This window comes from Rattus rattus, chromosome 9, assembly GCF_011064425.1.
Source record: "Rattus rattus isolate New Zealand chromosome 9, Rrattus_CSIRO_v1, whole genome shotgun sequence".
Classification (NCBI taxonomy): Eukaryota; Metazoa; Chordata; class Mammalia; order Rodentia; family Muridae; genus Rattus; species Rattus rattus.
This window is the reverse complement of record NC_046162.1, coordinates 36,558,626-36,630,430: the sequence shown is the minus strand read 5'-3', so window position 1 is coordinate 36,630,430 and position 71,805 is coordinate 36,558,626. Positions and strand designations below refer to the sequence as shown.

General features: G+C 47.6%; 1 protein-coding gene and 1 pseudogene across 2 annotated transcripts; one reads left to right on the top strand and one right to left on the bottom strand.

The window, feature by feature from the left end:
* Nucleotides 1-35,813: 35,813 nt before the first annotated feature.
* On the top strand, nt 35,814-36,756 carry LOC116909435 (annotated as a pseudogene).
* A 3,370-nt stretch (nt 36,757-40,126) lies between these two features.
* Nucleotides 40,127-61,449, bottom strand: P4ha2 (prolyl 4-hydroxylase subunit alpha 2). Of its 2 annotated transcripts, none has more exons than XM_032913010.1 (14): nt 61,354-61,449; nt 60,587-60,683; nt 60,058-60,209; nt 57,221-57,358; nt 53,595-53,834; nt 52,054-52,247; nt 51,136-51,312; nt 46,482-46,552; nt 46,162-46,261; nt 45,343-45,396; nt 44,862-44,921; nt 42,472-42,540; nt 42,034-42,130; nt 40,127-40,627 (listed from the first exon to the last, which is right to left on the bottom strand). In XM_032913010.1, exons 1-14 carry the CDS (start codon nt 61,433-61,435, stop codon nt 40,557-40,559), a joined length of 1,602 nt encoding a protein of 533 aa, XP_032768901.1. In that variant the 5' UTR covers nt 61,436-61,449; the 3' UTR covers nt 40,127-40,556. The 2 variants fall into 2 exon arrangements, with proteins under 2 accessions (XP_032768901.1, XP_032768900.1); XM_032913009.1 differs by lacking the exon at nt 44,862-44,921 and adding an exon at nt 44,748-44,813 and having other exon boundaries at nt 40,133-40,627.
* Nucleotides 61,450-71,805: the final 10,356 nt, after the last annotated feature.

The following is a 71,805-nucleotide window of genomic DNA, read 5'->3' as shown; positions in this document are numbered from 1 at the left end:
CAGCTACAGTGTGCTCATAAACATAAAATAAATAAATAACTAAAAAAAGTCAAACTCAAGGCTAAAATCAACCAAGTAGAAACAAAAAGGACTATACAAAGAAGCAACAAAACCAGGAGCTGGTTCTTTGAGAAAATCAACAAGACAGATAAACCCTTAGCCAGATTAACCAGAGGACACAGAGAGTGTGTCCAAATTAACAGAATCAGAAATGAAAACGGAGACATAACAACAGAAATGGAGGAAATTTAAAAAATCATCAGATCCTACTATAAAAGCCTATATTCAACAAAACTGGAAAATCTGGAGGAAATGGACAACTTTCTAGACAGATACCAGGTACCAAAGTTAAATCAGGAAGATAAACTAACTAAACAACCCCATAACTCCTAAAGAAATAGAAGCAGTCATTAAAGGTCTCCCAACCAAAAAGAGCCCAGGACCAGATGGGTTTAGTGCAGAATTCTATCAGACCTTCATAGAAGACCTCATACCAATACTGTCCAAACTACTCCACAAAATGGAAACAGATGGAGCACTACCCAGGTGGATCAAGGACCTCCACATCAAACCAGATACACTCAAACTAATAGAAGAAAAAGTAGGGAAGAGTCTCAAACACATGGGCACTGGGAGAAATTTCCTGAACAAAATACCAATGACTTATGCTCTAAGATCAAGAACCAACAAATGGGATCTCATAAAACTGCAAGGCTTCTGTAAGACAAAGGACTCTGTCATTAGGACAAAACAGCAACCAACAGATTGGGAAAAGATCTTTACCAATCCTATATTTGCTAGAGAACTAATATCCAAAATATACTAAGAACTCAAGAAGTTAGACTCCAGAGAGCCAAATAACCCTATTAAAAATAGGGTACAGAGCTAAACAAAGAATTCTCAGCTGAGGAATATTGAATGGCTAAGAATCACCTAAAGAAATGTTCAAAATCCTTAGTCATCAGGGAAATGCAAATCAAAACAACCCTGAAATTCCACCTCACACCAGTAGAATGGCTAAGATCAAAAACTCAGGTGACAGCAGATGCTGGCGAGGATGTGGAGAAAGAGGAACACTCCTCCATTGTTGGTGGGATTGCAAACTGGTACAACCACTCTGGAAATCAGTCTGGAGGTTCCTCAAAAAATTGGACATTCCCCTACCTGAGGACCCAGCTATACCTCTCCTGGGCATATACCCAAAAGATGCTCCAACATACAACAAAGACACATGCTCCACTTTGTTCATAGCAGCCTTATTTATAATAGCCAGAATCTGGAAAGAACCCAGATGCCCTTCAACAGAGGAATGGACACAGAAAATGTGGTATATCTACACAATGGAGTACTACTCAGCTATCAAAAACAATGACTCATGAAGTTCATAGGCAAATGGATTGAACTAGAAAAGTTCATCCTGAGTGAGGTAACCCAATCACAGAAAAACACACATGGTATGCACTCATTGGAAAGTGGATATTAGCCCAAATGCTGGAATTACCCAAGATACCATCCACAGACCACATGAAGCTCAAGGAGAAGGATGACCAAAATGCAGATGCTTCAGTCCTTCTTAAAAGGGGGAACAAAAATATTCATAGGAGGGGATATGGAGGCAAAGTTTGGAACAGAGCCTGAAGGAACGGCCATTCAGAGCCTGCCCCACATGTGGTCCATATATATACAGCCACCAAAACTAGATAAAACTGATGAAGCTAAGAAGTGCATGCTGACAGGAACCGGATATGGATGTCTTGAGAGACACAATCAGAGCATGTCAAATACAGAGGTGAATGCTAGCAGCAAACCACTGAATTGGGAACTGGACTCCCACTGGAGGAATTAGAGAAAGGATTGAAAGAGCTGAAGGGGCTTGCAACCCCATAAGAACAACAATGCCAACCAGAGCTCCCAGGGACTAAACCACTACCCAAAGACTATACGTGGACTGACCCGTGGCTCCAGCTGCATATGTAGCAGAGGATGGCCTTGTTGGGGCACCAATGGAAGACGAAGCCCTTGGTCCTGCCAAGGCTGGACCCCCAGTGTAGGGGAATGTTGGGGGGGGGTGGGAAGGAGGGATGGATGGGGAGGGGAACACTCTCATAGAAGAAGGGGAGGGGGATGGGATAGGGGACTTATGTCCAGGAAACTGGGAAAGGAAAGAACATTTGACATGTAAATTTAAAAAAATCAAATAAGAAAAAAAGATTGGGCTGTTATCAAAATCGGGACGTTTTCTTAATTAGCGATTGATATGGACCAGTGATCCTGTGGGTCCTGACCCTTTGGCAAACCTCTATCTCCAAAAATATTTACACTGCCACTCATAACAGTAGCAAATTCCAGTTGTGAAGTAGCAATGAAAATAACTCATGGTTAGTAGTCACTTCAGCATAAAGAACTGAATTAAAGGATCACAACGTCAGGAGAGTTGAGAACCATGGCCGTCCCTGGGCTGGTGGTCCTAGGTGCTGTAAGGAAGCAGGCTAAGCAAGACATGAGGAGCAAGCCGGTAAGCAGCACTCCTCCGTGGCCTCTGCTTCAGCTCTGCTCTGACCACCTTTGATGATGAACTGTGGTACGGAAGAGTAAGAAAAACAAACCTAACTCTTCCATAGGGGTCCCTGAGAGGGTGATCACCCTCTCCGAGTGGAAGGGGAGAGAAATGAACCCTTCCTTTCCCAAGTTGCTTTTGCTCATGGTAGCTCATCACAGCAAAGTAACCCTGACTATGACGGGGCTTTTTAGGATAAAAATCATTTATAAAGTGGGACAGTTGAAAGTGAAAGATATTTTTAGTTGATAATTTTGTCCCTTCTGCCTCTTGACTATTTTCAACAAACTTCAGGTATTAGCAGAGTACTCCAGAAATGCCAGATGAAGAATCAGTCTGGAGCTTGAGAGATGAGGGCATTGAATGTAGCTTTGTTTGTTTGTTTGTTTGTGAGACAGGGTTTCACTGTGTAACCCTGGCTGACTTGGCTTGGAACATGCTGTGTAAGCCAAGCTGATCTTGAACTCACAGAGATCTGTCTGCCTCTACTTCTCCAATGCTAGGATCGAAGGTGTGTGCCACCACACCTGACTGACATGAGGTTTTAATGGTGGCGATAAATGTACCTAAAGTCTTGCTTCTAGAAGGAAAGGTCTTCTCTCTGCTGGAAAATCCCTGGGAGAGAAGCCTCAGACCATAGCACTGACTTCAGGATATTTTTGACCGAAGTGCTTAGAAAGTGCGCTAGACCACAGGTTGCCTCATAGAAAAGGTGCTATTTGGGGGTGAAAAGGGAACCTCAAAAAGTGAAATGTCCTCTAGAGGTTTGGTGGTGAAGAGAAGGAGGAAGTGGCTGAAAGCAAAGGTCCTCTATAATCATACAAGAAACAATTCAAAGAAGACAGAACAAGAAGCATCATTAAAGGGACCACAGTTCACCCAACAGAAGAGAAACAGTTGCCCTGAGACCAATGATACAGGAAAGGCTAACACAATAGGAAAGCCCAACACAGTAGGAAAGCCCAACACAGCAGTCAGGAAAACAACAGAGATGTCACTAATCACGCTACTATAAATAGCAAACTAGAAAACGAAAATCATCTTTTCAGAAGTTGAAAGCCCAACAACACAGTTAAGCCCCTCCAGGAAGCAGAAGAGACCGTAAAAACCGTAATACAACAGTGAGGAGTTTCTTCCAGGTGAACAGCGGTTAATGATACCATGGGTCAGAAACGGTTAAACTCGGGATAGATACTGACAAGAAAAGTTATGAAGAACCAATGAAGCCCAGGAAAGACTACAAGAAACTCAGCTCAGAAGTGAAGTTTAAATCCAAGAAAGGAGGAGGCATGTCCAAACGTGCTTAGAAACACAGAGAGCAGAGGTGGGAAAAAGAAAAAAAGAAACACAGAAGTCAAACAAAAAACGCAAGCAATCAAAGCCGAGATGAACGTAAAAGAGAGAGGATCAGAAAGACTGACAGACAAGTAAATGGCAAGAAAGAGAAGCAGGCGGATGTGAAGAGTCCTAAAAATAAATAGATAAATAAGTAAACAAACAAATAAGAAAAGACAAAGGGAAAGCCAGGCTGGGATTGTAGCAATTAAAATGCTTGCCCTGCAAGCACTCATGAGGATCTGAGCCCATGTACAGAAGCTGAGCATCTTGGCACCTGCACTGCTAATCCAGTTCTGAAAAGTTGAGGTGAAATTTCATGCATTGACCTGAGCCCTCAGGAGGCTGATACAGTCAGATCTCTTATAAATTAAGTACTTTTATTTTATGTCCAAATTGTCTACTGCTGTTGTATAAAATCTTGCTAAATTAACTAACTTAAAAGGTTGTGTGTGTGTGTGTGTGTGTGTGTGTGTGTGTGTGTGTGTTGTGCATGCATGGTCTTAGGTTTTCTATGGGTGTGGAGAATCATAGCTATACATTTTCTTTCAAATACATGTTAAGTTTTCTTGCCTTAAGCACCTATTCCTCCAGTGTGCATATAAAAAGTATGAATACTGAGAAGAAATATTTAGACTTGGTCCTAAATTCATAGGAAAATGCTAAGCATCTCACCGTTAAGTCCAATGTAAACTGTAGAGTTCTGGTTTTATTTTTGACAAACCCCTTTTATCAAATAAAGGACATTTCCCTTTGCTCTTTAAGAAGCGGTTTTATCAGAAGCACATGTTGGGTGTAATCAAATTCTATCTTTTTACTCTGTATAAAGAGGATCTTGTAGCCTTTTTCCTTAATTCTTTTATTGTGGTAAATTAGGTTAATTTACTTTTAACAGGAAACCAACCTCCCACTAATGAAACAGATCTAATTTGATTAGAGGCTGTCCTACTTTCGTTATTGTTGCTATGACTAATACCCTAACCAAAACGCAGCACTGAGGGGAGGCATTTACTTGACTCACTATTCTAGGTTACAGTCCATCACAGCAGGGAAGCCATAGTGGCAGGAGCCTGAAGCAGCTCCTTATATCATGTTCATGGTCAAGAGCAAAGAGGATGAACACATCCTTGTTTACTTGTCTCAGATAGCCTTTTCATCTCTTATACTGCTCAGGACCTCCTACATAGGGAATGGTATCACCCACAGTGGGCTTCCCACTCCAATTAAGAATCAAGATAATCCCTTATAGACATGCTCACCCAAGCTTATATGGACAATTCCTCAGTTAAGACTCTCTTCCCTGGTGATACATGTTGTCAAGTTGACAGTTTAAAATTAGCCATTAAAGACATATTTGTGCATTTTACATGTTGTTGGATTTGATTTGCATAAGATTTTGATCTGTAATCAAGGGAGAGGTTAAACTGGAGTTTCCCTTTTAGAAAACTTTGTTAGACTTTTTTTTTCCTTTTTCTTTCTTTTTTTTTCTTTAGAAGGGGAACAAGAAAACCCTTGGCAGGGAATAGGGAGGCAAAGTTTAGAACAGAGGAAACCAGGAAGGGGAATAATAATCGAAATGTAAATAAGAAATACTCAAGTTAATAAAGATAAAAAAAAAAAGATTTATTTATTTCATGTATGTGGGCACGTTGTCACTGTCTTCAGACACCAGAAGAGGGCATCGGATCCCATGACAGATGGTTGTGAGCCACCATGTGGTTGCTGGGAATTGAACTCAGGACCTCTGGAAGAGCAGTCAGTGCTCTTAACCACCAAGCCATCTCCAGCCCCCTGTTAGACTTTTCTATAAGGCTTTTGGTGACCTTCTAAACACAGCTGAAATTTTTAGATAAATTTCAAACAGATTAAATTTAATCAAATGTATTAATGATATTCATGTATTTGATTTATTATTAATATCTATCATTTCATTAATAGTTACTATAGTAAGCATATAGTCATATGTTACTATAATTAACTATTATATAATTAATATAATAATTATAATTACTAAGTAATATAATTGTGTATAATTAACACAAACAATTTATTATTTAAATTATTAATATAATAAAACTATTAATTTGTTTAATTTAAGCAAATTCAATTCCATTTAATAAAACATCATTCTTGCTTAACCTATTCCAGAACATAGAAAAGGCAAAAGTACCATAATTTGCTTTATGCTGACAGCACAACTATAATATCAAATGTTTCATTAAAAACATTTAAAAATACAGCCATAAAATAGTATTTAACAGAAAGAAAGAAAAATTTGAGGTCCAGCGAGATGGTTCAGTGAGTAAAGACACTTGCAGCCAAGCCGGATGATCTGAGTTCGATCCCCACAATCCACATAGTAAAAGGAAAAAAACTGATTCCCACAGTTGTCCTCTGACCTGAATATGTACGGCATGGGACATGCATGTGAGCATGCACACACGCTCACACACACACGTGCACACATACATACACACATGCTCACACACACACACGTGCACACACACATACACACATGCATACAGCGTAAATAGATAAAAGAATATTCTCCCATTCTCATTATATTGACAAGATTTCCTGATGCTTTCAACATATCCTACAAGACTAAAAAGGAGAAACAGACTTTCTAGTTCCGGAAGGATCACTGAGAACTGATTAAAAGAAATAAAATCCACAACTACCCTCTAAAGCTATTTTAGAAAGAAAAGTACTTTCCATGGAAGTAGATTTGCCCAGAGATATCAATCATCCCAAATCTAGAGGAATGAGTTCCCCTCCTCAAACTGCAGCAGGAAAGCAGAGAGGAGACCAGCTAAAGTTGAACATGCAACAAGAAGTTTTAAGCCCTGAGGCGTTCTGAAGCTGACCGAGGTTTCTGTGGGTGTGAGACAGATTCCCTCTGACCCTCACAAGTTTGATAGTCTGATGAAGTAATTTTAGAGTCTGCTCATAAACAGAATCAACCCAGTACTGAGGATACAGGTGTTGCCACATAACATCTGTGTCACCTGACCTTAGTTCCCAGACCTCCATGATGGTATGGGTGTCCTGTGTACATGCAAGTCTGTGCACCAAGTGCATGCCCAGTGCCCGAGAAGACCATAAGACTATGTTAGATGCCCTGGGACAGGAGTTACCACATAGGTGCTAGGAATCGAACCCAGGTCCTCTGAAAGAGCGGCCAGTGCTCTTACCTGCTGAACCATCTCTTCAGCCCTCAGAACCCAGATACTTTCTAAAAGCACTCGTAATCCTTGTGGTAGGGAACTGGAGACAGGCAGATCCCCAAGGCTCGCTGGCCGACCAGCCTGGCCCATCTGTAAGCTCCAGGTCAGTAAGAGACCCTGCCTCAGAAAACCAAGGTGGGCAGAACTTAAAGAATGACACCAAAAGTTGACCTCTAACCTCAACACACTCAAGCTCACACACACACACACACACACACACACACACACACACACACACACTTGCCCCACCACACAAATGTGCACACAAAAAGAAGTAAATTAATTATAAGTAAGCAAAGGTTTATTGTTGTCAAAAATAGAAGCCGCACACACATCATTCAGCGTCACCTTCTGCTATAGGAACGTCCCTCCTCACATCTACCAGCCCCTGAGAGAAGCCACTCTCACACTAGACCAGAACAGCAGCCACAAGTCAAAAAGCATTCCTCTCCAAATATGTTCCCAGAATGTCCAGGGATGGCTGGTGGACTAAGCATGCTCTTGTGGCTGGGGCTGTTAGAAGAGAACCTCCTAGTCTCTTCATTATTAAATACTAAGCTAACTTTATAAGATCCTGAGGTGAGGTGCACCACCCTCCAAAACCCAACTTCTACACCACGGTCTTCCCAGCCTTCCACCTACAAGGCAGCTTCTATTGAAACCAGGAATGCCCAACTGGACACTGGGGTACACACGTACAATCCCAGCACTTGAAATGCCAAAACCATGGGGTCGTGTATTAGAGGCCAGCCTGCGCTACATAGCAAGACCTTGTATCAAAAATTCACTGAGTTCTACATTAAAATTTCACGTAATAAAACCTCAAACATTACCCCTTTTTTCAAAATGTATGCTCTACTGACGTAGCCCAGTGTAACTGCTGTATTTTATAGTCTTTTAAAAGTACAGTGAGGCTCTTGCCCTCTAGCACTCTTACTCTCTAACCCTCTTTCCCATCTGACCCTTTTCTCCCCATTCCCCTCCCCCTCCTCCAAATGCTCATGACCGGCCTCTCCTCCTCCTCCTCCTCCTCCTCCTCCTCCTCCTCCTCCTCCTCCCACTTCCTCCACTTCCTCCTCTTCCTCCTCTTCCTCCTCTTCCTCCCTCTCCTCTTCCTCCCTCTCCTCTTCCTCTTCTTCCTCCTCCTTCTCTTTTTTCCTCTCTCTCTCTCTGTCCCTACTACCCTTTTAACTCCCCTCCCCATACCCTGAATAAATTCTATTCTATACTATTAAAAGAAAAGTGCAACGAGTGCCTCCTTACTGTAGATTTGCAAACAGCTCCATATCAGACTAAAACTCGCCCAAAATATGCAACTCTTTCCCCTGAGAACCCTCTCTTCTTTTCCAATAGGGACTTCTTCTGTGTTGCCAGTGAGCTTGGCGTATACCACTCTTGCATTAAAAGTAACCGGTGTGCGTTTTAAGTTTTCCTTTAACCGACTGCATTCTTCCAGGGCAGAACCACACATTTCTCATTTCCCACCAGCCATCGCTATGATTGAAGCAAGAATACATTGGGTACAAACTGCGGCTACTCATCCCCAAACATGGACAAAAAGGAACTTTCCGAAGACAGCGTATAAACAAACTATAAAGAACCTGAAGAATTCACCCAAGTAGGGGCTGGAGAAATGGCTCAGTGGGTAACAGACCTGCTGCCCGAGCGCGAGGGCCCAGAATTGGATCCCAGGAATCCAATTAAGGCCTAATGTGGCAGCAGGCATCTATAATCTCACTGTTAGTATCCCAGAGATGGGAGGAGGAGACAGAAGCACACCACAGGACACCCTGTCTCAGGCAGAGTGGAAGCTGAGGACCAACGCCTGAGGTTGACCTCTGACCTCCACGACCTCTATACATCATGGCATGTGTCTGATGTCACATCTGAACTGACACCTGAACACACACACACACCTTTTAAAATACAAAATTACTCTTAAACAGTAGGTGTGAACTATATAACTGTAATACTAAAGAAGATCTAGTGGGCATTCAGGGGATAGTTCATTCATCGTATCTCACCTTGCCATGCCTGGATCTCCAAGCACTAATATTGCCAGGTGCTCTTCAGCCTCAAGATGGTCAACCCTATCGGGGCCCATCTCCAACTTTACAAGTCTTTGTCAGTCCAGTGCAGAGTGCTCTAAGAGTGTCTTAGTTTGTTTTCTGTTGCTGAGATAAAATACTGACCAAAAGCAACTCAGGGAAGCAAGGGGTTTCCTGGGCTCACAGGTTACAGTCCGTCATTAAGAGAAGTCAGCACAAGAGCTCCAGGCCGGATCCTAGAAGCAGAAACTGAGGCAGAGTCCACAGTATAGTGCTCCTTCCTGACTTGTTCCTCATGGCTTGCTCAGCTCGCTTTCTTATACAACCCAGACACTCACAGTGGGCTGAACTCTCCCACATCAGTCAATAACCAAGAAAACGCCTCACAGACACATCCATGGGGCAATCTGATGGAGGTAACTCTTTAGCCGAGCTTCCCCATTCCCTGGTGATTCTAGTTTACGCTAAGTAAACTAGAAAAACTAACCAGCACAAAGAATCATAGAACTACAAACTACGTATCTGGGAGACTCAAGAGCCACGGTCATGATGTTAGGAGGCTTGGTGTCTGGTAAGGGCCTGCTTCTAGGTTCACAGATGGTACCTTTTCACTGTATGTTCACACGGAGAGCGAAGCAGGCAAGGTCCTTTACTCTTCCGTGGGGCTACCTTCTAAGAGGTTACTAATCCCACTCATGAGATCTCCATTCCACAAAGAATCCACCTCCTAACATCATCACTTTGGGGTTAAATTCCAGCATTAGATTTCAACATTCAAGCACTGGTTCAGACCGCAGCAACGAGTCTGGTATTCTCTCTGCGGCAGACACCCTCACAGACTCTCATGGTTCAGATGGTCCAGTGAACTCTCAGGGACACTGACGAAGGTCTACTTCTTGGTTTCTGGTTCCCCATACTCAAGATTTCTTGCCTTTTGCTCCTCAATCAACCTCATAAAGCGTGGCAGATCCCACTGATGGTGTCCGTGATAGAGCCAGGATGGGGGAAAGCTGGGGGCGTGGGACGTGGTAACAATTACGGGAGGTCACTTAGAAAAGATGTAAAAACCTCTCTATCAAGCCAGCCTGACACACATGTATGGAATTTGAATATTGTCCGGCATATAACTGCCACGGTTTGAAAGTGAAGCGTGTCCTTCAAACTCCTACGTTTGAACACTTCAACCCCAGCTGGTGGCGCAGTCTCGAAAGACGTGGAATTCTCACTGGGAGAAGTGTTGTGGTGACAAGCAACAGGCCCTGACCTTTTGTAGCCTGGTTCAACTTCCTGTCCAATCTCTGCTGTGAGATGAGGAGTCCCAGCTGTAAACTCTTGTCACCATGAAACCGCCGTGCCGTGATGGACTGTGTCCCCTTGGAGCGCGAGTCACGATAAAGCTTTCTTCCCTTAAGTTGTTCTTCTCAGGTATTTGATCAAAAGAAAACTAGTACAAGGACTGAGAGACGAAGCCTCACTGCCCCTCCAGTCAAAGGGCTGCAGGCACAGCAGGAAGCCAAGGGTCCTGCCTTTCCTCACAGACCCTCACCACACACAAGGCAGAAGTGTGACGGATGCCAGTAGTGTAATCAACATCATTCAAGGGGTTGGCGGTGGAAATGAACCAATCAGAACTACCACCCAGATGTCTAGCTCAGTCTGAGGGACTTACCAAAGTGTTCAAGGGATTTTCCGAAGTCATGAAGGATATGGAGGAATCGTTGCCAACTAAGGTCAAAGAACAGGCTCTAGAAACAGTATCAGCACGCCGACTCAGGGAAGCCGTGAAGTCAAATTGTGTGAAATCTCCCCGAATATAAAACAGGGCTTTGTGATGGTTTAGTTGTTTTTAATGAAAAGGAGGCACAAGGCAGTTAAATGGCTTGTCTATCATCTATGATCCAGTCTTTGAATTCCTTTCCCTAAACATGGTACTCGGGACCTCCAACATATTATTTCCCACAATGCATTGCCCTACCTCTCATCCCCGTGCACGATGAGAACGTTTGACATTCTGAACACAAACACAAACTGTAGAAGTCTCACTTATGTGCCTACGGGAGCATCAGGCAGCAACAGGCCCTGAATTTATTAAAATTTTGGAAATTTTAAGTAGGCCACTCCATCCTACTCCTTGCTTGGTTGTCTGCTCTGTGGCTGAACATTTATTTAAGAAGGGAAGGGACTGTCAGGGAGCGCCATCTGCTTCTTGGAAATTATATTTGAAATGGAGTTGGGCGGGTAGGATCGTATTTCTTCGTATTACACATACGAAATTCTCAAAGAAATAATCAACAATAACAACAGCAACGACAAAATTTGGTTTAATTTCACTTCAGCCCAAACGCAAACATATCTATCTAATCGTCATGCCTGACCCACGTGCTTGTGGGCTAATCTTCAGGGGCACAGGCAGCAAACACGAACAGCCTTGCTTTTCAATAGTGTCAGGTGGGAGCAAAAACAAAGAGCCCCCACTGGTGTTCCAATCCCACAGGGGCAGGCCTTGGAAATCATTAGCCTTGTCTCTGTTTGTTGCAGTTCTCAGGCGAGCTCAGGAAGGCAGGATTGACTCCTCAGCCCTTGGCAGAGTCTAACATCACTTCTGGGCAGACCTAGGCGTGGGAATTCCACAGCCTCTGTCTCAGTTGTCAAGTGGCCAAGTGACTTGACAATTATTTTTAAATAATGTATTAATTATTCAAATTTATTTAAATAGTCTTGGTAGTAGGCATTGAAGCTAGCCCCACATGTGTGCTGGACAAGTGCTCTACTACTGAGCCTTGCCCTCAGCTTGGTCCTCCCAGTTTTCCTGCTTGAGCTGCTGAGAGCTGGTTGTAACTGCTCTCCCAACCGCTGCTATTGCTGCCAGTCGGCGGCCTCTACTGCTTCTGTTTTAGTTTTCCTAGCCTAGATTCTACTAAAATAAGTAAGAAAAGAAGCTGAAGGGAGCCTTTGTTGGGCCTCAGGGTAAGGCAGTGCAGGGAAGTCTCGGCAGTGGCTCGCTAAGCAGCTTGCTTCTGTAAGCCAAGAAGGGGTGTGTGGACCAATCACAACACAGCTTCCTGGAGGGGGTGGAGAAAGAGGGAGGGATGTGGTGGCTCTACTCAGCCTTAGGCACTATCAGCCGGCCCTCAGGCTAGGTGCTCCCAGTCTGACCGTGGGGGCTGGGGTGGGGAGGGGATAGATGCAGGGTCACGTAGAGTTCACTGAGGCTTGTGACAGCAAAACCCTATTATAAAATGTTTCAAAAAGCTCTGCCTGCGGCTGCACCTGCAGCCAGCGATGTCTTCTCTGAAGACTTCCAGGGTGCTGAAGACAGCTAACAGCTGGCTGCTCAGTGGCAGCTCTCCGGCACACAGCAGCCAGGACAGGAAGGGTCCTGCTGTCAGGGGAACTCGTTGCTTCATCTTCTATCTTGAAAGCCAGAAGGAGCACTTACAATAAGGACAGGAGGAAGTTGTCATTCATAGTGGCTTATACAAAATTCTCATAATTCCATTTTAAAAAGGCAGAGATTGAAAAAAAACAAAAAAACAAAAAAAGCCCAAAAAACAAAACAAAACAAAACAAACAAACAAAAAAACAAAAAAACAAAAAACAAAAAACCCAGAGCCAGGCAGTGGTGGCGCATGCTTTCAATCCCAGCGATCAGGAGTTAGCAGCCGGTGGAGTTCTGAGTTGAAGGCCAACCTAGTCTACAGAGCGAGCTTCTGGACAGACAGGATTACAGAGAGAAACTCAGTCTTGAAACAACAAAAAGCAAACAAAAACAAGAAAGAAACAAGCACACAAAAGGAGCACATGTTCACCAAGGCTTTAAATGCTCAGCAACAGGATTTTATTGACTTGCGACTGATGCGTAATTGAAAACAGGGAGCCAAAGAAACAAGTCAGTGTCTAGGCGAGCCCATAGCTCTTACAGAGGACCTGAGTTTGATTCCCACCACCCAGACTGGGCAGCTCACAACTCCACCACCTTTAACTCCAGAATATCCAATGCTCTGATCTGGTCTCTGAGGGCATTGCACACTCACATGTACACACAGACACAAGAAAGTACACCTCATTTCGTTTCTTAATTATTTATATTTTTTAATTTTTTTAAATTCTAAAACAGTGAACATTTAGTAATAGAAAAAGCACAAGAAGCCATGATGCCAAAGTGAAGGTGAAGAAGCAGCCAGCAGAAGAAGAAATCTTTAAAATAAAGATGATTTTGTAAACGGTGGGACCTCTGTTCTGCCTCCTGGAACTTCAAGGTAAGACTGTGGCTGAAGACACCACGCATTTTGGACACGGAACTGGGAGAAGTCGAGCTGGAACTCCATCCCAGAGGACCAGATCCCAGGTATCAGAAGGTACCAGGCAAGCTGCTGTCTAGCTGCGAAGCCCAGGGACCAGCAAGCTATCCTCAATTATACAATAATGGCCCCTTTATCTTGTGGGCAGCCAACTGCTGTCTGACTGGACCTAAGACCCGCTCCATAGGAGGAAATTCATGCCTGGAACTGCAGACTTAGCAAACGACCTGTGAGAAAGCTCACGGACTCTAGAGGAGAGCCTACTGCTGGTATGTCCTTAAACCAATGCAATTTCTAACTGATTTCTAAATACTCGACTTTATATCCATAGACAATCCAAAAAACTTCTTTTTGCAACAGATTGTGACCATTGTAGAAAGCCACAACTTTCTGTTAAAAAAAAAAATCAGAATATAAATAACTGCGGATGCCCGTCCCCAATGGATACATTTACAAACCAAGCCCTGTACCTAAGGCTCAGGAAACACAGAGACAGGGGACAGGATGCTAGATAGAGTGTTCTAGACATGGGAGAAAAGACATACCCACGAATCTCAATGGTATGGTTTCCTAAGCAAGATAGCAACACAAGCCAACATGGATGGGGGCTTTCATAAGGCACACGCATGGATAAAGAGGCACTGGCAGTGAACGGCTGCTGAGATGAGCCATTTCCTCAGGGATGAACCCTTAATGGGAGAGAAAACCTAACTCAAAGGGTCAGCCCTAAACACGTGTACATACAACACGAAATGGACTTAGGTTGCATGTGTGCATGCAACACAGGAGAAGTTTGGATGTCGGAGAGGAGAGGAACAGTGAAAATTATGTAAAAATATCATTCATGTATTAAATTCTCAGGATCATTTTAAAATTAAATTCAAAAAAGAAAAATAAATTTCAACATTTCATTTTTTTCTTCATCAATCTAAATCCTTTAAAAAAATTTAACTTTTGGCTTCACTGTGGGTTTTTTATTGGTGGTGGTGGTGGTTCTTGTGGTAGTTTTTCCTGTTTTACCTCCTATTTCCCCTGGATCCAGTCTGCTCTTCTGGTCTTATCTCCTACAATAGACATGTGAAAATTACTTTAAGATACATGTTTTTAACATAAGAATTGGCATCTAGAAGTTTCCCTCTATGTTAGCTACACCCGTAGGGGTGTGAATGCTGCCAATGAGCTTTCAGTCCCCTCTAAACACTTCCCAGTTCCCCTTAGGAGTCCTCCTTTGACCCATTGGCTATCTAAGAATCTGTTAGGTAATTTTCATGTTTGTGAGTCTCACTGTTCACTTCTGGTCTAATTCAATGTCTTCGAAGAACATACAGATTGTGGCTGGGCATGGTGGCACACGCCTTGGATCCCAACACTTGGGAGTCAGAGGAAGACGGATCTCTATGAGTCCAAGGCTTGTCAGATCTACACAGGGAGTTCCAGGACAGCCAGAGTTACATAAAGAGACCTTGTCTTTTAAAATGATAAAAAGAAAGAAGTTTTCACTCTTTTACATTTACTGATGTTTATGTCCCGACATGTAGCCTGTTAGAACTGCAGAGTGCTCCGTGCGGAAATAAGAGAGGCGTGTGTGCTGCAGTTAGGTAGACAGTGTCACAGATGTCTATTAGTCTAACTGGTTTATCGCATTCTCCATGTCTCCTATCTCTTCATTGAGCTACTACCCAGGCAGACAGACAGGCAGACAGACAGGCAGACAGGCAGGCAGACAGGCAGATAGACAGAGTGTGTTTGTGTGTATTATCTCAGCTCTTTGAGAAAGGGTCTCAGTCTATGGTGTTAGCTGCTATGGAACCTGAGTTCCTTCGATTGCTGCCTTCTGAGTATGACAGGAGCACAGCACCAGACCCCAGCCCTTAAGTCTTCCTCCCCCTTTCCTGTCCTTCCTTCCTCTGGACTTCCTTTGTGCATAGTTTGGGGTGTGAGCTCTTTTCCTACAGGTCCACCTGACTCTCCACCGTTCTCTTCATCCCTTTTCACTTCAGACTGGGGTTGGACTTTTGTTTGTTTGTTTGTTTGTTTGTTTGTTTTCTTTTGCCAGTTTAAATCCAAATGTTAACCTCCTCAGCAAAATTTTATTTCAGCCAAAATGTCAACACTAGTATTTCCATTTGGTTATTTTTATATACATTTTTGTCTATTTATAGTCTATTTGGTAGAAGACAGCCAACATCCTTTTGTTCCTTCCACATAGCTGTCACTTGCTCGTTGAATATATTTATTAATAGCTGGCTTGGTGTCTTTGTTTAGTAATTTCAGAGTCTGGGCTTCCAGATTTTTTCCCCCTCACAGCCGAACTTCCTGTTTCTGCGCATGTATTGCATTTTTTGGTTGATAGCTGGACATTTTGAGCAGGATAATACGGGAACTGATAGTCACACAGTCCCTGTTCTCCCGCTCCATGACTCGGGGGTGATGATATCCGGCCCGTCACTTTGCCGGATTGAGTCTGTCCTGCGTGCGTGGCAACTGACATCTCCACTCTAGCTAACTTGGTGGTCCACTAATGACTGGAAAGAGATTTTCTTAGAGGCCTGGACCATTCGTTTTCCTGCCTTTGTTGAGAGATTTGTGCCTCACAGGATGCTTTCAATTCTCTGATAATTATTTCTACTCTCAGAGGTGCTGGTCTGAAACAGCCTAGATCATATGTTGGTGTAAGAGAAGTTCCTCAGGCCCTGACTCTTGTTCTTGTTTTCCACGTATGATCTCTCTGTGACACACTCTGGTGGAATGCCCCAGCTCATCTTCCAGGCCACTCATTCTCCCATTACCTGTACCTAATCTGTTTGGTGTTGGCAGAGTCCCATCACAAAAACAAAAGCCAGACCACACAACAAATGAGAAAAGAACAGGAACCACACTGTGACGTCAAAGAGAATTCACTGTGGAGAGCGGAACAGTAGAAAGAACTGACACAAACAGGAGCTAACAGCAGCTCCCAGACCTGCATCTCGGGGATAAAGGGGAGAGGACCTTGGTGGAAACTTATCAGACCTCTGAAAATTATGGTGCTGTCCCAACTGTTCCTAGGACTCAAGGAGGGACAGAGAGGGTCCTGGGGTCAAATCTTTCAATACGGAGCACCAAGAGAGTAAGGAAATGGCTCACTTAGAGAAGTGCTTGCTTTGCAAGCATGAAGACCTGAGTTTGATCCTCAGAAACCACATAAAAATGCCAGGCACAGTGGCATGCACTTTTAATCCCAGGGAGGCAGAGGCAGACAGATATGTGGGGATCACTGGTCTTGCTGACTTGGTGAGCTCCAGGTCATAGAGACACTGACTCAGAAAGAAAGGTAGACAACTCCTGAGGATGTTGCCTGAGATGATTGACCTCTGGCCTACATTCATTCTCTCTCTCTTCCTCTCTCTCTCTCTCCCCTCTCTCTCTCTCTTCCTCTCTCTCTCTCTCTCTCTCTCCCCCCCCTCTCTCTCACACACACACACATGTGAGCACATACATTCCAGTATATACATGTACATACATACATGTATACATACACACATGCAGACATACATGTGGACACATCCTTGCATGTGTACATACATGTGCACACTCAGAGAAAGAACACCAATTCACCGGTATTACTACCTATGAGCAATAAACATATTTCTATAATAAAGATGCTTCTAGAAGACTGGGGTGCAAAATGGAAAGTCTAAACAAATCCTACTGTGAACTGTTGTTGGACTGACATGGAGAGGGGCAGCCAGCCAAACAGGAAGGAGCATTGCCTCCCTCCCCCTGAGCTCTGGTGTGCCTCTAGTGCCCCTAGTTGGCAGAATCTGACAGGAAACCAACTGACAAAGGGGAAGTATAGTTTGCCAAGCCCTGACTCAGAACCACGAAGTAGAGTACAGAAGGGAAGCAGAGTGGTGACCCAATGCTCTCATTCGTTCCTACCCAGTGACTTCTCAACTTCAAGAGTCAGAGTTTTAGAAAGCAAACCTGGTTCTCGTCTGGATTCGGTGCCTTTTTTGGGGGAACTGTGTTACCTCCTTGCATTCCCTGTATCATGCATCGGATGCACAGTCCTTTCGAGCATGCCTCTTCCCATAAGCGCCACTACTGTCCGAGCTCACTCTGATTTTGACTATCTTTGGTACCAAGAAGAGTTCTTTTTGGATCTTACGATTGTGAACTCAATCAGCAGGAAGCCAACTGACAAAGGGCATGGTTTTGCCCTGGCACCAGGACCATAAAGCAGAGCTATGGCCTGGGTTTCACGTGCATCACCTCAGTCGAGACTTAAACCAGTTCCTCAAAGTTGTGTTGGTGCCTATGCGAAGGGTAAGAGGAGGCCAGTCCTAGTCAGCCTATGGATGAAAAGGTTAGCTTTTCATTCTGGTTGGATGAAGAGTTTTCCTTCACCCAACAGGAATGTGATTTCATCTGGTTTCCCACAGAAATCAAGACCCTTATGTGCCCTGGAAGAAGGTTAAGGAGTTAACTAGAACTGAGTACATGACTTCCAAGCTTGCTTCACTGATACAAGAGCTCCAAACAAGGATAGGCTCATGATCCAGGACAGAGCCTTCCTGATCCCCTGTGTATTAAGGCTCACAAGTTCTGATGTTCACATGGTTCTAGCCTCTGGCTTCAAAACCAGAGAAAGATAAGAACTCCTACAGAAATGTGCAAGGTTACAACCTGCACAGTGTATTTGATCCTCCTCAGAAAGGAGCCCGCATCTCACCTTTCACCTCAAAGCTAACTAAGTCATGTGGAAACTAGCTATGTCATGTGCCACCAGTGGCATAGAAACTCTGAGAGGCAAAGTCTTGTCAACCCACAAGAACAAGCTCTGATGTTTTGAGGAAGAAGGCTGCAGGCAAGTTTCTAGCCATGAAACACACTCTGCTATGACTGATGATGTTCCATAAGAGATCCATAACAGTTTAGAGACCATGAGAGAACTTAACACCTTACAGAAAAGGATACAGCATGATTGTTTGTCCCTGGGTATGTGCGTGGGGGAGGAATATTTGTATTGCTAAACTCCAGTCCTTTTATGACCTCCAAAGAAGTGTCAACATCTAGTTCATTCACACTTTCTGCAAAACTGGATGCAAATATGTGAATTAGGCTCTCCCATCCTGGTGGAGAGCAGGCTCACTGAAGATAAATGCACCCCTGCTTCCTGATTGCTGGCTGCTTATATTCAGCTAGCTTTCTCTTCTCTTCTCCATTCTAGGCTCCCAAGCCAAGGGAATGGAGCCACTCAACATAGGCTTGGAGCCAAGGGAATGGAGCCACCCAATATAGGCTGGATACTTCCACATCAATTAAAAATCAAAACAATACTCACAGGCCCACCTGATATAGATAAATCCTCATTAAAACTCTCTGTCCAAGCCTGTTTAACGGCCTGTTTGACTAAGAAGTAATATAGTCCATTGCTTTGCTTCAGGTCTAAAAAGAAATTGGCTGTACAGACCAGATTGAGGGTAGGACCCAGAGAGCTAAGAATGACTTAAATACTCACGTAGCCTCTAGCCCCTCAGATGTACTCAGGGTGGTGATGAGATACTGGCCAAGAGCTTGGATGCTTTGGTGGTAGCACATGTCAGGAGTAATCCTTGCAAGGAATCCTTTATATATCTGCATTTCCACATATGGTCTGTGACAACTGGAAAATGCAGGAATGGCACCTTTGTCTTGGGTCCTGTGGAGACTGCTCCTCACCTCTCTGACGGTGACGATACCAAAGGCACCGCTATCTACCATCCGCTGTCCGTCTCTTCTACAGCAGGCTGCGTCCTCCACGCTCTGACATTTCCATGCCTCCTGAGAAGCAGAAAGTCACTCTGGTGCCTTTCATACCCATTACCGGATGCTGGAGGACCATACGGCCAGGGCTAGCTTCGATACCATGCTTAACTATTGGGAGAACCCAGCAATCGTGTAGCGAAAGCAGTGACCAAGGGTCCTTTGAGCTTTTACCACCTTGTGAGTTCTACATACTTGTTGTTCCCTTTGATATTCCCAGAGACACCCGCGGTAACAAGATCCAAAAGGAGCAAGTGCAGGGGTTTTCAATGTCAAACTTCAGGAGGCAAGGAACAAGAACAACAGCAACAACAACAACAACAGCAGCAACAACAAAGGAGGTGGTGCCCATATTAAAACCATATTATGAAAGTTTCCTTACTGCTTTAGGAACTCGGAGGATTTTCTTTCTATGTAAGAACTTTAGCATTTCCATGGTATTCTACATTTAGGTTGGATTTTGACTGAACCTCTGACTTTCAGATAAGCACACTGGTTTTTAAAATTCCAGAAGAGCCCCGTTTGCCATGCCGAAATAAAACGTTGACGAAGGGAGCCCATGACGTAGGAACTAATAGTTAAGTAATTCAGTAAGGAATTGCAAGCTCATTTCGTATTTTAATTTGTAAATTAATTAATTTAATTCATTAATTTCATTAATTTAATAATGAAAATGGTTTCATTCTCTCTAGAACTAAAAAAGAGTCATATAGTTTCTTGTAACTATTTAAAAGGTAACTGCTATTCCTTGTTTAAAATTAGTAAAATGGGCATATGCTAAGCTGTTGTATAAATACAGCAGAGATGTCCTTAAAGTATAAAACTTAAAAAAATAATTTTTCATTTTGGGCTTCAGTGTGTGTGTATATGTGTGTGTGTGTGTGTGTGTGTGTGTGTGTGTGTTTAACACTCTCTTCCCAAGCGATCCCAAGTTGTGTTAAGCCAACAGTTAAAATTAACCAGGATAGGAGCTGAAAATCACTTGTAGAAAATACCACCCAGGCTGGCCAGTACCAGCAGATGTGAAAACTTTAGGCCATGTGCAGCCCAGGAGCTTGAAGCAAGCCATCAACACTGTGGCGCTGTGAAGTTCATGGTTTTAGAGGTCAGCATCTGCAAGGCATTTAGGGGCGCTCATTAGTCTGCTACAGCTGTTTTAAGTGACCAATGTGTGGAAACTAACACACAAACACACACACGTACGGACACATGCCACAGAAACTAAATAACTAATGGACACGGTAGACACCTAAAGGGATGAAAGGCTCCACAGGAAACTGGACCGCCAAGAAGCACCTCACTAGGGTGTAGCCAGAATGTAAGCGTGTTATAAATACTTTGGTTTGAAGAAAAAGCAAAGCAGCTTAGCACAGAGGTGATATCAAAGATGAATCAAATCTCCTAACTGGAACCTTTGGTCCCCACCATGATGATCATCAAAAATAGTAGAGTTGGGGCTGGAGAGGTGGCTCGGCAGTTAAGAGTGCTTGCTGCTCTTCAGAGGTCCTAGGTTTGGGTCCCATCACTCAGATCTAGCAACTCACAATCACTCTAACTCTAGCTCCAGGGGATGCACTCTTACACACACACACACACACACACACACACACACACACACACACACACACACAATTAAATTAAATTAAGCTGGAAAAGATTTTCAAGGAAACAAACTAGAACGGACAAGGAACAAACCTGGATTTAACAAATGACTTGGATGTCTGTCATTATATTTCGGCCAAAATTATATTTGGCACTTTGTGCCAGAGTGACTTTAGATACTACGTAAATGAACAAGGGTGACTGCATCTGTGGGCAAGCATATTATTTTAAAAGCTGTCCGTAAGCACAGAGGATACATGAAGCTGCCTCGGACCTTGCGGAAGGGTAATGTCAGATCCTTAAGGCCACCTCTGGTTCCGTTTGCATCTCCGATATGCATCAAAACCCACTTCAAAGAGGAAATGCAGGCTCTTATTTTTGTGGTATTTTGTGGTAGCTCTAGAGTAAGAGATTTTTCCATTTACAAGCTGAAATATCTTGGGCAGATTAGTTCAACTTGCTAAGTTCTAGTTCTTACTGTGTAATGCTGTTAGCGTAACACGGATTGAAATAGATGAGATTCACCTGACACACAGCCCTCTGCTCACTGTAACTAATGGTAGGATGATGTCATACAGGTGAAGGCAGGTGCAAGCTAGAATGAGGCCTGTCATTGGACAAGAAGGGTGGGCAGGAGAAAAGTTCAAGGGAAGAGGAGGAGACTGGAATGGAAAGTGACTGCAGAGGAAGCCACCAGGAGAATGTGGAGGCTGGTGTTAGGATTCCTCTCTGTATATTTACAGGTTGCTATGGATATTCTTTTTTTTTTTTTTATATGATGATTTTTTTTATTAACTTGAATATTTCTTATATACATTTTCGAGTGTTATTCCCTTTCCGGTTTCCGGGCAAACATCCCCCCCCCTCCCTTCCTTATGGGTGTTCCCTCCCCACCCTCCCCATTACCGCCTCCCCCAACAGTCTAGTTCACTGGGGTTCAGTATTAGCAGGACCCAGGGCTTCCCCTTCCACTGGTGCTCTTACTAGGATATTCATTTCTACCTATGAGGTCAGAGTCCAGGGTCAGTCCATGTATAGTCTTTAGGTAGTGGCTTAGTCCCTGGAAGCTCTGGTTTCTTGGCATTGTTGTACATATGGGGTCTCGAGCCCCTTCAAGCTCTTCCAGTTCTTTCTCTGATTCCTTCAACGGGGGTCCTATTCTCAGTTCAGTGGTTTGCTGCTGACATTCGCCTCTGTATTTGCTGTATTCTGGCTGTGTCTCTCAGGAGCGATCTACACTTCTGCACTTCTTTGCTTCATCCATCTTGTCTAATTGGGTGGCTGTATATATATGGGCCACATGTGGGGCAGGCTCTGAATGGGTGTTCCTTCAGTCTCTGTTTTAATCTTTGCCTCTCTCTTCCCTGTGCTATGGATATTCTTTTTTTTTTGGTTTTTTTTTTTTTGGTTCTTTTTTTCGGAGCTGGGGACCGAACCCAAGGCCTTGCACTTCCTAGGCAAGCGCTCTAACCACTGAGCTAAATCCCCAACCCCCGCTATGGATATTCTTAAGGGATGGATGTGTACAAGGTTTTGTGTGTCTAGGTGAGCAAATTATATATTATCAACTGGATCAGAGGTGATTGCGTTGTGTGTTCTTTCACGAGGCGATCAAAGTTTAAGAGAGTTTGTGCCACGTGGTGGAGACACTGGGCCGCCGCAGAATTGGGATGTATATGTCTGGCATGGTGGCAACCCACCTTGGGAACTGGATGTCTAGAGAGATTGTTGCTCAGATCAGAGAGAGGCCTTCGGCAGTGTGATATGGGATGGGGCAGAGCGGGCGAGAGGCTTTGCTGACTGAGATGAAGATGTCTACCAGATATCTTGGGGCACTGGACCTAGTGGGAGTAAAAACAGCGGTTTTTTGTTTTGTTTTTATAATTTTACAGCAACAACAAATTACTTGTGTCTCCCAAATGTAAAGTATCTTTCTTTTTAGAATTCCCACATTTCCCAAATTCAGCCACTGGTGCCCTTCTGGCCCTCTACATTTTGAATAACGATGGTAGCTGCATTCATCGAGAAGTTACCCTGTTGTAAAAGAATGACAAGTATGTATAAACTCATTTAGTACTTCGGACAGTTCCAGGGAGAGGAGGGGACTTAGCACGATGAAATAGAGCAAGGGGCTGAACCCTGTGCGTTTAGTGACCTGTCCAGATGGTGCAGGGAAGTGTGAGAGCCAAGCAAGCTGTGAAGGTCGTGTGTCAATCACTGGGCCTTAGCTATCTCAGCTTAAGCACCAAAGCGGATACTTCTGAACTCTGGTATTTGCACCCTGTGGAGCAATGACGACAGGGGCTAGAGTTGTCAGTGTAATTTCTGACCCTATGAGTTGGATCTCAGTGACCAAAGTTGTAGTAATGGAAACACATTGTTAAATCAGCTAACAGTGATAAAGGGGCCACCAATTAAGCTTAGTAGCCTGATTTGAATCCTGGAGCCCACATGGTCATAGGAGAAACTAGCAGAGGCAAGGTGTCCTCTGATTTCCATAGCTGCAAGCACCCGCTTTCATATACACACCCACTCCGCTCATACACATGCACACACATACACATGCACACTCACATGCACACATACACATGCACACACACTTGTGCACACAATAACTAAACAACACACTCACTGCACAGGGCCGTACGCTAATGGCATTCACCCTTCTTGCAGGGCTTTTCTGTGCCCTTTCAGGCTAGTCTCTACCCTCTGAGGCACATCCTGTAGGCAGAGTTTGAAATGAGCTTAGGGAAAGGCTATCTGTTAGCGTAACACCTCACAGTCAGTTGCCTCCCAATAGGAAAAGAATACGTGTGAGAATTCCGTACCTTTGAGTCAAAACCTGATGACAGAAGAAGAAAATCTTTCCTGGAGAGTGCATGCATCTTTCAAGTAGGCGATGATGCTCATGGAAAAAGATAAAGGAAGGCCCTTGGAAATGCCACTACGGGACGGGGCGCAAAAGTCAGGGATAGGTAGCAGAACATTCCGGGTCTTGGTGGATAGTGGTTCTTTTTCAAGTAACATAGCCAAGAAGGGCACTCTTCAGACCTGATGAAGAGAAGACAGCTGCATTCTTTTTCTCCCCGGACTCTAGCATTTCTTCCCTCTCCAGAGTCCATCTGAAGCTGGCAAAGATCACACCTTCCCCGAGCGCCCGGGAGGCAAAGATTCTGCTGCTATAGGCAATTTGAAGCCACCCCATATCCCATACCCGGATTTAAAACGGAACCATGTTTACATAACATAACTGGTTTGTTTTTGTTTTTTTTTAAAGACACTAAAATTCTCAGGGCAGCCATCACCTCACCTCACAATAGGCTAGACTAGAGTGGGGACTGGAACCAAGCTGGAGCTTTCGACTTCCTCCCCTGCTGGGGTGGGGGGGCTGCACATGCGCACTCTCGCACCAGGCTACAACTTCAGCCTGGCTCGGTGCGTTTAGAGCCTGCTATTTCCTAAACCCGGCACACCTGGCATTTAGAACATACACTTTGTAAACATTTGACCCTCGCCTCAGTAATTACCACACTATTGAGCCTGCTCAAACAAAAGGCAGTTGACTCATCTCTGACTTCTTTTTTTCCTTTCACGGCACACATGCAACAAGTTACCATATCCTGTCATCTTTACCTTCCAAGTGAATGTAGGCCAGGGCCAATCGGTTCTCAGTGCTTCCACCACAGCCAGCTCATCTGCCTACTGTACCCTCTGCTTGGATGATGCAATGGTCTCTAAACCGAGCTGCTTCCTTCCACCCTCCTTAACCCTCTCCTGCCTTTCTCACAAGCAAGAAGAGAGCCCTGTGGCCTACAGGGCAAATCCCTAAAGCTGTTGTCCTGCTTCCATGATCCCATATGTCTTTCTGGCTGCTTTCTCTACTCTATTCATCCACGGACTCTGCATGCTACAGTACTGACAGGACAAGCAAGACGTACCCACCAATACAATAGTGACGTGTGGCATGACGGTTACGATAGGAACCACGATGGTTTGTTCATGCTCAGCACTGTTAGAGGGTGTGGCCCTTCTGGAATAGGTGTGTCACTGTGGGCATGAGCTTTAAGACCCTCATCCTAGCTGCCTGGAGGTTAGTATTCTCCTAGAGGCCTTCAGATGAAGATGGCTCCTTCTTCAGCTCCTCCTGTACTGTGTCTGCCTGGATAACACCACCCATGTTCCCACCTTCATGACAACGGACCGAACCTCTGAACCTGTAAGCCATACACAATTAAATGCTGTCCTTATAAGAGTTGCTTGATCACGATGTCTGTTCACAGCAAACAAACAAACAAGCAAACAAACAAAATCCTAACTAAGTAACCAACCACTTTCTCATTGGATTTGAGGCCCACTCCACAGGAAGGAATTTGTGTCTATTGTAAACCTGTCCAGACGCTCAGGGATGGTGAAGTCAGTTCCTAGTGGGGAAGCTACATCCATTTTGCTATATGGATACAACGGGCCCATCAAATTGCTTTCTAAATATTTATGTTTCTTCTCACAGATTAGTGTTGCTGTCAAAAAGTGCGTGTGCGTGTGTGTGTGTGTGTGTGTGTGGGCGTGTGTGTGTGTGTGTGTGTGTGTGTGTATGTGTGTGTGTGTGTGTGTGTGTGTGTGTGTGTGTGTGTGTGTGTGTGTGTGTGTGTGTGTGTGTGTGTGTGTGTGTGTGTGTGTGTGATCAGGGAAGCTTCTTTTTGCAATGATGGCAGTTATTGCAAAGGCTTAAAATTGGCCAAAATTTAATATTGTCTTAAGTTGTACATCTATATCATATACCCCAGACTCTGGGAATATCACAGAAAAACATGGGGAAAGAGTGTAAGGCTGAGCAGGGGCGGATGTGGAACGCTGCTGTTGGCCGTGAGATGACTACCAAACTCTTGAGTACACAGCGGCTATGAATTATCAGCACAGGCCTTACACAGAATTGAACCCAGGAACAATCCACCCTGGTGTCAGGAGGGGCTCATGGGGTCTCACTCCTCCCCGAGGAGTTATAGACAGTTACCTGTTACTGGAAAGGAGACAATTTCTTTAGTGGTGTAGCCACTGGTAAATTGCCCATAATTCTGCAGATGCCTCACTAATGTCTATTCACTGGTTCACAAACAACAAGAATCCATGAAAGTAGACGAGTGTATTAGTTACTTAGCCACCCTCACTGTTGCCTCACAAAATACTTGACAGAAAGAACTTAGGGACGAAAAAATTTTTCTTCGCTCACAATTCAAATGTACAGTTCATCATTTGTGAGGAAAGCTTGCGCCTTCATTACTTTTCCATTGCTGTGACAAAAATATCACAATCAGGGCCACTTATAAAAGAAAACATTTAGTGAGATTATAGTTTTCAGAGGGTTAGAGTCCATGGTGGCAGGGCAAAGGCACAGCCACAGGAACAGCTGAGAGTTCCCATCTTGATCCACAAGCAAGAGGCAGAAAGAAAGATACAGGAATGGCAAAGCCTGCCCTCAGCGACACACCTCCTCCACCAAGGACACACCTCCTAATCCTTCCCAAACAGTTCTGCCAACCTGGGACCAGCTATTCCAACATGCTACTCTATAGGGTTCATTGTCATCCTAACCATCACAACTTATAAACAGAAACAGGAAGTAGCTGGTCACATTGCATCTGCAGTAAGGACATAGAGGGGTATTAATGCCTTTACTCCGCTCTCTCTCCTCTCCTCTCCTCTTCTGCCTCACTTCCTTTCACTCCGTCAGGATCCCAGCCCATGCGATGCTACCGCCCACATTCTTGGTAGGCCTTCCTACCTCCTCACTTCACTATCCTCAAATAAGCCCTCACAGAGCAGCCCAGAGATTCATTTCCACCACCAAGTAGTCCGCAAGATCAACCATCAGAGTGGGGACCAGTTGGGAAGAGTCGGCGATGAGCAGGGATAGAGGACAATGGTCAGAGAGAGAGAGACATAATCGAAATCCATTATATACATGCGGTAAAACGCCATAATGCAGTCACCTATTCTGTATCTTCAATATGTGCTAAGGACACTTGAAAACAGAACCTGAGCGGTAACCAAGGGAAAGCGACCCAAAGGAAAGTACGGAGGAATTGTAGTCAGAGAGATCGAGGAAGACACAGAAGACAGCTGGACTGTGGAAGCTAAAGTTGGTAGGTAAAATAGAGCAGCTACTGTCTTCCGTGGCCTCTTTACAAAAGCAAATGTTAGGTACCTTGTTGGCACAAGTGCAAAAGAGCTGAGAGAGCTATAACTTCGGAGACACGGAGTCAGTCTCAGAGCGTGCCTTACCGGCTGCGTTATGTTTTGCATCACTGTGACAGCACAGTGACTTACTCGGACTCACTGTCCAGAGGTCCAATGGCCATCCTGATGGGGAGGTTCTCAGCCCATGAATGCTCAGCTGATTTTCTCCCCCCCCCTTTAATTTATTCTATATGGCGGCCACCATGTTCAGGGCACGCTGATCCTCGGTGGAACGTCTCTGGATACACCCTCACAGGCACACGCCAAAGTGTGCATCATTGACTCTCCAGAGACTTCTACTTTAAAACAAAACAAGGTTTCCTTCTGCAGCTCAAGCTGGTACCACAATGTGGTAATCCTCCTGTTTTGGCTACTCAAGTGCTGGGATTTCAGGTATGAGTCACCAATAATTGGAGTTTCCAATTAAGTTGACAAGGTCAGCCATCAGACTGAGAGCATCAAGGCAATGAATGACTTGGGAACGGGGAAGTACCAAGGATGGTTGGCTCTGCCGGAAGAAAGCCTGAGGCTTCAGCGGCTTTATGCTCACACAGGAGCCTCAGGTCTGTTTGTGCTTTCTTAAGAAAGAAAACTGATCACGCCAGGCAATTCTTGAAGATCTGTAGTCCAACCAAGCTAAGGACTTCGAAACACATAACCCACAGTTATCAATCCAAAGTCCATCCTAGGCTTCTGGCTGTCCAGTCCATGATGCTGTTCTTCTTCTTTTTTTTTTTTTTCTATTCTTTTTTTTTCGGAGCTGGGGACCGAACCCAGGGCCTTGCGCTTGCTAGGCAAGCGCTCTACCACTGAGCCAAATCCCCAACCCCTCATGATGCTGTTCTTAAAGAGTCTTCTACAAATCAGACTTTCAGATTAACCAAGGTTCATATCTGAAGGCAGGAAAATGATGCCCTCCACTGTTCATCTCTGCAAAGGCACACTTTATTTTAGCATCAGTTAAGGCAAGCTCGAACACAAAATCTGAATTAGTAAGACCAAAACCCTCTGAAATTGCAGGGAGTTTTCAAAGGGAAAGTCTTAGAAATTCTCAGTGTTTAATGCAGTTGTGACTAAGTTTTCCCAAGTATTCCAATTTAGTTTCTGTGGCTCCAGTGAAAAAGAACTCGGGAAGAGAGGGCTTTGAACTCACAGTCGCAGGTGATAGAATGTCACTTCAGGAAAGGGATAGCAGCAGGGGCTTGAGACAGCTGGCCACATCACATCTGTAGTCAAGAGCAGAGATAGGCAAATGCAGGCTTGCTTGAGCTCAGCTAGCTTTCTCTACTCTTATATAGTCCATAGCTCTCTGAATAGGGAATAGTGTTGCCTACATGGGCTGGGCCTTCCCACATCCTAACAATCAAGACACTGTCCCACAGACATGTCCACAAGCCAAACTGATGTAGATGGTTCTTCATAGAGACTCTCTTCCCTAGTGATTCTAGGTGGTGTCAGAACCAAGGAATAAAACTAACCATTGCACTACCTTAAGCCTTATTTGAGAACATTCATAGAATTATTAGTGAAATCCACTCTAGATGTTGGCCCAATAAGTGTGTCCCGTGGAAATCTGGTAAGTTCTAAATATAGAGTTCAAGAAGGAAGAACAAAGCCCAATTTAGTAACTCATAAGCGTGTGGTTGTCATAGCAGTGGAAGGGAAAGAGAAAGAGGAAGGGTACAACACGGCACATACGAGAAGGCTGGGGAGCCCGTAAGGGATGCTGGGAACAAAAGGAAGAAGACGCTATCAGCTGAAGAAAATGCTGTCGGAACTGTCCTCCAGGCTCCACCTCTAGGAGGACCAGAATATTTTATCAGACAGGTTTAAGGACGGAGTTAAGGACTAGCTTTGTAACATTTCTAAGAACGGGAAGTGAGAGAGCAATCAGTGTGCTACAAAGTTTCGAGTAGCTCCCAGATGAGGTGAAAATCAAGATCACTGTGGCTGGGTAGGATGATGCAGGCTTCCAATCCCACAACAGAGGCAGGCAGGTCTCTGCATTCCAGACCAGCCTGATCTACACAGGGAGACAGTACGCTTCAGGCTAGCCAGGGCTACACAACAAGACAGTTCCTGGCTAGCCAGAGTAACATAGTGAAAACGTGGAGGGGGCTGAGGGTGGAGACAACAGCTGTGAGCTCAAAACGGGAGAGGGACTGGGAGACAGAGCTGTAGTTAAGTTTTAAAATCCTTAATTGCCATAAAAGCCTTAGGACTCAAATTTGTTTCTCCAGGGATCACCCAGAGCATGCTGTCTAGTGAGAATGGCCACACCAATGAACTCTGGGCTAGACTAAGAGGCCCTGCCTCTATGAATAAGGAGGAAAAAATAATCAATGATGGTCGATTGGTTGATTGATTGATTGATTGATTGATGATTCCTGACATCACCCTCTGGTCCAACCCCCACCCTACCATCACACACAAATAGAAGAGGGTGAGGCTGGTACTTTTGTAAGATTCTATTGGCTACACATGTATGATGAGAAAGACCTGGCTAATTGGGGGAGGGAGAAAGATGCGGGAATAGTGAAGACGGACTTCCTGGGGGCATTGGTCATCCACCTTGCAAATGCACTTCTAACAAGTAGAGAAAGTACCTTAAACATCAAACCGGGGCTCTTTGGCACTTCCCTACTACTGACCTCTTAATCCCCAATGTTTTGCAATAACAACACTATGAATAAAGTTTTGCTAGAGTGTAGAAGAAATCTTTATAAAAGTTAAGGAAATTCTTCAACGTGCACCAGCCCTGGGAAGAATGTCCAAGACAACTGGAGGTCAACAGTCTGAGGATCTTTTGCTCTGCCTGGTTAGAAATCACAGAGAGCAAGAAGCTGTTCAAGCCTGGCTGGTGAGGGGTGGAGAAGGGTTCTCTGGCTGCTACCATTCCCCTCAGCCTTTGGCTGCTGGGAGCAGAAGCAGTAGGTCAGCAGAAGGAGCGGCAAGTGGCGCCCTCTAGTGTTATATCGATGTGCACGCCTATCCAGACCCTGAGTCTTGGGTCCCAGCAGCCCCTCAGTTATTGGCCCAGGATCTCAGACCCTTGTTCCTGAGCCTTGACAGTTATCACTGCCTCTGCTACTTCTTTTTGCGTGCGTTATCAGCTCCGCTTGCAGTAGTAGAAGTACATGCGACATCAGACCCAAGAACAGGTTTCTTGTGAGTGGTCTTTTCTTACCTACAAGTGTCAGCAGAAGAGAGTGTAATGGGTTTAGCCTGAGTGGCCTGTTCACATGACCCAAGAAGGGACATTTGGACTAATCGCAGCCATATTAGAACTAATACAACCTCCTCTTAGGACCAATCACAGCCATTGAAATTTGTGGTTTGGACCAATCACAACCTTGCCTCTTAGTACCTCTGCCAGACCACAAAAGGAAGTATTGTCCTTCTGGCCAACATGGAAATACTCCAGGGTCATTTAGAGTTCACCAAGGTTTATGATAGAAAGTCTGGTCGTTTTAAGCAACTCTGCACTTCCAAAACGGAGATAATAGCAGTGATGATCATCGTGTAGTTTCCTTAAGGTGTATAGGATCATAGACAGTCCTTTTGGCATAAGACAGCCAAAGTTAGGAAGGTGGTTATAGAGCGGAAGACATGGTTGTCAGAGGGTATTACAGGCTAAGATCGAATCATAATACAGGGATAGGATCATAATTCCTTAAGTTAGAAATGATAGTAATTTATCTGACAAATATGATGGACTGGATATCAATTATATAATCATACTTTGTAATTTATATGATTGTTATGGCTTTGTTCAATTTATGTCTGGGAGAAGAGGGTTTTGTTTGCTGTTGCTTTTGTTTGTTTGTTTGGTTGGCTTTTTTTGGACAGAAAAGATGAGACGTAGAGGGTGGTTCTGAAGCTAAGGTCCTGTTTTCCAATTGGCTCATGGTCTATCAATAAAGATACTAACAACCAATGAGCTGAGTGGAGTGGGCAGGACTTCCGGGGCCCCACAGGCAAGTTCGCAGATGCACAGGAGATTTTTAACATGTTTCAGTGGAAGCAAAGGTGATCAGCCATGTGAGATTTCGGGCAGAGCAGCCACAGGCTGCTTCTCCAGGAGGAGGTTAGGTTGTTGAGCTGGTACTAGGTGTAACTAAGCAACTAATGTCAAGGGCAAATTTAGGGCATGGAGCTAAGAGTATTCGGAAGGGCATGCCCAGCAATTGAGCCAAGAAGGCAAGTTGAAATTAAGAAACATGTGGGTCTGTGTTTTTTATCTGCGGATCCGAATTCTCTGGCAGGGGCTGGCAGTGTGGCCCATTCCCAGAGCTTAAAGCGGGTAGCAAAAACTACACAAAACCAAGATTATGACAAGGTTAAATGAGGTCACATGGCTACACATTAAGACTGGTGTCTTTGTGAAGTAGATTAGAGCACAGACAACAGACAAGAGAGTGACCATCAGAGGCCAAGTGGGAGGTCTCAGAAGAAATTAGACCTGTAATGTCTTGGACTTTCGGGCTCTAGAGCTGTCAAGAACAGATTTGCGTCATCCATCCATTCCATCAGAAAGCGCCATTTTGTTTTGGTGGTCCTAGAATGCTCATGCGCATTATGCTTTTATTAGACAAGCAGGAGAAGGTTCCTTTTTACAATTAACTTCAACATTCTAAGACTGAGGTCAACTAGATTAAGAAACATGGCACTTGGTTTTGTTTTCAGTTAGGTTCTGTGGCTAGGATAAGACACCCTAACAGGGGCCAGGCATGGTAGTGCATGCCTTTAATCCCAGCACTGGGGAAGAAGAGGCGGGTGGATTACTGAGGTTGAGGCCAGCCTTGTCTACAGCTTGAGTTCCAGCTGGGACCACACAGAGAAACCCTGTCTTGAAAAATAAAAAAATCAAACAAAAAGCTGGTGGTTGGAACAAAGAGAATGAATGCATACATGTTTGCTTGCTTGCTTGCTTGCTTGCTATTGCTCAGCTCAATGTCTCTACTTTTCTATACTCCATGGCCCCTGCCTAGGGAATGGTGCCACCCACAGCGGGCTGGGCTTCTCCACATCTATAAACTAACATAATCCACCCCCAAAACTTGCCACAAAACAACACAAACTGGACAATCCCCCATTGAGACTCTTTTACAGGTGATTCTAGGTTGTGTCGAGTTGAGAGTTTTCATTTTACAGGGCAAATTATCATGGACCTTAAGACAAAGGAAAACTGCCAAAAAAAACCTGAGAAGTGAAAGGGCATGTGACAGTCAACTTCCGTGTCAAATTGACTAAACCATGGTGATCAACTGTTTGATCAGATGCCAAGCCAGCCTGTCACCACACATAGTACAATGCCAGAGATACCATCTTAGTTTTGCCAAACAAAAGGGAGATTTATGTTGCCAGGCAGTCAAAAGGGCTGTAAGTACCAGAATATCACAGAGCAGCAAAGGAGAGAGGAAAGCAATGAAAGGCAGTGAACGCCAGTTAAATGAGAATTTCTCAAGCTTAGAAAGCAAGGGGGAAAAGACCAGCACACAATAGACATAAGATTTATGGTGTACAGAGTTTAAAAGACTGTAGTTTCTAGTAGGAAACTTGATAAAGCATGAAGTAGTAGGGTGGCATAAATTATATAATTATAAACTATAAGATTACAGGCACTATACCTGGCTTTCTTTATTATTTTTAAAGCCCTCTGTATATATTTGAAACTGGTCAAACAGAGAAAGCACAGGCACACACGTGCACACACATTCTCTCCCCCTCCGTCCCTCCCTCCCCCCTCTCTCAGGCACTCCTGCAGCATTAGAGTCTCATTGTCACATCTCCAACTGCCCACGACTATTTATGAGTTTCTTCCATTTAAAGGCAAAGACAGTATTTTCTTCACCTGTGGTCACCCAACAGACCTTTAATAGCTATTAGATGAAAATACGGTACGTCTATTAGAGCAAAGACTTCGAAAACTTCCAGTTCAAGGTTTGATCCCCAGGCCTTCTGCTTACCGGTCAGGAGCCCCCATGTGACCTCAGGGATCTTACCTAATTGCCCTAACTCAGGCACATTACCTGTTCTGAATGAAGAGACAGGCTGTAACATCCCCAGAGCAGTACCTAGCACATGCTGAAACACACAGCTGGGTTGGTGGACAGGGACTGCTGAGAGCAGGGACTGCCGAGAGCAGGGACAGCCTGTAAGGCAGGAGTTGCCCCCACGTTATCCCAGGATGTGGTTGGTACTCATGAACAGACACCAGCACACAACAGATTCCTTAATGGCTGATGTCTGCTTCATTTAAGACATTTAGCATCTTGTTATTAAAGAAAAAAGTAGGGTATCAAAGACGAGGCTTTCTGTATTGTGTTATATTTCATATGAAAAGGAATAATAATAATAATAACAGTAATAATGATGTAGACTTCTTCCAGCCAAGATGGGACAGAGTATAGTACATCAACTTTTAGTCTCCTGGCATCCTTTAAAATCAAAACAACAACAAACAAACAAAAACATGGCAGCCGGGACTGAAGAGATGACTCAGAAGTGCTGGATGCTCTTCCAGAGAGCACAGGTTTCAGAGCCAACACCCATGTGCCATCCGGAACACCAGCCCCTGAGGACCTGAGACCAAACGTCTTTTATCTTTAATTCATTTGCAGAGTGTAGGCCTGTGGTGAGAGTGGGGGTCAGAGCACCTTGGGCAGTAGAAAGGACACTTGAAGACAAAGCAGGACATTAAGGGGGAGGAGGGACTTGCTCATCCACCCTGGTTACCCATAGAGACGCTCCACACTTTCTGGATTCTGAAGTTGCACAAGCCGGCAGGCTGGGACGTTAAGCAGAAAATCTCTGGCACAAATTCAAGTTTTCGAATTCTTTGAAAAGAAGAATTAGGGAGCAGTCTAGACACAAAATATCCGAGGATCAGACCCGAGGAATGGCCAATGGGGACAGAGCACGGTAAATACTCTAACGGGAAATCTTTAGGGGACAATAGCCTGGTGGGGGCGGAGGGCACACTACGTAATCAACAAAAACTGCAAGCCAACCTTAATCAAGTCAGCTCAGGCTCTGACTGGATCAAAGTCCCCTCTGCCTCACACAGTGTGAGTCCCTATGCATGAAGCCATCACCACCCAGGGCCTTTGAAATTTGTTACACACGGCATTCAGAATTCAAAAGAATGCCAACAGCAGACCAAAAACCAGAACACAAGGTGACTTAAAAACAGAGAGAGCACGAAAGCCACAGAAAATGAAAACCACGGAGTTATCAGACAAGAACGTCCAAGGAACTGTTTTCATCGATCCAAGAGAAACATGGAGGAAATAAAAGAACAATTACCCAGAAAACTAGACCCATTTAAAAAAAATGAAGGGGCTGGAGAGACGATGCAGTGGTCGATTTCAAGTTCAATTTCCAGCACTCACTTTAGACGGCTCACTGCTGCCTGTGACTCCCGCTCCGGATCTGACGCCCTCTTCTGGCCACAAATACACATTACATAAATCCTTCAAAAAAAGAAAGAAGCCGGGGTGAGGTCAGTGGTGGAAGCGCTGGTCTAGTTTGTGTCAGGAGGCTCTGGGTTCAGTCTCCAGCGCTGGAGAGGGGGCTGAGGGAGAGGAAGGGAGGTCCATTGAGAAGGAGAGTGGGAAGGGGAGGAAGGGAGGCAGAAAAGAGACAAATGAACCACCAGACAGGCACACGGATTATCTAATCTTGAGCATCTGTAGGTGGGAGGCCGGGAGACGCGGAACAGAGGGTAGGATGGATGTGATAAAACACACGCTTTATCAACCAGATCGGCGTCTCAGGAAGAAAGGGGAAGGGAGAGACTGGGACAGAAATGATACTTAAAAGAGGTAATGTCTGAGAAATTTCTAGAACTCGTCAAACACCTCTGGGGGCAGATTCAGGATGCTCTGTAAACGCCCAGAAGGAAAAGAGAGAAAGAAATCCTGTGCGATGACACAGCAAAGCCATGAAAAACTAAAAATGGAAACAATGTTAAAAGCTACTGGCAAGGAGAGGAGGGGTTACCTTCAGAAGAGCAACAAGAAGACGAGACAGCCTTTGTTTTATCAGAACTAAAAATGAAAAAGACGCACCGCAGCAGAGGCATTTGGAAATGATAATGGACAAAGTTGAACTATCTATATCAGTACAAAAGACTAGAAGAAGACACCCAGTGACCATTAAATACAGAAGAGTGTTCCGCACCAACAGGCACCATTACACAGGATACTATACGCAGGGATGCCATGATAAAATACTATACCTTGGACAAAATGATCTATTTCTTTTTTATTTCAAAAGTGAAGATCAAAGCCAGGGTGCTATCAGATTGTCTGATGAGTGCGTGCCTCCTGGGTCAGCTATCCTCTTGCTATCTCTTCCCACGGCAAGAAGATAAAGTTCCCTGGAATAACGTTCATATAAAAACTGTACTGGCAGGGGCTGGAGAGATGGCTCATCGGTGAAGAGCACTGACTGCTCTTCCAGAGGACCTGGGTTCAATTTACAGCATCCACACGGCAGCTTGCAACTGTTTCTAACCTCTGTTCTAGGGGATCTGACACAGGCACATACACAGGCAAAACACCAGTATACATCTAAAAAATAAAAATAAATAAAATATATTTTTAAAAGGTATACCGGCTAGCTCCATGTGAATTGGATACAAGCTACAGTAATCTAAGAGGAGAAACCTCAAAGGAAAAAAAAAAACGCCTCCCTAAGATAAGCTGTAGCCCTTGCAGACACTGTGAAAGACCCTGGGTCACCAACCCCTGCCTTGGTTTTTGAACATGTAAACAACACAGACTTCAAGCAGCTGTGCCAGTCGTTAACAGACTATGACCTTAGATTTTACATGTACGAAATTCTGAAAGCCCTGGATTATTGTCACAGCATGGGGATTGTGCACAGAGATGTGAAACCCCATAATGTCATGGTTGATCGTGGGCACAGAAAGCTTCAGCTAATAGACTGGGGTTTAGTTGTGTTTTCCCGTCTTGGCTAAGCTTATAATGTTCGAGTTCTCAATATTTCAAAGGTCCAGAGCTACTTGTAGATTATTAGAGGAACAATTATAGTTTGGACATGTGGAGCTTGGGTTGTATGCTGGCAAGCTCTTCCGGAAGGAACCGTTTTCCCATGGACATGACAATTACAATCAGGTGATAACATGTTACTCCCATTAAGAAATTTACTGACCTAGTGCAAAGATGGCCAGGTGTGGAAATGCATTCGAAATTCAGTGGGTCTGGGCTACCTGTTAGAGAGGAGAGCTAAGGTTCTAGGAACGGAAGGTTTATACGACTCTATTGACAACATTGAATTAGATCCACGTTTCAGCCAAGGGCAGACAGTCCCGTAAGTAGTGGGGATGCTTTGTCCACAGTGAAAACCAGCACCTTGTCAGTTCCAAGGCCTTGGATTTTCTGGGCAAGCTGCTGCGATCCGACCACCAGTCAAGGCTCACTGCAAGAGAGGCCATGGAGCACCCTTACTTCTCTGTTGTGACGGACCAGGCTCGAAGGAGTTCGACTAGCACACCTGTCAGCAGCGCCAATATGACGTCAGAGGTTTCTTCAGTGCCAACCCCTTCACCCCTCAGACCTCTGGCAGGCTCATCGGAGATCGCTGCTGCCAATTCACTTGGGACACCTGTTGCAGCTGCCACTGGCGCCCAGCAGTAATGACCTCATATATCTTCTGATACCTGGGCAGAGGTGGGGAAGTCCATCCTCTCCTTGAAGCAGCTTGCGCCTGGTTGGGAGGGTGAGAACACTTCAGAAGCACCGTGTCTGAACCGTTGCTTGTGGATTTAGTAGTTGAGTCATAAAAAAAATATTGTAGGCTGATTTTCTTTCTTTCTTTTTTTTTAAATAGACTTTTCATAACTCAGGGGATTCCCTGAAAAAAATCACCTACAGGTGGAATATTTCATGGGCAAAATTTTTTCTCCCCTTCCAAATTCAGTTTATCACCACTAAAGAACAAAGGAAAACTGGCCTCGGTCCCAGCTGCTGCGTTTGAGTGGAGATTTCGTCCCCTTCCCACGTTGCTCTCCCCACGTGGTACACTCTTGGGGCTTATGTCTCATGTGCTTCTCCAGAGATTATAAACTGTAGTTCATCGAGGGAGGAGGGGAGAGGTCGGGAGGACCCAGCCCATCCTGAAACACTGTTCTGCTGGCTGGGCACTTCTTCTCTTCTCCCCAGGACTGAGTCCACCCATGGCTTATTCCGGCCCTGGTGGTGGCTCTGTCTTAGTTACATCAAGGTGTTAAAAGTCTACCCAACTTGCAGACAGATCCAAAAGCTTTTTTTTTTCCTTGAACAAATCATGTTTTACTAACCTAACCCTAAATGACTTTAATTTTAGTTTCCATTTGTGATACTTTCCTTTCTGGGCTCCTACTTTGGTCTTTCCCTTTTTCATCTCCAGACATGCTCTGCTTCACAGCTGGTAGGAGAGAGAAGGCAAAATCTTTTTCTGGTTTCCTTTGACTTGGCCATTTTGAAGTCATTTAGTTAGTGGGCATATTTTATTGCTTTTTAAAATAAATATTGTCCGTAGAAGTCTCATGCTAGCACTCTTATGAGCTAACGGGTGATGTGGCCACACTGGGTTCATTAAGCTTTGTGCTTTCCCGCCGCCTCCTGCCTTGTCCTCTCTTCACACGCCCCCTAGTGAGGGGCCCTGCTCTCAGTTGTAAGTGTATTTGAGAGGCAGAAGCAGAGCCACTATCTCTAGTGAATCAGAAATGGTAGACCTGTAGTTGGGGGAAACTATCAGTTCTCTTGTTATGGCCCCGCCATCCCTTGCTGTGTGTGTATATAAAACTTTGTCCTTCGTATGTGAAAGATCCAGTGTTGGAATTCTTTGGTGTAAATAAATGTCTGGTTTTATTTATATATATATAAAAAGAATGAAGCTGTAGGCAGGCCTGTAGGGCATTTTCTTTGTGATTGATGGAGTAGGGCCCAGCCCATTGTGGGTGGGGCCACCTCTGGGCTGGTGGCACTGGGTTCTCTAAGAAAGCAGGATGAGCAGCTCCCCTCCACGCCTCCTTGTTCCTGCCCTGCTTGAGTTCAGGTACTAACTTCCTTCAGTATGAACAGTGATGTGGAAGTGTAAGTCACATAAACCTTTTCCTCCCTGACTTGCTTTGGTCATGGCGTTTTCTCACAGAGATAGTGACCCTGACTAGAACATAGATCTCCCTAAGAGGACTCTAGTCCCATGACCTCATCAACTCCAAAGATCCCACCTTCTAATACCACCATGGGCCAGGCTTTTGACATGGACTGGGGAGAGCACAAACATTTGGTCCACAGCACACACTCAGCTGGTTTGGTTAAAACCTAAGCACCATACCTCACCAGACGCCAGAGGAAGGTAGGGTAAGAACTTTCATTTACTTCCGGTCAGTGTGGGTGTAACACACTGTAGTGCATCATAAGGTAACACTGAAGACTGACCAAGGGGAAGTCCACGTTAGGTAAATATCCTAAAGAAATATATTTGCCTGAAGTCGTGTATAAAAGTCCTTTGTCGTGATATACAAAGACTGAGACCCTCTCAAACATCCATCTGTCTTGTTGACTGTCTTGTGATATAGACCCATTGTGATGATGAATCTTGAGTGTCAACGTCATAGACCCTGGAGTCAGTTAAGAGACACCTCTAGGCAACCCTGTGGGGGCACTTCCAGGAGGGATTAACCGAGAGGGGAGGACCCTCTCCACAGTAAACAACCATTTCCTGTGGCAGCACAGATGCAAAACTGTCCAGCACAGCAGCTCTTGCTCTTCCTTGCCTGCCTTTGCACCTTCCTGGTGTGTCTGCCCAGCTGCTGCTTCCTTCACTGTTTCTTCCACCTTCCAATGTGGACTGAGGACCAGGCCTCAGCATCAGATTGGGACAACTGAGTCACCAAACCTCAGAGACTGAACAACTGACAGTTCTCAGCCTCTCCAGTGTAGCTGGCCACCATTGAACTACCCAGCCTGCATCCTGTAAGGCAATCTAAGAAATCCACTTGGTGGGGTTGGGGATTTAGCTCAGTGGTAGAGCGCTTGCAAGGCCCTGGGTTCAGTCCCCAGCTCTGAAAAATAAGAAGTCCACTTGGTAACATACATTCATCCTCCCAGTTCTATTTCTCTGGAGGGCCCTGCATGAACTGTTTAAAAAAAAACCCTGTGGTAATACAGACCTTTAACACAGTACCAAACGAAAGAAGCCAGGCAGCCCAATGTACAGAGTGATTCAGTTAGTGAGAAACTTGGTCAGTGAAGATGGGGTAATTGTATTCAGTGACCTGGTCACAGGAGGGAAACTTCAGTGGTGACCGCAAACCACCAGCCCACTGTTATCACTGACCTTTGGGGACAGGGAAGGAGATGTAGTCTGGAGGGCCTCCCACGTGGCTCTCAAGAAAGTTGCGGCCGGCAGAAGGTGACGCAAGCTTTCACAGTCTTCACACCTGTCAGCGGGGACGACTCAGTGAACATGTCTCAAATCAAAAACTAACAGTTTCCCACGTGTGAACACGTGTTCTCTGGGTGAACCGTGAGATCACTTACCACCTCTGATTTCCACACTGCAGCCTGGACACACCGGTGTCAAAACCAGTTCTAGAACCCAGGGCTAGTCTGGCAGAGATGCATACGAAATCGGGAAAACTGGTTAAAAAAAAGAGCTTCACATCCATACATGTGCGTGTTTGTATGTACACAGGCATGTGGAGACCGGACACCCACTTCAGGCATTTTCCTCTACGAGCCTCCACCTTAGTATTTGAAGCAAGGTCTCTCTCTCAGCCTTGAGCCCCAGTTTGGCTAAACTGCCTGGCCAGCAAGCCCTAGGAGTGCTTGTCTCTGCCTCCCTAGCACTGAGGGATAGCAATGCACTGTGAGGCCCACATTTTTATGTCCATGCTGGATCTCAGAATTCAGGTCCGTGTTCATGGGGCAGGCATTTTAAGCCAAGCCAGACCCAGTTCCTGGAAGCAATACAAACACCACCAAACAAGAATAACGACAGAACCAAAACACTCCGAAGTAAAGCTCTTTAAGGCTTTTGGCAGGAACATTTTATTTTGTTTTGTTTTATTTTATTTTTTGGTTAAAGCCACAACAAATAGAAATGTCATAGAAAACAAACATGTAAACAGTGTCAGAACTTTGGTTTCACTGAAACATCGTCCACCTGAAATATCTGAGGTACGAAGGCACTGTGCTGGGTGCTACAGTCTGGCTCTACCACAGCCATGCCAAGACTACCCTGGGAGCCAGGGCAGGCATAGGCTGGCCAGAGCCTGCGGCCCAGGTCACCCAGGACTCGGCTCAGGACACACTCTCTCAATTCAGACAAACACTGGCTCCCCCAATGGCCTGCTTGACAGGAGCTGGGACATACAAAGGAAGCTGTCACACTGAACTTGAAGATGATTCGGACTGTGGGACAGGGAGGGGCGGAGCAGAAAAGGACGTCAATCGACTTCCGTTGTCCCACAAGGCCTCAAGAACTCCTGTCCTCGCTCATGGAACCACTTATTGGAGACTGTGAACAGAAAGCAAGTACGTGATCGGTTCAGCAGCCAAAATGAGTGCTTCCTCCATGAAGACCACTGCCCGAGCTCTGCGGGTAACACTCCAGCGCTACACGGCCTCAGGCCTCAAGCTGCTCATGTGCTGTCCTCAAAGGCAGGAGCCAATGTGGTTAAGTGTGAAAGACCTCAAGAAGCAGGGACAGGGACAGAGACTGAGAGGTGAGGAGGGGAACTGTCAGCACTGGGCAGGGGTTGGCCATGAGCCTCGGGCCCTGTGAGCCACAAGACAGAATCTTAGTGCTGTGGGCACCACTGTCCCTGCCATGTCACAGGCATGGACGTTGACTGTTCCTCAACCGTGGGCTCTCTCCTGAGGAATGCAAAAGTAACAGGGCACACGACGTGGCTCCTATTACAAGCCTCAGTCTGAGCCTAAACCCCAGAGCCCACATCATGGAAGGAAGGAAGCAATTCTTTCAAAATGTCCTCTGACCTTTACGAATGTGCCATGGCGCTTGTACACACGTACACACAACACATACACATACACACACACACACACACACACACACACACACACACGATTTTTTAAAGTACTGCATTACTGAAGTCAGAGATTTCAAAGTACATTTTAATACCCATGATTAACTAAACCAACTGTCTAGAAGACTTATGACTAGCAGCATATATAGCGAAATGACAAACTTTAGTTAAAATTAACACGCAGCGCTTATTCGTGTCTTATCAGTGCCTTTGATGGCTAGTAGATTAGACCTACACTGTACTTTCTCCTCCCCAAATCAGCAACTACCACGTTTTCGTTTGTTTATTTTACCTTTTCTGTGAGCCAATCACTACTTATCCCCCAAACTCCAAGGGTTTGTAAACGCATGTGGTCCCTTCCTGTCACATTCTAGGCCATGCCTTTTCTAAAAGCTCTCCCCAGCTCTTTCAAGGATGAGGCTAAAGTTCATCCTGTCTGGTCTGGTTCTGGCCTCCAGTCTCATCTCAGACCTCCCCTTCTTCAAGTAACAAGGACAGCCAGTCTCCCCAGCCTGTGACCTAAAATGCTAGTTGCAGCCACAAGTGTCTTGCTTGCCTTGGAAAGACACCTTGTCTCCTCTGTACTTCCAACTCTCTCTATGCTCCACTGAAACCCTTGCCAGAGCCCACTCCTCTGGAAGGCCACGCTGGGCCTATGGTGCTTACGCAGCCCAAGCTTCCTCGGCTCTCTGAGCATCGCTGAGTGCTGGCAGCCAGCTGTGGCAGCTCTGGCTGGGTGGTACATGCAGCAGAGAAAACCTTTTACGACGTACAGAACTGAAAGCAGTTAGCTGCTGTCTCTACCTCTGCACCTAACGCCAACCATCCACCGCCAGGCTGAGGCACTGTCAACACTACCCCTCAAGCCACTCACCCCACTTGCAGCCCACAAGCACAGGGCAGGCCGCATGCCTTGTTCGATAATCGCCTTCCCCACTCCGAAGAAGGTTGTACCAGAATACAGCCGTGCCCTGGGAAAGAGATGAGCTGTCAGAGCACATCCTAAAGATCAGGCACAAGGAGCTGCTCCAAGATTCTAGAGCCCCACCCCCACCCCTCGGTAGAAATGTCCCTCCTTTCCTGGGTTTGGGAGATGGGGTTCTAGGACTCTGGAAATGGAAGTTTCCTAAAAAGAACCTATCCTTCAAAAGGGAGGAAGCTTAGGGACCCACCTACCCTGAAGGGTCTTCCTCACCATCCCTTCTCCCTAGGTACAAGTTGGGACAGTTCAGGGTGCAGGTGGGAAGGGATTAAGGTACATCACATTGACAGTCAGTGGCACTGGGGGGGACAAGGACCAGGTCACACTCACCTTCTTGGGCCAAATCGCAGCTCCCAAGTCGGGGAAGCCGGTGGCGCCACCAGCTTCAACATCACTCATCTGGGAACATAAGGCAAAGAGCTTGGCCCCTCTAGCCGAGGATGGCAGTGCAAGCCCGAGGAGCACCGCCTGGAGGCTCTGCTCTACGGCTAGCTTCAGCCAAGAAAGACTTCCCACACGACACTGGATCAGTGCGGTTCATCAGGACAGCCTTTATGGCTGGATAGCCAAGTGCTAAAGCCCCCAGAAGTCCCACATTCAGGCTGTCCTTGAATGGGAACAATCCAAGTGGATTTAGAAAATGACTATCTTCAGCTAGAGAGATGGCTCGGCGGTTAAGAGCACTTGCTGCTCTTACACACAACCCAGGGTAAGAGCACTCATGGATGCCCACGACCATCTCTAACTCCAATTCCAGGGATCCAGTGTCCTCTTCTGGCCTGTGGACACCATGCATGCATGTGATACATGCAATACATATACACACATGAGCAGGCAAACACTCATACACTATAAACACATCTCAGGAAGGAAGGAAGGAAGGAAGGAAGGAAGGAAGGAAGGAAGGAAGAAAGGAAGGAAGGAGAAGGAAGTAAATGCCTCCCTTGACCCCATCTTGAGCTCTCACCCAGAGCCTGGGCCTTGCCTAAGCAACTGTGCTCAGTACACTGCTCCGGACAGGAGTTCCCCGTGGCTTCCAACTTCAAGAGCACCCTTTTCCCCGTGTGGCCATTTTTTCTGGCCTTAGATGTTCTAATCATACCTTCATCTTCCCAGAATGCCATTCTGCCTCCCCTGTGGTAAGACTAAAACTAAATTACACTTTTACTTGAAGTGTTTTTTGTTTTCTTTTGGTTTTGGTTTGTTTTAGTTTTTTTTTTTTTGTTTTGTTTTTTGTTTGTTTTGTTTGGTTATGCGATAATAAAAATAGCCTATAAGGTAATAAAAGTTAGAGCTAAGAAAAAAAAGGGGGGGACCCCTAGAGCTAAGAAACTTCCCAGTATGACACACAGCAGTCTAACTGAAGAGGCAGGCACTCAGCGGACTCCTGATAAGAAAGATGAAAATACCCAGTGGCTTCCCCAGCACTGGGGTTCCAATCCAGAGTCTCCAAGTCAGTCCCACTTGCCTCTGTCTCCAGATACACTAACCTTTGTCTGTTTCCCAGCATCTCAGACACTTTCTCCTCCAGGCCCCCACACACTCCTCTTTGCCAAAAAAAAATGTTCCACAAATTTCCATTCAACTTTCGAGTCCTAACTGACATGCTATTTCCTAAATGAGGCCTTTACTAAACCCCATGCCTGGGCAAACTCTTCAGTGTTTGTCTCCATGGTAACCAAGTAACACTCTCTCCCATGCTTCCAGTGAGTCTCCCACGTCAGATCTCAGGGGTTACAATGGAGACCACGTGGGACCTGCTCAGCAGTGTGTGTGCAGAACAGACCTCTAGCACATGATTGAAACTTAGAGGATAAATAAGCTTTCTTTCTCAGTCCCTTGACTATGCTTCCTCAGAGTGGGCTATTCCAGCCGGGAAAGGTAAACTGACAGCCTGTAAATGGGCCAGGCAGCAGGAGGGAAGCTGCCAATCACGCTTTGAGGAAACAGAGGCGGTTATCTTTTAAAGCCCCTCCCTGCTTCCTGTGCACTCCGCCACCAGGACAGAGCCCACCGAGGCTCTCATCCCCAAAGCTCAGAGTAGCGCTGTGTCCATCCAAAGGAAGCAGAACCAGCTACAACACAGACATCTGTTAGGGAGAGTGGGCTGAGGGAACCAGCCAGTGACATGTGCAGACAATTCCAGGAGTCCACTTGGATGAGGTTTATGTGGTCTCCAAAAGCAGGATGGTGGTGGTGGTGATGGTGGAAACTCAGGAAATACTCAACAGAAACAGAGTTTCCATTTTATGAGGCGAGAAGAGTTACGGTAACAGATGCCAAACGGTCCACATCAGGGATGGGTTTAATAAGTATCGCCAAGAGCACACCATAAAATTGTTACGATGGTAATTTTTACGTTATGTATATTTTACCACAGCTAAAAAATAATAATAAAATCAAAATGTTAGGGGCGGGGAGCCAGGGAGCAGGAGAAAGGCAAGCACACCGGTGGGAACCAAAGCCAACCATCTCTACTCTAGGCGAGAAGGGACCCGAGGATCCCCTATGCAGCGGCTGATGCCGAGCCCCGATGGGGTAGGATGCAGGAGCCCTGTGGCCCCAGGGTCTCCACGGGGCCCATCAGGGACATGCATCATACTCACGTAGTTTAGAAATGTGGCCACACGGTTCCCAGTCCCTAAACGCTTGAAAGCATCTCGCTCATCGCTCTATAAAATTAAGTGAGAGTGAACAGAAGCGCCCGGCCCAGTACTTACATAGTTAAGAAACGTCGCTAACCTATTGCCCTCCGTTTTGAGGCCGCTGTCAAAGGGTCGCTGCAACAGACAACAACTTTTATCCAAGTTTGCAACTAACTTACCCGACACCCAGAGGACTGGGACCAAAAGGGACAGGGGAAGGTAATAAGTATGCCTTCCTTTGAAAGGCCAGGAATGGGACAGGGTGACAAAGGGAACCCCGGCCAGAACACAACATCGGGGAGGGGAAAAAGGCAAGAAAAATTTTTGCAGGGACTTAGAGAGGTCTGTGGCTTTATTATCAAGCCAAACACCCGCACAGCAACAGGATACAACCGGGCTCCGCTGGGCTCTGCGGATGCTTTGCCGGCAGCAAAGAGGTTTTCCCTTTCACCTGGTAGGTGGAGGAGGGATGCCGTGGGAGCCGAAATGTTTCTAGAAGCTCCAACCTTCTCAAACCAGCCAGAGAAGAGCCCTCCAAAGACCATTAGAGCCTTACCCTCGAGAAGTCAAAGTGTGGTTCGTACTGTCCCCCCATTCCGTAGTTTGCGACCTGGAGAGGGATTAGGACATCGCGTTTGTCATCAGTCTGAACAGCCCCAGAGCGGCCCAAATCTCCACAGATAGCACCTCCCTAGGCCTGAGAACAAGCCCCAAGCTGTGTGTGTGCGCGCGCGTGTGTGTGTGCGTGTACTGTATGCATGTGGTATATGGATATGGCAGCGTGTGCACACATCTGTGTGCATGAGAGGCCAGAGAAGGATGCCACGTGCCCACTCTATCGTCCTCCACCCTCCGTCCTCGACACGATGAACCTGAAGGGAAGCTGTCATCCAGCAAGTCCCCTGTCAGTATTCTCCATGGCAGCTGAGGTGACAGCAAAACGCTTAGCCACGCTCGGCTTTCTGTGCAGATGCTGCGAATGTGAACTCAAGGCTCATATGAGTAGACATCTGTTCCCCTGCTGGTGGTACTGTTTGGGGAGGCTGGAATCTGGGACCTGGGTAGCAGAGGTGGACCACAGGTATGGGCCAAGAAGGCTGTGTCTACTGTTGGTTCTGGCCAGCCCTCTGGTTTCTGATTCAGCAAGATGCGAACAAGCTATGCTGTAAGCTCCTGCTTCCAAGCCTACCCATGGTGGACCGAAACTGTGAACTGAAGCGGACTTCTCCTCCATCAGTCGGCTTCTGTCAGGTCCTCTAATTAGGAAAAGAACTAACGGAGAAGGTGAGCCTTCTCTCACAGCCCGAGCACCTTGGGAAACCACCTCGCCCAGCAGAACCCCTCCCAAGGCCTCTGGCCCCCGGGACCAGCCCACCTGCAATAGCTCTGCAGTCTTCACCGTCAGCCCTGTGATGTGCTGCATCCTGCGGTTGACTCGGGCCACCACAGGGTCATCGTCTTCCTCTAGCCAGGAGCTGGGCAAAAGAGCAAAGATGAAAGGCACGGGCAGGCTTAGATGACGTCCTCAGCCCAGTCAAGGCCAGCTCTAATGGGCAACACAGGGTAAATGCTAGAGAGCGAGGGGTGCGGCAGGAGGCTGGATACACTGGCGTCGCCATGCTCTTGTATCCTTGCCAGGAAGCTCCAGAGTCGGGCTTGACCAGCTACTCCGCCCCACCCCACCCCACCGCTCACCTTTTGGAAACTCTGTAGCTAGCAACAGTGAGGACACCTGTCTTGGGATCACGCACAGTGGCTCGTGCGAGCTGAAAGGGAGAACGGGAGAACAGTTATCCTTCTTGGTGTTGGTGTTTCCCCAGGGAACACTGAGACCAGATGGGCTAGCCGCAGCTGCAGAGAATGGCTCTAGCCAAGTTCCCACGGTGCTGCAGTCTAGTCTCCACTCTCCTGTGCTACGAGGCCTGGCCACACCCTCCTCGCTCACTACCCACCCTTCACCTACCAGGAGGATGCTGTTAGGCTTATGAATTCTGCTTGGTTCATACATTTAGCTCCCCTGAACCAGGCCTTCCTTGACAGGCCCACGCCACACTGCGTGAGCACAGTCTGGGCTTTGAGGATTCCACAACACTCAGACTGGGCCATCTCTGAGCCTCCACCTGAAGCTTCTCTTGACTTGGTCAAGTTTTCCCACCCTTGTGCCGAGAAGCTCTCTAAGTACTGTCTGCTGTGCCTCCCGCTCTGCTGGGCTCAGCAAGGAGACAGTTTCTAGTCCCTTGGGGCCCTCCCAGAGTCAACAAAGACAAGAGCAGGAATCTGAAGTATGTGAACGCAGAAGCCACCCATTAGGGATTATGGGGAAACACACACACACACACACACCATCCCTCCTCCTACCTTAGCTCCCAGTCTGCATATAAAGGCTTAGCAAGTACTACCAGCAGGGATAGACTTGTCTACAGCAAGGGTGTGGTGTGGACTGTCCCAATGGGCTCACATGATGTGGGCTCCGTAAGGACAGACATGTTGAGGCGGAACTATAGATGAGCCAAACAGAATATTGCCGACTCTTGCTTTTAATAACTATTTGATTGGTGCCTACCGTGTGACCAAGGCATCATATAACGTAGTCAAGTGGAGACAGTAGGAAGCCAGCCAGGTAATTGTAGCATACTACTAAAAGCTCATGGGTGAGCTTTAATGTCCTGTGCAAGTGCAGCCTAAGGGTTGCAGTGGATGGATACTGCTGAGAGCCGGGCTGATCCAAGTCATTATTCTCTGAGGCCCTCATATATGGAAGGAATGTCTGATTCTTGGCGGATTCAGTAATTGGCTAAGACCATGGCCTTGGGGAGCTGACGCTTTGGGTCCTAAGAACCAAACCCTTCCCACCCTAAAGGCCCACAACTGTCAGTCTCAAAATGGTGTGCTCATCTCTGATGCCCTCACCCTTGAGATACCCTGTATTCCCCTTGTGCAACACTGCTTGATTAGCTTCCTGCTGATTTTGTCCTACTGTGTGATAGCCTTTCTGTGGTGCTGTCTCATGTATACCTTGGGAACGGCATATAAGACGCTGAACTTCTTAAAAAGCTTGTGTGGCACAAGACATATCATATTCAAGACCTCCTGAGCCCGCCTGTTCTATCTTCTTTAACTCTGATCCCCCTGGCCCTTCCTCCTTGGGACCCTGCCCCTCTGCAGGTCCAGGTTAGGGTACCAGGTATCAGAGCAGCAGGGAAGGCCCAGGATGAAAGGGCACTGGCCACAGGATGAGGCGCCATGACGTAGTGAGATGAGAACAGGCTGGAGGGAAGCAGAGACCGGGGTCTGCTGCCATCTCATGGCCAACCTGAAATAGAGAAGGCTTTATGCAAGGGAGAGACGGTCGGTCACAACAGAAGGACTGCTGTGCCACCTTATGGAGAGCTAACAAAGAAGAGAGCAGAATGGGAAAAAGACCTGAATGTTGGAACAAGGGTCAGGGCAAGAGATGGCAGTGGCCTGGAACAGGAGGTGGCAAGAGGGACGGAGAAGAGGAGCCATAATGGAAGTGTGGTCAGGAAGTAAATTGACCCATCCAGTCACTTCGCCTCATAACATTCTAATGTGAGGCTGGCAGCCAGCATACCCAGGGAAGATGGCTTCCCCAGGCTCCTGTCTTCGGTCCTTCTCTGAGCCTAGTGGATGGCCGTCCCTGCCACTAGACTGTGCAAACACTGGAGCCTCGGCACTGGCCTGGTGCCCAAAACAGACTTTGGGCAGCTGTGCTCTGCCCTGGGGACAGACGGGGCTATTTTGAAAGCAGACCGGGGACTCACAGACAGCTGCCAGGCATTCTCCACAAGCCAAGCTAAGCTCACTGGCCCCACTTCAAAGCCAGAATAGCATCTGTCTGTCCTGGCCTCTGGAAAGAAGAGGTCAGCGCATGACGGCCAATGTGTATGCTTGTCACATGACTCCTGTTCAAAACAGTTATCCCAGTGCCAACCACCTTCTCGATTCACACCGTTTGTGGATTCACGTGCGCACAGAGAATGTTCAATGTCCAAGACTAACTAAGGCAGGTAAGGAATCTCTGGAGATTTTGGCATGACAGGGCCTCTCTCATCTAGAAACCAGGAAAATAGTTTTCTTCTCTAGAGGACTTTGGAACTGACCCAGGAAGTGAAATGAGCCCTGGTTACAGTTGTCCGTACACATTGACTAGATTGACTCTAAGTGACATCCGTGATACCAACAACAGACTCCGTCTCCAGATGTGCTAGGTCTTCAAACCAAGGCTGTTCTAAGGCTTCAGGGCTACTACAGGACCTATCTTAGGTCTATCCCTGAGCAAAGCTCCTGGCCACCTCAGCCTCTACAATTCTACTACAGCCAAAGACCAGAGGAGCTGGCTAATTCCTCCCTCTCCTTCACCCGTGATGGAGAGAACATGGGGGAAATGGCGGCCCACAGCTCTCTTCAGAAGAGATTAAATGGGATCAAATCATCTATGGGCTGGGAATCCAAGAGTAATTCTATCAACCTGACATATATACAAAACCAACAGCCAATGGTGTGCATGGCAGAAATACCAGTTGGACTTTCACGACACTCAGAAACAAGACACGCATGTCCACTGCAAAACTGTTATAGCAGCTCGATAAGACAGTCAAGGTGAAGGAGTTATAAGTATTAGGGAAGATAAAACAACACCTTCCTTGCTTAGAGATGACAATCTTACTGAGGTAACCCAAGAAAGTCAGCCCAAAAAAGGACTAACTTCTTCCACCTCTGATCCACGCAGGCCAGCTTTCTCCATTTTCTCAAGGGAAGATGAAGATGAGTTGGAGTCTTTGCAACAGACAACAGTTCATAAACATAAAATGCCAGAGGCAGGTCCTGCCACACCAAGTGCAAGAAGTACTAGTTATCACAGAGATAGATTTCAAAACTCAGTAGTTGGGCGTATCGGGCTAGGACCAGCTGAAGGACTTGCTTAACATGAGGCCCTGGGTTTGACTGCCGGCCCTGTAGAACCTGGTTTAATCTTATACTTCCGTAATTCTGTAATTCTAGCCCTTGGGAGGTAGAGGCAGAAGGATCAGAAGTTCAAGATTATTCATATATCCATGGATAGAGAGTGAAGGAGGGAGGGAAGAAGAGAGGGAGGGAGGGAGAGATTGAAGCCAGCCTGAATTATATAAGCCCTACATTAAAAAAAAAGAAATATGCGGGGGCTGGAGAGATGGCTCAGTGGTTAGAGCACTGACTGCTCTTCCAAAGGTCCTGAGTTCAATTCCCAGCAACCACATGATGGCTCACAACCATCTGTAATGGGATCTGATGCTCTCTTCTGGTGTGTCTGGAGACAGCTCCAGTGTACTCAATACATTAAATAAATAAGTGTAAATAATTTAGCATATACTAGTGAACTAATATAACAATGTAACCAGTTAAAATACTCCCAAGAAGAAAATTTACAAAAACAAACCAAGGACTACTAAGCTTATTTAAAAAAAAAAAGTATAAAGTGTGTTTGAACTGAAAGTGTAAACATATGAATAAGTAGGGAAGGTGAAGAATATCCAGATTGTATGATGGACATCCTCCTCCAAGTCAGACAGTTCACGGCAGCACTACCCCTCACTGCAGCCCTCACCCTCACTGCAGCCCTCACCCTCACTGCAACCCTCACCCTCACTGCAGCCCTCACCCTCACTGCAGCCCTCACCCCTCACTGCAGTCCCTCACCCCTCACTGCAGTCCCTCACCCCTCGCTGCAGCCCTCACCCCTCGCTGCAGCCCTCACCCTCACTGCAGCCCTCACCCCTCACTGCAGCCCTCACCCCTCACTGCAGCCCTCACCCTCACTGCAACCCTCACCCTCACTGCAGTCCTCACCCTCACTGCAGCCCTCACCCTCACTGCAGCCCTCACCCTCACTGTAGCCCTCACCCTCACTGCAGTCCTCACCCCTCACTGCAGTCCTCACCCCTCACTGCAGCCCTCACCCCTCACTGCAGTCCTCACCCCTCACTGCAGCCCTCACCCTCACTGCAGCCCTGATCAGGAGCTCCAGAGATCTCTCTTTTCTAGAACTATTCATTTCCTGAAAAATGACCCAAATGCCAGCCTTTCAATCAGGTGAACTGGTACTTGTCACTGAGATGCCCCGTTCCCAACATGGCCTGCTATCATAGCTTATGTCTATCTATCCTGGGTCCCTACTTTTCCTTCCCTACCAGGCCATGAACCTTCAAGGTCAGGCTGAGTCTGCAGCTTGCCAATGGACTCATGCAACTGTTGGTGAGAGTGGAGGATAGACAAACTTCGACACAGAGGCAGCAGGAGGGACTGCACCCCCACCCCATGCAGCCCCAGCAGGACCCTCAAAGACACCTACTTTGGGCTTAGCAATCTCCTTGATCCTCTCGATCTCTTCGTCCGACATCACATCATAGTACCTGACGATGTGTGGGCTATCCCACTCGTCTTCCTCTTTGAAGGGGGCAATGAGGAGCTGTGGCACTCTGTTTCCATGATGGTATCTACAGAAAAGCCTCTTCTGCCTCCGGGGTGTCTGGGGAGCACAGAGCACAGGGTCCAAGCAGAGTGAGTCCTTACCCTCAGTCACAGCCCGCTGTCTGCATACACTGGTCTCACTCTCTATGACCAAGACTGGCGTCAGCTTCTCCACAGAAAAAAACCAAAGCAGGAAGTGACGTCACCCAAACCATGCAGCTCCCCTTCTCTCAGAAGATCACCTCTTTCCCTGTGGCAGAGGGCACTCCATGACCCTTTTCATGGGGATTAGAATAGGTCTGAAGCACTATGGATGAGGAGACGCCTTTCCACACAGAAACTATTGAGAGCCGGTCAGGGGCACAGGAAAGGTGAGAGCCTCCTTCATATGGAGATGGAAGGATTAGTGGGACCCATGGCTCTCAAAAGCCAGGGACACAGATACCAAACCCCAGCAAGTATTGCCTTTGTTCATCACTGAGTCTTATATGTCATTTACACCACGGCTACCCTGGGGACCTGAGATACATCCACACCCATCATTTTCTTCAAACCAATGAGTCAGATGATAGTAGGCACACTGGGGTGAGTGGGGCATAAATACTGCCCTGGGAGGGCGGTAATTCTCCCTTTAACACCCAAGGAGGCAACCCCTGCCCTGTGCATCAGCAAATGCCCACCTTCCAGCCTCAGCTGATGTTGAGAAAAATGCAAACAGGCAGTGGAACCTGCCACGTTGCCTGCCCAGAGCCAGCGCACAGAACCCCAGCCTGACTACCAGCCCCGTCCCAGGTCTCACCATTTTGATGCCCTCCCCTCGACACAGGCTCTCGTACACGTCCCTCTCGGGCAGGTAGTCTACAGGCCTCTCGTACAAGTTTTCCTGTGTTGCTAGTCCAGCGTCCGTCTGATTCGACAACGATTTTCCTCTTTCTTCCTCTAACAGCCGCTCAAAGTACCGCAGGTTCCCTCCGGCTCGTTCATGGCTCGGGTCTGGAAAAAGGGAAAGGTAACCACAGACTTCTGTGAGGTCATCCACGGAGACTGCCCTGTGAGCCATTTCTTTCCCATTGGTATGCTATGCTCTGCTGGCTGCAGCACCTAACCAGGGCTCGTCATTCCAGCGACAGGGGAAGCACATTTAGCTAGTAACTGGGGGGAGGGGAAGCCTTCTCAGGCCTCCTGGAGGCCCCTCGTGTTCTGAGTTCTGCCTCCTCCCTGTCATTAGCTGTAGCTATTTAAACCCATTCCCCAGAGTGTAGCCAGGTCTAGCAAGCTGAGATACTGGTGAAAGAGAAGGGCTGCAAGGCAGGCCAGAGGGCTCAGCAGGTAAAAGTGCTTGCTGCCAAGCCTGACAACCTGAGTTCAGTTCCCAGGACCCATGCAGTGTGAAAAGAAAGGACCAAGTTGACAAGAGATGAGAGAGTTGTTCTCTGACCACAGGTACACTGTGGCACTTGTACACTGACACCCCCTCCCCGCCGCCACACGCACACAATTAATTAATTAAATACCATGACTCTTTATTTAAAAATAGAAGAATCCCAGCTCTGGTGGGCATCACAGTATCCGAAGCAACCACCACAGCAGGATTTCTATGTCACTCTCCAGGACAGCAAGACTGAGTGAGTCCCAGAGATGTTCAGTGACTTCTCCACACAGGAAGAGAACCAGGATGTCCTGAGCCCTGTCCAAGCCTCTTACTAACTCACCTGCTGGGATCTATAAAACCCTCTACCCTTGTTGGTCTTGAGCCCCCGGAAAGCAGTGGCAAAGCCAAAAGCCAAGTCCTCGCTGCTCTGTGAAACTCCAGGCAACCACATTTCCATGTATTAGTAAGAGGCGCAACTCAGGGCGCTTCAGAGACTCGGAGCTCTGGGTCTTGTTCTGTCCCACATCACAAGACATACAGAGGACAAATGGCATGGTAAGTCCTACTTTAGACCTCAGCTGGAACTGCTGTCACTGCGGCAATCCCGAAGTAGGACAGTTTGCTTCTCAAGCTATAGTTAACACGGTGAGGGGTCCACCCTGCATAGTGGTACAAGCACCACAACACTAGGTCCTTATTTTTAAAAGTGCCATGCTGCGCACACATGTGCACACCCACTCGCACACGCATGCCTATGAACGTACCACACACATGAGCAACACGCATATGCACACAAGGATGCTAGGGGCATCCTAATATGAGGAGTCTGTACAAGAAGCTACTCAGTGATTGAAATCATGGAAGACACACGTCACCCTCCAGGTAACAAACGAACTGATTTAGTTCCTAGAGACGATCAGGTGGGAGAGTCAAGTTCCCTTGCTACCCCAACTCCCTAACCCCCTTACCAAGAGAGAGCAGGCGACGGGTGAGTTCCACCGCACGGTGCAGGTCACCCAGCTGGAAGACGGCATAGCTCAGGTAGTCCAGCACCAGGGATTTGGTAACGGTGGCCTCCTCCCCAGCATCCAGCTGTTTCAGCACCTGCTCCATCCACAACACGGTGTGGTAATAGTCTCCTTCGTTGTAAGCTGAGCGGCCCATCCCAAAGCAGTCATCCACACTCAGCATGGCCTGGTACTTTGTTCCTGAAGCAGGAAAAACAACCATCAGATTCTGGAAGGATGCTGGCTTAAGAAGGGAGATGCTCACTTTAGAAATAGCCTGGACCATTGAAAGGGGCACATGATCCAAGCCAGAATACCACCTGGACTTCACGCCATGCACCATGAAACGTCACCATACGCACATAAACAGGTTGGCTTAGCTCAAGTTAGAGTTCATAGGCTAAGGCTCAGACTCCTTCTCTCAAGTGGGAAGGGGCTTTGTGAGAGGGGGTTCAGAAATCCCACCCAGACGCCGCCCTGAGGTCAGCGGCGTAGGCTGGAGGGCAGCTGGCCGCCGTGTAACTCTGAAAGCAGAAAGCGTGGCTGAATTCAGGCCGCATGAAAGCTCCGCGTGAGGGCCGTGACACGCAGGCAGAGTCTGAAGGAGGAACGAACAGAGAAGGTTCAAGGCTGGACCTCAGGGAACACAGATGGAGTGGCATGAACAGTGACTAAGAGGAACAGGTGACAGACACCAATGGGGACAAAGAACAAAGGCTGCAGTCTGGTAGGGATGTTGGAGCAGCAGCTCAGTGAGCCTCATGCCTAATGGGACATCTGCTGGGGAAAGTGACCACAAAGACAGTTCCGATCTGAGAAACAGTATTAGCTCTAGGGAAGATGCAGAGCTTACGAGAGGCTTGGGATGGCAAAGACTGTGTGTTCCTCGGAGAATAACCAGAGGGCAGATCCCACAGAACAAGGAGGGTTAGGACCTCCCTGCAGACCACAGGAATCTCCCTATTAAGTGCTATTGGTCGTGGCTGGCAAGCTCGACCTGCTGGCACATCACTCTCTTTGCCTAAAGTCCATAATGGGCATCTTCCCAGAAGGAAACCCTACTGCAGTGACCAGACTCTGTTCATCCTGGTGGCTCAGGATCTGGGGTAGGTTTCTCAGGGAACATGGGATAGGGATGTCAAGAGAGCAAACACAAGCTGGAGACATCAGCAGGCCATGGATGAGGGGACTTACGGGGCCCCTTTCCTCTCTCCACAAGTCTCCCTGAATCTCCCCTCTTTGGGCCCAGGAACCTATTATAGGCAGGATGTGTAACATACATAAACAAGTTGTGGTCTGGACCCAGATGGGGCCTGGATGTGCAGACCTGACTGAATACCTACCATTTGTGTGACTCTGGACAGTTTACCCTGCCTCAGACTCAGTCCCCTATCTAATCAGATATCTATCTACGTAGAGACGCCAGCATCAGTTTTAAAGGACTGGAGCCAAAAGTTCGATGGGATGACCTATGACGACATTGCCTCAGGATGTTAAAGACCAGCAGCCATAAGCAACATGTCTTGTGAATGCCAGGAATGTGAAGAATGACTTCCAGAACTCAGCATCCTCCCTACAAGCAAACTCAAGTGTCTGCTCCCTGAACTCCCTGTGGAGTCCTCCACAGCTAAGCTGCGTGCTGAAGGGCTATCTGACAGGGAGGAGCTCAGAACGAGTAAGAGTACTGGAGCAGAGGGATGAGGATGCTGAGAACAGCAGGCAAGGAAGCCAAGGAGGCAGTGGGACCTCAAAGACCACCTAGAGGGAGGCTCTGGGGTCACTGTGAAAGTTGAACATTGAACTCAAGTGGATAACACAGAAAATTATCCCACGTAAGCTGGAGATATGAAAAGGGTCAGAGGGCATTAAAGAGACAGAATCCACAGACTACGGTTATGGCTTAGGCTTCCAATGGGCAGAGGTGATTTTTTTGCACCTAAGCTAATAGATAAAGACTAAGGGTAAACAGTTCAAAACCAGATGGGAATTTTGATTTGGAACAGATGAAGTTTGTGCAAACTATGGAATGTCCAAGTTGAGATGTCTACAGGCATTGGCCTATCCTGGCCGGGAGCCCAGGAGGCAGGCCTTGACAAGGAACACAGATCTGCATGCATCCGTGTATGGCAACACATCAAGGGATGGCAACCAGGAGCCTCAGTGGGGAAGGACTCAGAGTGAACAGCGGGTGAAGTTCTGGACAGTAACTCCCTGTGCCCTGTGACCCCATTCAGGACACCCAGGGGCCTGTTCACTGTGGAAGGATGCTGTCAGGATACAGCTCCCTTCTACCGCCAACCACGCCTCAGAGCTACAAGTCAAAAAGCCTCCCAGAATTACCTCCTCTTTCTGGCCTCATAGTTGGGCTTGGCCCGACACCTGACTGAAGCAGGGACAAAGAGAGTAGTCCTCCCTATCAGCTCAGAAGAGTCCTCCACACCAAGAGCCTGGGCCTTGACTAACCAGTAACAGGACATCGAAGAAGGAAGGCAGTTCCTACAACCCATGGGTTCTCTGCTATATCTCCCCTAGGCTCCCAAGGAGTAAGGTAGTGTTTAAATCAATAATGAGGTCCAGCTGGATCCTTGGGAGTATTGGTCTCAAATAACCCGCTAAGGCCAGCAAATCTTATAACCACTAGCAGTGGGCATTAAGCAAGAAAATTTTAAAAAGCCAATTTAAAGAACAAACAAAAGTCAAGGGATGAATTATCAGATGAGTCAAAAGAGAAAAATCTGAGATCAGCACCCAGAATCTAGAACATCAGAGAGAAAGAAGTGAACGGCGCAAGATGCTACCGTGAAGTTAAAGTTATACGTGTAATCCACCAGCTGGCCTCACTGGCCCAGTGTTCCTGGTGAGTTTGAAGAACAGGATCACAGACAGAAGGGATAAAGGCACTGTGGGCTCAGGAGTTATGTGGGAACCAGGGAAAATAAACCACTACCCAGCACCCTCATCAGGAGAGGAGAATGGGGGGTTGGGGATTTAGCTCAGTGGTAGAGCGCTTGCCTAGCAAGCGCAAGGCCCTGGGTTCAGTCCCCAGCTCCGAAAAAAAGAAAAAAGAAAAAGAAAAAAAAAAGGAGAGGAGAATGGGCTCAAAAGAACATTGGATCTAGGGCAGAAATCCAAGAGATGGGCAAACACAGAGACTTCATAAAAAGTCAGATGACAGAGAACAGGGAAAGGGGGATAAACAAGAAATGAGCGGCCAAGGGGGACTGTATATGAGAGAGCCCAGAGAAGTAAGGATTGAATGAAAGGGAGCAGACTGAATGTCAGTAGGACATAAGCAGCAAGTCTACAGATCAGCCATGACAGAAAGCAACGCGAGGCTCGGGGATGGAAGCAGGTAAACCACCCTCCGGGAGTGCGATGTTCAGGGAGCTTCCTGAGCTACAGTTCTCTACTACACCAGAGGAGAGGCCTTGGCTAATATCTGAATCAAGACATTGGGGTAGGGGTTGAAGCATGGGAGACCGGCACCGAAGGGAAATCCAAAAGATCGGCACCGACACCAAGTTGCACCTAAGTGGGTCTGACCTACCCAGTCACTGAGAAGACATGAGCAAAGGAAGCTGCATTACCTGGAAGCTCCCCTCTAGAAATCGTGTCCGGATCCAGTTTGTACGTGTCCTGAAGTCGCATCAGGGCTTTGGCAGCTCCAGACTCGTCCTCGTCAGTGGGGAAGAACTGCCGCTGAACTGAGAGGTTAGCCACAAAACCTTCCAAATGACAGTGAGGACAGAGGTCACTCTTGACCCAGCGGACAGTCACTAGGTCTCGGCCTAATGGGATTTCCCTGTCCCGTCCCTCAAAGGCCGTCAGCAGACTGGAGGTTCAGTGGTGGAACATCTGTCTGGCACACATTCGGCACCAAGATAAGAGTACAAACAAGGGGTTGGGGATTTAGCTCAGTGGTAGAGCACTTGCCTAGCAAGCACAAGGCCCTGGGTTCGGTCCCCAGCTCCGAAAAAAAAAGAAGAGTACAAACAATAACAAAGAACTCCCCTTCTTCAGGAAGTCCTCCATGGGGGCTCCTCCACAGAACTTTCTTAGCCCTCCCTGTGCTATTCATTTGGAATCAAACGGCCCTGCACACAGCTTAGCACATAAGAGTTTAATAGTCAGGGTCTGAGTTCCCCGTTTTGTACTCAAGACCACAGCCCAGAGCCTAAGCAGATTTGAACACTGAAGCGGGCCCCAGGTGGCTTTTCCAGGGCCATAAGCCCTGGTCCCAAGCCAGAGACACAACTCCTGTTATTTCTGGGCTCCAAGCTGAAGGCAGGCCTTGCTATACTAATGATTCAGGCCTTGGAATTTGCCTAAGAACTGGGAACTGGGAGGGGAGCTACAACACATTCTGTCCCTGGCTCCTATCCAAGAGCAGCAGCGCCCACTGCTACCTCCTCTCATCACAGCAAGCCAGGGTATCGAAAAGCTGCTACATCATCTTCTTCACAGCTATATGGTCAGGAACTCGGAAGACTTTAGTATACAGGAAAAAGAAAAACGCCTAGAAATAGCTATGCTGTACTCTCAGGGTTCCCCCTTATCTCAGGGGCAAGCATCCAACATCAGCGATGAAATTAAATGATTGCTCTCGGGGCCTATCCCATCACCTTCCAGGTAATCGTAGCGTTTCCTGATGTTGATGGGGCGGGGCCGTGGGGACAAGATCAGACATCGGGAGTACAGAGATCTACCGTCTACAACTGTGCAGGCTTCCCTGCCTACCTCTCCAGAAAGCAGGTAGAACAGCCTGTTCTGAGCTGTTCTGAGCAGCAGACCCAGCCCAGGAAGGGGGCGGGGCGGGGGCGAAAGGGGCGGGGTCTGGGAAAGGCAGTGGCTTCTGGAGGCGGTGAGCTCACAGGCGTAGCTTCAGCAGCTCTGAGCTCACCAAACCCTCCCCAGAGACTACCAGCCCCCAGCCAAACCCAACCCCGGCTGGTCACGTGGCTGTAACCAGTCTCAGCCAGAGAGACAGCTAGTCTGAAGTTAATCAGCACTCAGCAACGTGAAGAGGCCCAGCCCAGCCTGAGGCTGGGAATCCTGTGGCCCACTTCCAGCCCACCCTTCCATTACCACGATCCTCTCCTCTTCGTAACTGGGGCACGTTCACTCACAGAAGGTCCTACCCCAGAAAAACCTTTTAACACATTTATGCTCTGCCCTGTAAAGACCCGTTTCTAGGTATTTAACTTAGAAAAATAATCAGAGGCAGACCCAAAATGCATGTAAAAGAGGGCTGAAAATCTGGACCGGTGCAGTATCCCTGTGAAATGGCTATTCAGCCATTACGGTTCCGGCACAGGCACACTTAGCTGTGTCTACAGGAGCTGGGACTGAACGCACGTTTATGTCGAATCCGCACAGACATGCTTTGTTTGTAAAAGGCACAGGCAGGAAAGATTCAGACGAAGCCTCCGTTCCCCAGCTTGCCTCAGCCCACTTGACTCAATTCGAATGAATTGAAGCATGTGAGTTTTTAATCCTTTAATCCATGTATAGCACCATTTACTAACAACGTTTGTTATTAATCACACCAGCAGATTCTTATGGTATGTCTGAATGTATGGTGTTTGTAAATGTGTGTGTGTGTGTGTGTGTGTGTTTTCATGTGGGTGGGTGCACATGGATGCGTGTCAATGTATACAGAAGTCACGTGTCTTTGTAAATCACTCTCTATTTATCTACTGAGGCAAGAGTCCCCAAGTGATCCCAGAGCTCATGGATCAACTTGTCTAGCTAGCCAGCTTGCCTGGGAAATTTTATCTCTGCCTCCCAAGTGCTGGAATGATCCAGACGCATCTGCCGAGCTATCCACAGTTTCTGGGGATCTAAACTTCAGTCCTCACACTTGGATGGTAAGGGCTTCACCCACTGGGCCATCTCACCAGCCCAAGATTATAGTTTTCAAAAGTGATTTTTAAAAGTTTATTTTATGTGTATGAATGAGAGTTCTGCCTGCATGTATGTCTGCACCATGCATGCCTGGTGCCTGCAGGGATCAGAAGAGGGGGTCAGATTACCTGGAACTGTAAATACAGATGGTCGTGAGCCACCATAGAGGTCCTGGGAACCAAATTTGGATCCTCTGCAAGAGCAACCAGTTCTCTTAACCATGGTGTGATCTCTCCATTCCCCAATTTTAATGGTGTTTATCAGGGAGTTACTGGATTAGGCATCGTGATTTTTTTTACGTGATATATTTTACGTTCCTGAAGTTTGTTTTAAAAAGATGTATTACTGAAGTGTAATTAGAAAATGTCATTACCAGGAGGCAATACAAAAGGACAGGAAGTGATCATTACTGCACTTTTAAAACAAACCAACAAGGACAGCTCCAGGCAGAAGCAGACAGGCAGGACAGGCACACGGACAGGCACACGGACGCAGCCGATCTCTGCTCACTCTCCCTCACCTGCAGCCGCGTCCTGGAGGACAAGGTCCCCCAGGGCAGGCCAGTCTGTGTTCAATCGCTTCACCAGCTTATAGGCGTTCACAGGATGGGCCAGGTAGCCCTCGGGGTCAGCAGCTGACTTGCTGGTCAGGGCCTCCATCTTACTGGCCCAGCTGCGGAACCAAAGGAAAAAGAGACTACCACACCCACCCACACAGGGTGTTCATTTCCCTGGTGAGGTCCAGGGCTCTTTCATCAAGAGATGATAAAACACAAATATAGTAACTTCCTAGATACTTCTAGCCCTTAATCTAGGTAAGAGCTGGGAACTCTGATGTAAATTAAAAAGTGTGAAGTAGAAGGGGAAAAAAACAAGATGGTAGCTTCCCAACCCCTGCACTCAGCAGCTCCCGAGGACGAGCATAGGTTAACTGGAGGTCAACTCCCCGGGTCACCTCTCAATGACTTTCTCTTATAGACACTTTGGACGGGCTCGGGAAGAGGAGCAACAGGGATGACTTAGTGTAGGGGGTCTTAGGACATCGGACACCTCTTAATCTTGGAGAGCTTGGCTTCCTCCGCCAGGATGTACTCCTTCAGAGACTGGACGAGGTCCTTCTCTGCATAAATCAGGTCGGTCATGTGCCCTACAGGAGAGAAGCATGGACCAGTGAGAAGTGGATGAGGAACGGCCTGTACAGGACAGAAGTGAATACCCCCGCCAAGTACATGCCAGTAAACTAGGAATCACAGGGACTGGTAGTTACGGGGACCTATTCGTTCACATGGTGGTGACCCCCGACCTCAGGAAGATAGAAGCAGAGGTGTCAAGAAGTCTGGGCAAAGCGCACGTGCACTGGGAACTACTTTAGGAGAAGTTCTAAGTCTCCTTCTCCCACTGTCAGCCGGCCAGTCCTGTCATAGGGGCATGGACATCTAAGGGCTCATCACGTGGAGATCAGCTCTTAATTTTCAGTTGAAAAGGAGAAGATCTGGTCCTTGGAATAGAGAATTTCCATTGCTTAAACCAGCCTCTTGCCAGGGACTGAAAAAGATCTGAAAGCTATTTGTAGTCTGCCCTTCCAGAGAGGAGAGCCCAATTCAGAAACCTGCCTCCCAGGATGCATGTTCATGGGGATCCCCTGGGGTGCAGGGGTCAGGGATTGGGGAGGAGGGAGCCTTTGTAAGTTCCATTCTCCCTGAACTGGTCAAAATCAATGACTAAACTATCCCATCCTGAACGAGCCTCAGGCAGTGGCAGCCCCTTGCATTTAGCTGAGGGCTGCTTAGGAAGACTAGAGTTCTAGTGCCACATACCAATGGAGGTGAAGAATTCCGCCTGCACCCAGCTCAGGACACCAAACCAGGACATCAGCAACACCAACACCTGGAGCTTCATGACTGGAAAGGGCGGGACCTGCAAGGAACAGTGATCAGACCAACAAAGTGGAAAGACATGGGTGATATAAGCCTGGAAACTCAGACTCAGACTGGGTTAGGAGGAGCAAAGTTCAAGGCCACCTGAACTACATAGCAAGACCCTGTGAGAAGACACATCCATGCATGCTGTGCACACACATAAACACACACTCAAATATGTCACTATGTAAGGCATTTGAGATCACCCAGGACATGGAACCAAGGACGTGTGCTCCCTTCTGGCCCCTGTCTAGATTTCGTTTTGTTTTCCTTTTGGGAGACAGGGTCTCATTTTGGAGCCCAGGGTGGCCTGGAAGTCACAGTCTTCCTGCCTCGGCCTCCCAATTGCTAAGATTATAAATGTATACACTGACTTCCTGCCTGCTCGTGTTTCTCACGTTCTAATACACGCACCGGGAAAGTGTCAAGAGCCACACGGAGGAGGAGCCAATTCGGAAAGTTCGTTCCCAAGGTGTCATGATCATCGGGATCTAAGGAGAGGGAGAAGCATCTCTGCAAGCTCCACTCTCCCCAACCCAGTGATGGAGGCCATGGCATCTCAATGTGAAAATGGGCCTCTGGCAGGGGCCTCCCTTTGTATATGAACTGAGGGGTTGCCCACACAGAGAAGGGAGGGGCCTGTTGCCACATACCAACGGAGGTGAAGGTTTCAAGGGCCTGGATCCCGTCCATAAGGAAGTGACAGCACGGAAGAGACAATGACAAAGAAAGCAGATAATATGGCCAGAGGACAAAGCAAGCTGAGGTACCTGGCAGAGAGTCAGCAGAAGCGGAAAACTGACCTCTGCCGGTCTGCACCTGCCTCAGAGTGGCAATTCAGAACAGACTATGGCTCTTCCTGTACGGAGACACCTTCTCTGGCCACTCCCTACTCGTTCACAAGTATTTAGTTACAACCCAGAGATTCCAGGCACCACGCTGGGTGCTCAGGATACAAAGGTGAGTCAGTCACACAGAGCCAAGACACTAGGGCTGGGCTGCTGACATGGGGATGAGGCCAGCCACTGCCTTCTCATCCGACTAGAAATAGACGCAGTTCTGAGAGACGCAGCCGCAACCTGGGACAAGCTTCACTGGCAGCCGGCCTAAGTACACAGCAGAGGCTTCAGACGTGTCTCCCCATCCAGCCATGCAGCCCGGAACGTGCTGAAAGGCCAGCACACAGCCGAACCTTGCTTGTTCTTCCTCTTCTTGTTCCAACTAAGCCAAGTCTCTGGAATGGCTCAGGTGGAAATTTACTAGCATATGGAAAGCAAAGAAAACAGAGATGACAAAAATGCCCAAAAATATGTAGGAAAATTTCAGAGTCGGGAAGCTCTCTGATGCCGGGGGCCAGCCAACTGCCCTTCAGAGTAGGGGCAATTCTCTGCCCAAGCAGGAGACCAGACCAGATCTGGATGGAGTGGGGGCTCCATGCATCTCCAGCTGAGTGGCCAGTTACAACTCATACCTAGTCAGAAATCAGGCAGCACAGTCAGGGAACCGGGAAGCCTCTCCGTTCCTTTCAAATACCACCCACAGTCCGTAGGTGAAAGCAACCAGGTTTCTTTATGACATGAATGCCAGCTGATTTCCTCTGGAATGTGCTACCTGGCTTAGATTCGTCCACCCACACATCCCAGCCGGGAGACACAGCCTCAAAGCATCACACATGGGCTTTAGAAAGCGACTTACCAAGCACCTTCAAAGTCCTGTTCTGGCAGGGGAGGCAGGTATGAAAACCCTGCTGGCCCAGAGAACAAGGCACCCTGAGGCAAGCCGCTCTCAGGCTGCCACATTGATGCTACCATTCCCAGCAGGGGCATCTGCTCATTTCTTCTCACCCCAGGGCCCGGGACTCAAAGGGATTCATATAAAAAAAAGTCATCTCACTTGGGCCAAGTAAGAAGAGGCGCTTATCCAAGTGCAACAGCCCTCTACAGTATAAGGAATGTCAGCCTCTGAATCAAAGCTACACCCAGCACTCACCCGGGACAGAAAAGGTAGGCATTCGTGTGTCTTCCTGGGGCCAATGCTGTCAAAAGCCTTCCCAGGAGCCCTCAGAAACCCATGAAGAACAATCCAGGAGGTGGTCACGGTCAAATCCCATTGTATGAAACATAGCACCAACATGGCTGAGTTTTTAGGAGCCGCACCTCAGGGTTTAGAATAATGTCTATCTTGTAGCAAGCACCCAAAGAAGTAGCCTTCATCAGATTTGTCCAGACAAAACACAACTAGAGAGTTTACACGTTGTACGGTAGATTGATATCGGCTAGATAACAATAAACACTGTACGGACATCAACACAGAAAGATCAAAGCAGGCTGGCAAAGGCCAGCCCCCAGTAATACATGCTGTATGCTCCATGTTTTGAAAGGAAAAAAAATTATGTCTGTATGCATGTAGGAAAGAATTATGCTCTAACCGAACCTTGGTGACGTGATTTTATTTTTCTTTTTATCTTTGTTTTCTTTATCTCCCTACAAGACATTCTACTAGAATGTCTTAAATATATATGTATTTATTTATTTTGCAATGTGTTCACTAGGTAAAGGAAACAAAGTAAGACATTCTCAACTGAACTCCAAAGGGGCCTTGGCAGTCCCAGAGTCTGGACCCCTGTCGGGAGGCCTTGCAAAGCCTGCCAATGTCCCAGCGACAGCAATTCACCCACCAGGCAACTGGCACCGTTTTTCAGCACGGTGATTCCAAGACACACAACCAGCGGTCCCGCAGCGAGCCTGCTCTTTGGAAAGTGCATTTATAACCTGGCCAAGTAGCCATGAAAAGATGTTTCCAGCTGCAAACCAGCAGCGTCCTCAGCTTCTCCCCTTACCTCATCGGGGAAAGACCCTCTGCCAAGCTCCCAGCTGCAGCCCAAATGCTACAGCTTGTTCTTTCACAAAGCATTTAACAGCCTAGAGACTGAACATGGGTTTGCAAACAGGTCTCGCCTAGCACAGGGCAAAATACTGTCTGCCCAGAGAAGGGATAACTCGCCCCAACAGGACTCCTCAACCTCCTTTTCCACCACTGCCTGCCTGCTGCACTATGGCTAACTCCAGGCTGGCAGAGCTGAGAGGACCCAGGTACTCAGCCCAGAAAGAGTTGTGCACAGGTTCTAAGTGGCCCCACCACTGAAGCACATGGATGTCCGTAAGCACCAGACGTTCACCCAAGTCTCATTCCTGGACACTGTGCCTCAGCCATCACCCTGGTCTACCTGTAGCATGCCCTTCAGCCATGCAGGCCCCACCTGCTCTGACCTCTCCACCTCTGGGCTGGCTTCCCTCCAACTCTGTTCTACCAAGTAGGCAGCAGAGCTTGCTGAAGCCCTCCCTTTGGCTCCCCACAGCTAGCAAGATATGGTCCAAATACTTTAGCCCAAAGAGCCCTTGTAGTTCTGTGACCAGGCCCTGCTACTCTCTCCAGCCCCATTGCACCACCCAAGACCTCAAACCTCCAATGACTTCATGTGAAAAATATTTACCTTCACCAAGAGCCTTGTAAGAGCAAGATCTCCACTCAGTGAAGCCAAATGATCTCCCCTCTCCCAAGAGTCCTCCTGAGTCTCATCTCTCAGTGTCCATTTAAGAAAGCACATAAAACTGTCAGTAAAGGGACTCTCTGGCCTTAGATCTGCAGCACCCCCATGGCTGTCACCAGAAGAAATAGGAGCTGAATGGACTTGACAAGAATGCACGTGTCCAGTAAAGTATATCTGTCCTTACATCATCTCTGTTCAGTACATGGACGCTGAGTGCCACCGCCACCTGCTACAATAACAGGGCAGTGTACTAACAGAGAAGCTCTCAGTCCATATCCCCAACACTGAGCTGGGTTCCCATCAAGGCCTCAACAAAACGGTCAAGTTAAACTTAACTTACCAAAAATAAACTTCACCAAAAGATAAAAGGTATTCATGCCACCCCAGCCATGCCCTGGGCTCCAAACCATCTACTCTCCCTTAACCAGGGAGAGGAAAGACACTGTTGACCCAAGGTGATTCTCAAGCCCCTCCCACTCCCTCTAGACTAGCCTCTCTAGGGGCTACAGAGGGACCAGACTGAGGAGTGAGGGAACCACGGCTGATGAAGGGTGAAATGCTTCCGCCAAATACCTTCTGTGAAAAGCATCCGCAGGCATGGAGTCCCTTGCATATGGAGAGCTTGCACACAGAAGTGGTCAGACCCGGCATGGCTGAAGAGTCAGCCAATCTCCACGCAGAGGGACCAGCTTGCTAAGGCACCTCCTTGCTGTTTCCCATTCTTCTCTCCTTTCCCCTCACCCCAGCTGCCCTGCAATACACTTTTCCAATAAGTTTTAAGCACTTAAGCTCTGCCTCGGGCTCTGTTTTCTGGGAACCTAGTCTAAGATAACCATGGTTTATGTTTCCAAAGATCTTTCATTTCTACCATCTAATTCTCACAAAAACCTTGTAAGCCAGATAATCATCTCTGCTCCAGATACAATACTCCTGCCTTGTCCACGGAGAATAGATTCCAAGAACCCCAGTACGTGCCTAAAACCACAGATAGTATCAAGCCCTGTATATGCTGCCTCTCTCAGTGAGTACACACGAATGATAAAGTCTAATTTAGGAATTAGACACAATGAGAGATTATCAACGGAACAAGGTGGAATAATTACAACAATGGGCGAAATGAAATGGTCAGTGCCGGGGCCACTACTGAATAGGTTACCTGAGCACGATCACTGTTAATACAGCACAGTCCACCTGTTAACCTTGCTATAAAGGACGGAAGGAGGAGCAACGGGTAGAGTGTACTGCGTGGATACACTAAGGAAGGAATGAGACGCTGGGAAGGCCAGAATGGCGCAGAGTCCGTCACAGAACTTAGGAGAGCTTAGTTGTTTCTGTCTACTCTTTTCCAGTTACTATGTCACGGTGTGGTTGACACACGGACGGTGGAAACTCCACAAAGCAGGAGTGAGGAGGCACTGAGTACTGAAAGAGAAAGACCACCGAGGCTGCCAAAGGCTTCCTAGACCGGACACGTGACACGTGGGCAAGCTAAGTACCCCCGCTAAGGTCTCCTCTGCTAGACACACTGACACCATCCGATCTTACTCAGTAAATTGTGTCACCTCAGAGCACGCATGCCCTCCTGAAACTGCAGGAACCCTGCACTCCGATTGAAAACTTGATCATGGGTGTCTCAAAGATTCCCAAATAAAAGCCCGTGGCATCTGGACTTGGGGTCGACCAGGAAAAGGGGAGCTCATGGACGAAAAGTAACAACACAGTTCCCTGAATTCAAGCGGGAATTCACTTCTACTGGCCACGTCACACATCATCAGCCGACCCGGCTCTGACACCCCGCCACGTACACCTGCCACGGGGTTAGAAAGATCCCGACTTAAATCCTAGCTCCAAATGTCATTTCCTGGCTTTGTGACCTTGGACGAGTCCTAGACTTCCTGTTTCCTCATTTATACAATGGATATCATCCTTGGGACCGATACGGGAGAGTCCTGTGTGTGAACTGAATTAGATGGCACGTGCTAGCAAGCTGCCAATCATCGAGCTGATTTTGACCAATCGTCAGAGGATCACAGGAACTCAAGGGGACCTGAAGTGGGCCCAAGTCAGTGCCTCTTGGAGTGGGGAAGGTCCACACAGGGAGGCAGTGAAGAAACAAGAAAATGTCAGGAGGCGAGTGAAGTCTGTGTCCCTGGAATGCCGGAAGAGATGACGTATTCAATTCAGGAGAGTGGAAACAGGTATCACCAAAGTATGTGGCACTTGGAGGGGATCCTGGAATTGGCCAATCGCAGGCTCCGAAGCTCACCAATAAAAGGTTCCCAGGCAAAAGGCAGGGAGCAGAACCAATACCCGAAAATCTCTTATACTTCTGTGCTTCTGACCTGCACATTCCAGTCTCCCACAAGTACCAGGTCTTGGGATCTCCACCACTCCCTGGCTCCCAGGAGTGCCAGGTACAGAGCGGACAATCTCTAACAAGCATTTACCAAGAAGTCTGGAGCAGAGGCTGGCCTGCAACAGGCTCAAACAGATCCTATCAGGGCCAGGGAAATCACTATCCAAACAGGAAACCCTCTGCCCTGCAATGGCACCATCTGAACAAAACCCTGCTTCTCAAAGAAGTCCAGTCCAACCTTCTCATCCTACTCTGCTCTTGTTGAGAAGAAAAACTGTCTATCTCTCACTCCACAACCCTAGCACAAAACCCACATGCCATAAGTTTCAGCAACCCCCTTTGCTCTGGGATAGGCTGGTGTCCCCTCAGGCACCTCAAAGGTCTAAATGACTGGATTTGAAGGCCGTTTTTTCAAAGTTGAACTCTTCTTTCCTGGGCTCTGCTGGACTTTCACGTGCCTGCATTTGCTGCCAACCTCCATCTGCATAAAATTAAGTTTCTTGACAGATCCCAGAAGCCAGGGACACACACCCCAGCCCTCTGCACACTATCAGCCAGCGTGGCCGTAAGTCAGCCAAGGCCTTCGGTCCAGCCTCAAACCCTCCCAAGGATGTGGGAGGGTGCAGTCAAAACTGGAAGCTTTCTCAGAAGATAAGGAAACCCTCAATTCCCCTACTCCACTCAGTCCCCAGAGTTGCACGTCCTCAGTCTCCCACTGATAAGCACCCACACGAAGGGCTCCTCCCTGGGCCCAAGGCCAGCTTCCAGTGCTAAACAACAATCTCAGAGAGATTATGAGCTGCCTGTGGGCAAAGTGAGCTGCTCCTCCCTCCCTCCTCTCTTCCCCATCATGCTAGCCCCAGGCCCTGTCTAGTCAGATACCAAGCACACACTATTCAAGGACCGACCCACAGTCCATTGTGGGAAGTCCAATCTGTAGATAAGTAAACCACTCTCTGTATTACCTCTTCAGAGCCCGTGACAAAGTAGAAGGGACTCCCAAAGGCCATACACAATGCTTTGGTCGAGCTGTCACTGAACCTGCCTGCTGAGCTCTCACAGTACTAAGGAGGGTCAGTAGGATGGAATCCTCGGGATAAGACCTCCAGCCAACTCACTCCATCCGTGCAACGTAGCTACTGGCTGGACCACACTGTGGACAAGCTTGTGTGAGAACAAGAAGGCCCAAGAAGAAAAGAATCCAAAGGTTAAACATCCTGTATGTGGAGATGAGCCAAGAGGCTGGGCCCTGAGGCAAGAACCCTACCGAGAGACTACACCCTGGACCACTTGAGAGGCAGTGGAGAGATACGAGCCAGAGGAAATCCTGGTCAACTTAGCAGGGAACTCAACCTTGGGTTGACGTGGATGTGATATCAATTCAAGAACAGGCAACAGCTTACGAAATCACCCTATAAATTCGGAGCTAGTCAAGAGACCTCTGCAAAGTCTAGGATGCTTGAGGACTCCATATGCTACAAAGTGGTGCACCCAGACCCTGCTCTTAGGACCAGGAAACCCTTCCAACAGGTGGGATGAGGTGTCAGTAACCAGATGGCCTGCATCAAGAAGCAAAGCCTTTAACGTGTCATTCTGCAGGGTAAGAGTCCACTGCGTGTGGCCCAGTCAGTGAAGCCACGTCACAAGGATGGAGTGAGTTGGCCAGAGACCTTTTCCCAATGATTCTCTCACACTCACGCTCCTTAGCTCTTTGAGAACTCAGCAGAGTTGCTGTAGGGAGTAACTCAGTGCTCTCTACAGCACAGTAAATGACACATTATAACACAGATGACAGGAACATCCACCTGTACTTCCCAGTAAAAACCTGCGACAGAAGTACCCTGATCCATGCTCATGCTGCAAGGGTTCAATGGACTCCTCCACAAGCAGATTTCTCATTCTTTGTGGGTGGGGCCCTTGGACAGTTACTCCCTATAGCGGCCCTTTCCCATTACCTTGCCTCCACTAGAGTACCACAGAGGTGATATTGGCCCAAGCCCGTGGCCACTCAGGGTATTTCCTCAAGTCCAGGTTCCTAAATGACCGCTCCAGTTTACAGGGGCTCCCATCTCCTGTCTGGAAGCATCCAGACATCTATCAAGTCCACATAGCCCAAACTCCACACCAACTCCGTACTTACCTTGCTGATGCTCTGGACACGGACTTTCTGAGTCTTCCCTTCTGCCTGCCTCCGTCCTTGAGAGTCTCCAGGCACAGAGAATGCTCTATTTGTTGAATCAGTCAGCCAATCGCCACCGGTCTCTGAAACTACTAAGGGAAAACATCAGATGTTCGACAAGGATGTCCTCTGACAGATAGGAGGAGACTTTCTGATTTAACAGCCCATAAAACTGGCAGGCATCAAGCTGATTCCTGCCAGGGTTGGAAGCCAGGGGTCTTTCTCCTTCTAAGCAGCGCCACCTCTGGAGCCAGGCGGGTGCCTCCGCCTTAGATCGGGGGCGACCCTGGGGTCAGGCCGTCCCTTCCCGGGAGCTTGACCCGACAGGCTCTCCAAGTGTCCTGCCCAGTCCGGCCTAGTAGTACCGGCAGGAAGAGCACCGCTGACCTCACCGCCCTAACCCTGGGAAGGGACACGGGCGGGAACAGGAACCCAGGCGAGTGCAGAATCAGGGCGCCGAGCGCGGGGATGAGTGACCCCGAATCCAGCTCCCGGCTCCGCGCAGAACAGAACGCACCGCCCGGTCACCGGGACCCGAGGCCAGCCCGGACGACGACCCCGCAGATCCGCGCTCACCTGGACACGCGCAGCAGCCGGCGTTTCCAGAACCTCCCGCGGCGTCGCCCCGGCGCTCTCGGCTCCGCCCTCGTCAGAAGCTCCGCCTGCTTGAGCCTCCGCCACGTCCCCACCTCCCGCCCCCCGGGCCCGCCTGGGCCTGGCTCCGAGCCACTGGAGCCTTCGGGAAGGCCCGAGCCGCCCGCCACGCGCTGCACGTATGAGGTGCACGCCTCCCTGCGCCGCGTGGGACCAGCACGGGGAGCGACGCCCCCATCCCAGCCTGCCTCAGTCCTCTGTGGTCTCACCACCCCCACATCCATCACCACCGGCAAATTGCAGGAGGCTGGCGTCACTAAGGATTGGAATTGAGTGTGTCGGGAGGGGACCAGATGGAGAAAGAAGACCAGGGTCTGAGGTGTCCGTGCATCTCATCTCCAGACGAGCCATCTCCAAAGCCTAACTGCGTCTCTGAGGGCCTCGGGCTGGCCTGAACTACGGCTATGTGAGGAAAAAGAAGTTGCTATAGCCTGGAGCATCCCATCCTGGGGCCAACCTGTGGCTTATCACACAGGCCAATGAGATTAGACACCTCAACCAGCACAGTCTGAGAGACAGTCAAGAAGACAGGGACGCAGCTGTCCTCGATCTGAACTGAAGGATGCTCTGGCGGCCGGGCAGGTTCCCACGCCTGCCCTGTAAGCTTGCTTCTTCATGAATGAGGGAAAGCAGTCTGAGAATCTCATCAGGGAGCAGAGCCCAGAACGGAGATGCCCAGTCTGTGGGACTGCGCCTGGAGTTTGGTGTGGATTCCCTGTAATGGCATGGGCCAGCCAGATGGCCCAGAATAGGAAAGACAGACACACAGAAACAACTTAGAAAACACTACCCAGCCACTTGTCTGTGTCAGCCAACAGCCAACAGCTCAGCTGAAACCAAACGCAAACCTACATCTGCTATGCCACAGAAAGTAGTTTGCCCAGATCTTCCCATGCCCCCCCACTTCTCGGTCCGAGGTGGTCACCCTCCTCCCCCCCCGCCCCCATCCTCTCCAAAGGATCTTTCCCATTGGCCTATAAATACCTTCAAGTCGTGACTATGGAAACATAACCCTCACCCCACTCTACCACCTACTGTGCATCTCTCCTCAGCCAAGCAAGCAAGCAAAATCTATCTCCTTGACCTATCTCTCAGGCCTTCTAGCTCTACCACAGCTCCAAACAGTTACCATATTGTGTTTATTGCTTTACTTTCGTTCAATCATGCTTACATGGTGTGTGCTCTTTTTTAAAATTATCTTTAATCGTTTTTTACAATCCAGTCCTTATGCTCCTCCTGTTCTGCCCTCTGACAGTTCCTCATCCCATTCCTCCTCCCCTGTTTCCAAAAGGATGTCCGCCCCCCCACACACACACACACACACACACACACACACACACACACACACACACACACACACACACACACACACACACACATCCCGCCAGGCCCCCCCATTCTCTCACTGAGGCCAGACCAGGGAATCCTCTGCTGTACATGTGTCTGCAGCCTCAGACCAGCTAGTGTAAGCTGCCTGGTTGGTGGCTGGATGTCTAAGAGATCTCGTGGTTTGTTGAGACTGTTGGCCTTCCTATGGGGTCGCCTTCCTCCTCAGCTTCTTCCAGCCTTTCTGTAATTCACCCACAGGGGTCCCTGACTTCAGCCCATTGG

Coding starts and splice junctions, on each gene's coding strand:
- P4ha2 (XM_032913009.1), bottom strand. CDS start 61,435: ATGAAGCTCCAGGTGTTGGTGTTGCTGATGTCCTGGTTTGGTGTCCTG. Junction 46,553..51,135: donor AGGAGATTGCTAAGCCCAAA/GTAGGTGTCTTT, acceptor TCTCCCTTTCAG/CTCGCACGAGCCACTGTGCG. Junction 46,262..46,481: donor AGCTACAGAGTTTCCAAAAG/GTGAGCGGTGGG, acceptor TCTTTTGCCCAG/CTCCTGGCTAGAGGAAGACG.